The following is a 69,840-nucleotide window of genomic DNA, read 5'->3' as shown; positions in this document are numbered from 1 at the left end:
AATTGATTGATTGATTGATTTATAGACATGGAAAAGGTTAAAGGAAAGAGAAGGGAATAAACTCAAGTTTATTTTCTCATTTACACAATCACGTTTTTATTTAAATAATCGAAAATAATAAACGTGATGTTTATTTACGTGTAAACAGTAAAGAAAATTGTCTGAATTCTGATAGTTGCTTAGGTAGTATAGAAAAAAATATTGTTGTCTATTTAAATGAATTCAGTCCTTATTATTGTATGTTTTTGTGTATGCTTAGACATATGTATATCATCCTAAAATGATTGTAAGGGATTTTGTAAGCAAATATGGATAGTGACTAACATTGGAATCCAAAACGTGCGTCTTGTCCTATTTGGGACTCGTCAGCTGGATGTACCTGCATCTCAGAGTTGATGTCCACTTCGGGAAGGACTCGAACCAAGTACCGTTCGCTTCAAACGCCATCACGTTATCGACCTAGCTACTGAGTCCTGATAGCCACGTGTTTATGCAGTGAGGTGAAATTTAAATCCACATGGTGTTGTTTTTACTTGTATCTCCCCATTGTTGTTAAGATCTACAATGGATCAGTCTCTTGTTGACATATGTACATACTGCGCGTATTGCCTCGATATTGCCTTAAGTTACAAGTATTATTAGCAAAGATGGATAGTGGCTAACGGTGGAATCCAAGACATAAGTTTCGTTCTATTTGGGACTGATCAGTTGGATGTACCTGTATCTCAGAGTTGACGTCCACTCCGGGACTCTTTGCTTAAAAAGCTTGTGATATAAGACTATATCGAGGCAATCTGCATATGATGCACATACGTCAACATGAGACTGATCAATTGCAGTCTTAAATGACAATGAGAAGATACACGTAAAACAACACTAAATGGATTTTAAGAGTTGTTGATAATTTAAGACTAAATTTCTCTTTTTATCAATTACTAACAAACATACATTTGTAATGACTAGGAAGTTACTAGCCTAATGAAGTGTAAATTTATTGCAGACTAAGTTCAAGTTTGATATGACCAAGTGCATTTGGATTACAATAATCTAAATAAATTTGAACTGATGATGCATGGATCAATGACCAGTAGAGTTCTTACTCTCAATCTTCCAAAAAACTTATATCTCATAAAGTTATTGGTTGTCGCAAGACAAAATCTGGCCTACGACTAAGAAAAGTTAGATTACAAACAGAAAGGATTGAATTGGTTATAGTGGTTAGCTTAACAGTAGAATGGTTTATCTAACATGGTTATTTTGACCATACAGCATCATGAGACAAAATGTAGAATTAGAAAAAATATTTCTGTTTTATTGACTTTACTTACTCCTGTTACTCCTCGTAGAGAAGCACTGACAACCCACCAGCACTCTCTATCCAACTATGTCCTGCACAATCCTTTCCAGCTCTTTCCACTTATTATTCATCCATTTCATATCTACTTCTATTCTCCGAGGTAATGTGTTCTTTGACATCCCTCTTTTCCGTTTCCCTTCCGGATTCCAAGTCAGGGCTTGTCTCGTGATGCAGTTTGATGATTTGCGTAATGTATGTCCTAGCCACTTCCAACGTCTTTTGTTAATTTCCTGTTCAGATGGAATCTGGTTTGTTCTCTCCCTCAAAACGCTGTTGCTGATGGTATCCGGCCAATGGATGTTGAGTATCTTGCGTAGACAACTATTTATAAATACTTGTACCTTCTTGATGATGGTTGTAGTAGTTCTTCAAGTTTTTATTGACCGATGACCTAAATTGTTGAAGTCTACTACAATCATCTTTTTTTAGCGTCCTGATGTGAACATGATTACTGGGATGTACTTTGTTATATCTAGAGCTTAGATTCATAATATACCACGTATAACTTGAGTACTCGAACGCTAGAACCCTCCGAGTTGCAAATAAGAAGATAGAAGACAAGTGAAAGAAATTCTATTTCGAACAATGTCATTTATAATACAAAACTGTCAGGTATTTATAGTCTTTAGTAAAAACTTAATCATTATTATAGTCCTCCAATCGGCATACAGGTTTTTTAAAATTATTTTTCCATTAGGGAAGATACACATCGAGATTCTGGAATATTCTTCCAAAAGTTGATTTAATGGAATATCTTCGGCTCTTTCTGAACACCTTAAAGCATCCTCGAGTTCACCCATGAACCGTCCTGACAAATCTATAGTTAATTAATAGTTTCCTAATGGAACTTAATTCACATATTAGTCGATTCAGAGAACATTCTTTAATCAGTTAATTAGAGGTATTACTAATGAGCTATTTGGATTACAACTGGCTTCTTCTAAGTCTATCATATTTAAACTTATTTATCTATGAATAGTAACCAATGTATACAAATGTTGTCAATGTGTACCAACATCATGTATCTTCAATTTATCCATATTCATGAAGAAAACAAAACTTTGTGGATATTATAGTATTTTAATAGTTGAGTTCGAGAGTCAATTAAAGCTAAACCATCATATAAAACTTGGAAGCACTGGACGGCTGATTCGTCGACACTGATAAACCTTGGGTTCAAATCTCACGGTACGGGATCGTGGATACGCACTGCTTAAGAGTCTCATACTAGTAGGTCTTATCAGGATTTATCAGTCTTAACGCTTAACCACTAGACCACTAGGTTCGAATCCTATGAGTGAGGTCGTGGATGCGTACTGTTGAGAAGTCTCACAATAGAACGAAATGCCTATCCAGTATTCTGAGGTTTTTCATGCTGATCTAACTTCAATTGACTTATGATCTCAACTATTAAACTTACTACAATCTCCACGAAAAACCACTTCTAATCCAAATCCATTTGAATGAATCAAGTTTTTAGATGATTTATTTATTGAAATTAGGCATATCAATCAACTGGATAAAACTAAACTCTCCATTTTGTATCATAATGAGTAAAGTTAAATAGAAACAACAACTTTTAAAAAGTAGTGAACTCATTCAATACGGAAGTGTAGCAAAAGGAATGAAAATCAGTTCATCTTAAATTTTCTTATATAATTAAAGGTCAAATTTATTAAATGAAATGAAATCATGCAAAACTAAACTGAATAGTAAACTTCCTATCAATGAATTATAGATTGAGATCATGAATCGATGAATGTTAGATCATTATTGGAAAAAAAAAAGTGATCATTGACGAACACAATGGATCGGATATAGATGTGAAGACGCGGATCGACAAACTAAGAGCAACACATCTACAATGGAAGAACATCTGGAATTCTAAAGACAACTATTTGTCAATCAACACTAAAGTCAGAATTTTCATTACAAATGTGAAGACAGTCCTAGTGTATTGGGCGGAAACTTGGAGAACTACGAAAGCTATCATCTAGAAGATATAATTGTTTATTAATAGTTATCTATGAAAAATACTTACAATTCGTCGACCTAAACACTATCAGCAACAACCTATTGTCGGAGAGAACAAGAAGAAGAAGAAGAAGTGCTGTAAGTGGATAGAACACACATTGAGGAGAGCGTCAAACGGTGTCACAAGGCAAAACCTCACTTGGTTTTCTCAGGACCAAACGAGAAGAGGAAGAAGACCACAGAATACATTACAATGAGAAATAGAGACAGATAGGAGAAGAATGATCAACAATTGGATATAAGTAGAAAGGAAGGAGGAGTACAGAGTTGTTTGGAGTATGTTAGTTGGTTGCTTATGCTCCACTCGAAGTAACAGGTGTATGTAAGTATCATCGAAGACCTAGAAGCATTGGATGGTTGTTTCATCCTAGTGTGCATCCATGATTCCGCACACGAGGTTCGAACGCAGAACGTTCTGTTTCATGAGCGAATGCTTAACTGCTAGACTACTGAGCCGATATCCAACGGTGTTAATGTTTAACTCCAATCAATCCATGAAATTGCGCCATCGTCCACAATTGTTTTCAGTGAGTGACTACTTCGTATGTATTATTGATGTGAATATCCATCAGATGATTTTAGAATTAAACTAGAATTAATCATTCATTCATCTTTACTAACAAATAAGTTTTGATCAATTTTCTATCGTTTACTAAATTTAATACATAAATTTTCAGAATGTAATCTCACTTTTATTTCCCCAGTGAATAAACAAATCAATAAATACGTAATGTCAAATGGGTTTTGTGGATATTATAGTAATTTCAATGGTTAAGATCATAAGTCAGTTGAAGCTAGACCACCATGGAAAACCTGGAAGCACTGAACGGCTATTTCGTCCTATTGTGGGACCCCTCAGCAGTGCGCTGGAAAACATTTATCAGTTGCCTTAAACTACATTGTCCGTTCATTGTTATGATCATGACTGTCTGTTCACGTTCTCTCTGATTCGATCTTCTCAACTATTTGCTGTCAGGCATTCCACTTCTGATTGGTGTTACATACTACTTATGTCTGTCAATATAAGTAGCATACACCACACTGCTACATATTTATTTAAAGTGTCATGTTTATAATAAGAAAGATACCCTGTTTCATTGTCATATAGAGGTAGATTTTTTGATGTAGCTTCTTTTCAGCTACATATAGAGTTTCATTTGTATCTCGCTTTTTGCCAAGAAAATTATCCGAAATGTTAGTTATTCCAAAAAAATCTAGATGACTCACTAATCTACCATTCATTTTCCCTGTTTAGTTTTGTTATTCGAATACTTTAAACAGAAATCGATAGCACCTTGATTATCTCATTGATAACATCTTTGACTAAGGTACTGAGTGAAATGGATTACTGACAGTATATTTTTTGTCAAAATCAGTGATAAACTAGAACTCAGACTAAGTAGGTCTTCTTGATTATCAATTACAATCCTTGAAGTATTTGTTACATTAAACTAAAATAAACTTTTGAACTTCAACAATTTACTAACTGACTTTGAGATCCATTAGTTGATTCGGTTTATGTGATTCGAACCCAGAACTTGTCGATCTCGTACGGGATCATGGATGCCCACTGCTGAGGAGTCCTATTTTAGGACGAAACAACCTTCTAGTGCTTGCAGATTTTCCATGATGGTCTAGTTTTAATTGACTCATGAATTCAACTATTAAATTCTTATAATATCCTCAAAACTCTTTTTTTTCTGATTATTATCATCATAAGTCAATGATTGATAGAACATGTATACCACAATACAACTCTACTTATACAATGATCAATCAGGGTTGGAAGTTATTTTTATAGGACAACTTAATTCATCATCACTATTTTATATCTTATTCTCAAATACAATCTGTTGAATAATGAGTTGAACTGAGATTTTCGTTGTTGTTGTTGTTGTTGACTAAAATGATACATATACATCTATATAGAGCTAATGTCTATCATTAAGGTAACATTGAAAGTAGGCGTGGCTATTACTACTTATTCATAACAAAAATGGTTAATAATAGACTTAGTAATTCAATGAAACTAGTCAAATGATTATCTTGATCTTTCATGATTCGATTTTGTAGTATGACATATTCGGTACATATATTTAAGACTTGTTTAAATGGATGATAGAATAGAAGAATACAATTACTTAAAAGAACTACTACTAATATAAGTAGTATAATGTAGAAAAAGGAATAAATGTGATGAGACTAGAATTGATGGGTCACCTTTAAGAGACATTGAAGTGATCTTGACAGTGGACACTTATGGATTAGGATTAAATGAGGGTTATCAATCAGTTAGAATTATGATTTATAATTGATGATTAAGGTTAAGAATTAAATTGAGAGTTTTCATCACGAACTGACATCAGTTAAAATATCAAGATGCTATTTAGACAAATGGATGAATGAATTTCGCGCCAAAATTTAAGACTCATTATCCTTAATGTGATTGATTCGCCCATAAATTATAGTGTCACTATAAGTGTTGATACAAAAGCCAATTTTAATTGAATTCATAGTTGGTGTCAAATTCGTAAGTTGCTTCAGAGTATTTAGACTGAACGCAGATGATTTTTCAAAGACAGACCACATTTAGTGATGTTGAAATGGCAATAATTTGATATCTTATCTATGCTTCTACTACTATTACTTCAGTAGTGTACTGAAAAGTTAAGTTCAGAGAGAACACAGATTGTTTATGAAATGTATATACTTAGTCTTTAATTTTCTATTTGAATTTATTGTGTATTGAACAACCCTAGCTGGTTGTAGACTAGCTTTTATAGCTTCTTTTCAGATCTCACAAGTATGACAAACTCGATATGCTTTTGGATTCCTGTGAAATCTGTCTTCAGCTATCGAATTGCAGCAACTTCAATAAGACTCTCTCCTACATACTTACTTACTTACGCCTGTTACTCCGAGTGGAGCATAGGCAACCAACTAACATACTCCAAACAACTCTGTACTCCTCCTTCCTTTCTACTTATATCCAATTGTTGTTCATTCTTCTCCTATCTGTCTCTATTTCTCATTGTAATGTATTCTGTGGTCTTCTTCCTCTTCTCGTTTGGTCTTGAGGATACCAAGTGAGGGCTTGCCTTGTGACACTGTTGGATGCTCTCCTCAATGTGTGTTCTATCCACTTACAGCACTTCTTCTTCTTCTTCTTCTTCTTCTTCTTCTTCCTGATTTCTCGCTCCATTGGAATCTGTTTTGTTCTCTCCGACAATAGGTTGTTGCTGATAGTGTTTTGGTCAATGAATCCGAAGTATTTTTCATAGATAATTATTAATAAACACTTGTATCTTCTAAATGATAGCTACCGTTGTTCGCTTACATACTACTTATAAACAATCTTATGAGTAGTATACATCACACTATTACTTCGATCCATGAATACTTCCACATTTACATACTTATTTACTTAATCTTTCTTGTTAACTTCTACTATAACTTGTTTCGTGTTCTTTTTGATAATTTTAATATTAAGTGAACACAGTTTAAAAAAACAAAGTTCATTATTTGATCACATGATATATTACTAATATTAGTTTTCAACATGAATAGTAGTATAGTAAGTAGTATAGTATTTTTTTCTGGTTAGCATTTTTTTAGCGAGTTAGTTTTCTACCGGATGAGGTCGCTAACCCCATGCCCAACCTTCCTCCTTTATCCAGGCTTGGGACCGGCAGTAGCCGTCGGAGGGACTCCAGGCGGAGTTAAGTAGTATAGTATAGTAATTTGTAATTTTAGTACATCACTTTTCTTTTCTTCTTCTACCAATACTACTTTATCCTTCTTACTCACTTATTTACTCACTTACTTAAACACTAAATCTCTTATTCATTAAGTCATACGCACATACACACACACCGACTCACCTACCTTATTCTCATAACAATTTATTTCGATGAAATAGTAACAAGACCTTATTTTTTTGTTTCTTTACCTTTTCTAAACTCTACTATTAGATAGTCACCTTTTTCTTGAGGTATAGCTCTATGTGTATGTATATTTATGCATAGTGGTATATGATAAAAAGACGTTGACATGCCGAAATGATTGTTACACCATGTTTAATAGGCCGTGAAAAATTTTTCTGAAGTTTCATTTTGATTTTGTTCTTGTTTTTCTTCTTCTTCTGCTTCTTAGTAGTAGTAATAGTAGTAGTAGTAGTAGTAGTAGTAGTAGTAGTAGTAGTAGTAGTAGTAGTAGTAGTAGTAGTAGTAGTAGTGATATATTCAGTCAGTTTTCATTCTTCACATTATTTAATTGACAGATTGTTTATCATTTTATTTCCACTTAATAATCAACAGTTTACCAAATAAACTTATGAGAAGATTTGTAAAGATTAGTTTAGATTGATATCACATAAGGAACTATTTACAAAAACTGGAGAACACCTACTTACTTACGCCTAATAACCCACATGGAGGAGTATAGGCCACTCACCAACATTCTCCATCTAACTCTGTCCTAGGTAATCCTATCTAGTTCTTTCTAGTTGCAATTCATCCTTTCAATGTCTACTTCCAATTCTCAGTGCAATGTGTTCTTTAGTCTTCCTCTTTTCTGTTTCCTTTCAGGATTCCAAGTTAGGGCTTGCCTCATGATGTAGTTTGGTGACCTTTGTATTATATGTCCTGACTACCTTAAGCTTCTCTTCCTACTTTCCACTTCAGCTGGAAACTGGTTTGTTCTCTCCCTCAATAGGCTGTTACAAATGGTATCCGGTCAACGGACATTGAGTATCTTGTTTAGACAATTGTTTATAAATACTTTTACCTTTTTGATGATGGTTGTGGTAGTTTTCCACATTTCAGTGGACTAAAGGTTAAGTGTTCACGTGCAAGACCGGGGGTTCTGGGTTTGAATCTCGTGTGTGGATTCATGGATACGCACTGCTGAAAAGTTTCACAGTAGAACAAAAAAAAACGGCCGTTTAATGCTTCCAGGTTTTCGATGGTATTCTAGCTTAGATCGACCAGTGAATTCAACTGTTAAGCGAAAATTCTGAAATTACTTCTACTAAATTAACAAATCATTTGTTATTCACTGTGAATTGACTTTGTAATTGGTTCTGAAAGTGAACTGACTACGCTGACGAAATCCTTTGAGTACTAATAAATAATAAAACATATTTAATCTTAATTATGTCGATGAATTCTTAAATGGATCATCCATTAATTTCGCTTTTCTATTTACATTTCATTTCAGCAACACTTGCTCATTAGTCCTACCATTCATCAAGAATATTTTGAAGACATTTATATAAATACTACTTATCTTTATACTTTTATAGGCAACATTTCAAAGTCATATAGCAACACATAGATTATGAGTGTTAAGTAGATTACTTATCATCTCATTAGATAGATAAACATCTGATATATGTTTCATGTAACTCATTGGAAATAACTAACGGTATACTATCAGTAATAGTTTAAAATAAAAGGTACATGAAAACTACTCAAAATTACAAAGCGTCTTTAGTAAAATATACGAACCATATATTAAATACTCTATTTGTAACTTCCCATCGTTTGTCCTTCATATTCTGTATGATTCTTCCAATTCATTATTCATTTCTAATTCCGTTTCTGTTTTCTTCAAGTCGATCTTCATAGCCTTCTGCTGCTAGGTTTTCTACTTCCGACTTGTGGTACATACTACTTATGTCTGTCAATATGAGTAGCATCCACTACAGTTGTCTACCCTTTAAACAGTCGTTCTTGCAGCTTTTCTGCTCTCTGTGCCACTTTCTTCTTTGCTGCAGTCTGTACCACACTCTCTATCAAAATATCGAGCATGCAGCCCATTAACCTTCGTAGCTCCGTCGACCTGCCGAGCCACCCGAATCCGCTGTCCACACGGCACCCGGGACGTTCAATGCCCGCACCCCGTCGACCTTTTGAGCCATCTACATCCTATGTCCACACAGCAGCCTCACGTCTCACTATTCCTCTCCACTGACTGTTACAGCCAACGCCACCCCATTAGAACACTCCATTCGACGTCACTTCGCACTACAAACACATCTTTTTAAAACAAGGTTATTTAACCAACAACTTCAAACTTTGAATTCTGTCCAATTAGATTCAATCATTAGTGTTTAACCACATTTATTCATCGTAAATCTAAACTAACTAATGTTCATGTCAAACCAAAAGCTGCAGGTACATCTAGCTGACAAATCCCAAATAGGACGAAACGCGCGTCCTGGATTCCACTGCTAGCCACTATCCATCATTGCTTACAAAAAGTTCCCAACTTGTTTAAAATTTGATTAGAATTTAATATGATTATCTTGTTGATCAATAGAAAAGTAATCACAGATAGGGAAAACTTTGTTTACTCCATGTAAACAAACACTTTTATTTGTAATCTGTTTTTTTTGTTGTTGTTGAGACAAACACTTATGATTTCACAGTAAACACTCTTATCCTTACTTTCTGAAATATATACAGACGTCTGTTGGTTGTTTTTGTTTAACCATTAGTAAACCAATATTTGTCTTCCTTCAAGATTTCACACACACATAACAACAACAACAACAACAACAACAAAAATCTTAGAAGATTTATTTCGGGAATGTTAATAAGTTGTGACTTGTTATAAATAGATTAGAGCTAAAAGCTTGCACACACATAACACCTAGTAGTACCCAGTATTCACTCCATTTTAAATATCACAGTTATGCAAGATATCAATTATGGCCCGTATAAATCAATAGTAATTTGTTAGACTATGAAGGCGGATCATATGGGTTCAGATCTCATAGGGAATATGAGTCCCCTTAGAGTTCCCGTTAAGAGTTGTTGAGGAGTAGCAACTAAAATGAAATTTGGGCGGGGTGTTATTTTCCACTAACTACCTTAAACTATTGAACATCATGGTAAGTAGACAACTAGACACCTAGGTCTTGAGTTCGAATTCCGCGAGGCGGGGTCGTGGATGCGCACTGCTGAGGAGTCCCACAATAGGACGAAACGGTCGTCCAGTGCTTCCAGGTTTTCCATGGTGGTCTAGTTCCAACTGACCCATGATCTCAACTGTTAAATTACTACAATCTCCAGAAAACCCCTTCTGAAACTAGAGCTATATCAATAATTTCGTGGACTTTTATAATATTGATATAAAATTTCGACTTAAGTAAACGATATATACCAAGCTCGTTGTAGAAGTTGAGAAATTATAAAGATTTATAACTCAGATGGGTGCATTCGAATACGTTATGTTCTTTCAGTCTCATGACTAAACTACCAAGCTTTGATGATTGTTCAAGATACCATCAAAGTCATCAGCATTAATTTCACGTAGAGATGAGTTTTGTAATTATTCCACTAGCTGCAAATTAGTCCGTTTCAGTAACTGTTTCTGTTTGATTAATCTTCTTCCAATGTTCTTACATCTACAAGAAGATTTCGAGGCAAATCAAAGTTGTAATTGCTCACAAATCAATTCCGTTCTTCTATACCACTTTATTAAGATTGGAAACACGACGGTTCATGAATGCAAATGGAAAATTATCTGTAAAATTAGAGGCGTCAAATGTTCGAGGAACTACGTGTTACCCCTCATCGAGGAGTATAGGCTGCCCACTAGCATTCTCCATCGAACTCTGTTCATGGTGATTCTTTTCAGTTGTTTCCCGTCGCTATTCATCTTTTTCATGTCTGGGTTAGTGTTTTTCATGTTACATTTGAAGATGTTGCTTTTTCCATTGTGTATACTAAAGTCTACTGATACAGAGAATGTAGCTACACTAGCTGTTTTCATCTGTTTGAGATAGATAGACTAGGTTGTCTGCGAACTCCAAATCGTCTATTTGCATCCAAGCTATCCACTGTATTCCATCTTTAATTTTGACTTGGTTATTTATTTTCTGAAGAAGTGGCATGTATGGAGTCACGAAACATTAGAAAATTTAATTTTTCTATTCACTAGGATATTACAAATATATTATTTTATTTATGATTCCATCATTATTTACTCAATGCCTTTTCGCGAAGGGGGTGTTGTTTACGAAATTGAGAGGACGAAAATTGAATGTCCGACACTTTAACCGGTTTGATGGAAATGAAGAATGCACCTAGAGGAGTTGAAAACCCCTAATTTCAAACCAATGGTTCATATGGGATCCAGAATCCTGAAACAACAAATGGCGTATGGACCTATTGTTAGTTACCGGTCACCATGCGATTGAATCTCCTAAAGTTGCTTCACTGTCCTGTGGATAAACCTTCAAATCAAAGGCTCCAGGTGTTGCCCCCATGAAAACCATGTGCTCCAGTCTAGGTACCGAGGCAGTACAACAGCCCTCACATAAATCAATGATAACTACTACTGGCCTAATTGGTATTGTGTGGCGCATATCTGTTAAGTGCCCCCTTGTACCAATGTTTATGGGTTCAAATAAATAAATAATAGTTTATGTCAATCATTGATCAATTATTAAGCAACAGATAAATCTGATAATTTTAACATATCAAAATGGTATTTTTGAAAACTATTACTTTTTGCTGTAATAAATCTCTGAGGAAAGATTATCAGATTTTAATTATACAAATAGGTGATATGATAAAATCATCAGACCATTATGCGATATATATATGAAGAGATGATAGATAGATAGATAGATAGATATTTCACAGATTGAAATCATGAGTCAATTGAAGCTAGACCATTATGAGAAACCTAAAAGCACTGGACGGCCGTTTCGTCCTAGTATGGGACTCCTCAGTGGCAGTGCGCATCCCGATCCCGTACCCCACGAGATTCGAACCCAGGACCTAGATAGATAGATAGATAGATTCAGTCAATGTACAATATAACATAGTATTCATCCAGTAATGTTGATAAGTTTTTGAATCACATATTTATCATATTTAAGTTTTCACAACAGATCTCTCTGGTATATCCATTCTCAATCTGTTTACTGAACGTAGTTACATATTTGTCTTTTAAATAAATGTTTTATAAAGTTTTTATCCTGTAATTTACTTGATACATACGTATGACAGTAGAATGTATCGTTTATTTGGGATTTATTAATCTTCCACGAACCTAATACACACACATGCATACCCTTCCCAACGGTACATACAATCGAAGAAATTACAAATCATCTATACAATCTGATTCATTTTAATTCTGCCAACTGTATGAATATTTTATTTATCAGAAGGGGTTTTATGGATATTATAGTAATTTTAATAGTTGAGACCATGAGTCAATTGAAGCTAGACATGAACACCGTTGGATACTGGCGAGCTCAATGGTCTAACGGTTAAGCGCTTGCGTGCGAGACTCATAGGTCCTTGGTTCGAATCTTGTTAGTTGGGATCATGGATGCGCAATGCTTAGGTAATCCCAAAGTAGGACGAAACGTCCATCCAGTGCTTTTAATGTTTTCCATGATAGTCTAGCTTCAATTGACTCATGATCTCAACTATTAGACACTATCACCATTGGATATCGGCTCAGTGGTCCAGTAGGTTAAGCGTTCGCGCGCGAGAACGAAGGCCCTGGGTTCGAATCTCGCGGGGTGAGGGATCGTGGATGCGCACTGCTGAGGAGTCCCACAATAGGACAAAATGGCCGTCTAGTGCTTCCAGGTTCCCAAAGGTGGTCTAACATCAATCGGTTCATGATCTCAATGAAAAACTTAATAATCTCCACAACCCCTATACTAGTTATTAAGAATATCTTTTTTTCTACCGCTTTTGTTTATTGAACTGTTGCATTATATCAAGTAATGAATTGATTCATTCATCTGAAGTATATTAAATTAGAATAAAAGTCAAATCATACAAAGTTTCATCAAAAGTACCATTTTTCTTTTCACCTTCAAAAGAAAAAATTATGTCCTTAATTATGTAATTCGCATTTCGTGATACATATTGATTGATTGATTAATTAGTTGATTTTATCCGTTTTATCAATGAAGTAAAGAGGGGGGGAGCAGGAGAATGAAGAGTATTTCATTTTGAAATAGAATAAACTTTGATGAGAACATAAGTATTTCTTATTGTCTATTCATCTCACCTCACTCCCCTCCTCTCTTCTCCTACCCCTCTCTCTCTTTCCTACTTTTTCTCTGTTCTCTATTTCGTCTTAGAGATATGACATAAACAGTTTCCAAAAAAAAAAGTAAAAGAAAAAAATTAATTTGGTAAGATTTCTTACCATTGACCTTTTTTTTATTCCCTTTAGAGATTTGAACTCATTCATATATATTCATGCATAACAAGTGAGATTTATGTAATACATTGAACTCATCGATTTTGTTTCTAAGTGGTAAGGGGGGGAAAAGAACGTATAGTAAGTAGCATATGGACAATTTGATTAATGATAATTATCAATAATAATAATAATAATTCAATTAGGTTACTATGTCATAAGAAATTTAATTAAACAAAAGAAAAAAAATTATGAGAAAGGTCAATATTTCACTAACTCACTTATTCCTTACACACACAAACACATACAGAACATTCTATTGTTTGACTTGGAATATTGGTTAAAAAAAAACAACAACTCCACCTGGTGCCCATCTACGGCTACTGCTGATTCCAAGTTCGGATAAAGAAGAAGGGTTGAGCAATGGGGTTAGCCACCACATCCTGTAGAAAACGAACTCACTAAAAAAAACGCTAACCGGAAAAATTGATTCAAACCATTTAAACTCTACCCTGAGAGTTAGAAGATCTTCATTTAGAAGAGTTATGATGACTGATGGTGAAAGCTGAGTTCCTTCGGAAGTCATGAGGCTGATGCCCCTATTAATTTAAGTACAGGAATTCTCGTACAATGTGGGAAACTGGGAGAGTCTTTTAAATTGTTGCAGAATTGTTAAAAAGATAGTATGATATAATGTCTAATTCTTTGGGGTAATTTTATTTTTAGTACATGGTTGTGGAAATTATTAAGTTTATGATTGAGATCATGAATTGATTGATGTGATCAATATCATACTAGGACGAAACAGATGTCCAGAGCTTCCAGGTTTTCAGTGGTGGTCTCAATAAAATTTCTTACTGATTAGATGGTTTAAGTTATCCTTATTTCCTTAAAATATAGATCAATTAAACAGTGTTATTATTAGAAAGGGTTTTATGGAGATTGTAGTAAATCCAATCGTTGAAATTATGAGTTAATTGAAGCTAGACCACCATTGAAAACCTGGAAACACTTGACGGCTATTTCATTCTACTGTGAGACTTCTCAGCGCGCGTGAGACTTATAAGTCCTGGGTTCTGATTTTGCAAGGCGGATACGCACTCCTGAGGAGTCTCACAATAAAACGAAACAGCCATCTAGTGCTTACAGGTTTTTCATGGTTATCTAACTTCCATTGATTCATGATCGCAACTATTAAATTCATTTGATGAATAGGATATTTTCATATCAATACAAAGTTCATTAGTTACATAATTTTATTCATAAAATAGATTGTTTTCAAACAATGACCTAATTTATGATCATTTAGATTGAATTATACTCTAAATAGATATCATATTGATTTAGTTTATGGTTTTACAACTATTAGATCATAATTATTCGATCAACTATTCCTTAAGGGCTATTAATTTATATATCAGTAATCTTATTGAGAATCTTGTTCACTAATGACCTTAACTTAGCATAAGAATGATATATACTACTTATTTAAAGAAATAATAACCATAATCATTTGCATATAATAATGAATTTGAAATACTTCTATATGACATTATAAGCAACGATAAATGGTGATTAGTATTGAAATCCAGGATGTGCATTTCATCTTAATTACGACTCGTCAACTGTACCTACCTAAACCTCAGAGTTGATATTCATTCTGGGTGGGACTTGAACCTAGTACACTACCGTTCACTTCAAACGCCATGGTGTTATCTATTAAGTTACTAAGTCGTGATAGCCACCTGCTTATTCAATGGGGGTAAAGTTTAAATTCACTTGATATTGTGGCGAGACTATAATTTATGATCAAACTAACCACGTATATGATAACAGGTCTTGGATTTTGGTGTGGAAATCACTCATCCATTTGGATAAATAGAGTTTCGGTATTATAGCTGATGTCATTTTGTGATGAAAACTCGAAATCTAATTCGTCACCTTAATCATCAATTGAAAATTACAATTATAATTCCTCACACAGGTTTATAACTCTCATTTGGTCGTGGTTATTAATTGATCAGTCTCAAGGTCACTCTAGCGTCGCTCAAAGGTCGTCCGTAAATTATAGTCATACCGATATTGTTTACTTGTATCTTCTCATTGTTGTTTACGATTACAATTGATCAGTCTCTTGTTGGTATATGTGCATCCTATGTAGATTGCCTTGATATTGCCTAACATCACAATCATTCTAAGCAACGATGAATGGTGGCTAGCATTGAAATCCAGGATATGCGTTCCATCCTAATTGCGACTCGTCAACTAGATATACCTGCGTCTCAGAGTTGAGATTCACTCCAGCAGGGACTGGAACCCAGTACACAACCGTTCACTTCAAACGTCATTGTATTCTCCACTTAGTTACTGTGTCCTGATAGCCACTTGTTTACAGGATTTTAATAATGTACTAGAAGCAAGATATCTAAAATTGTTCGCATGGTATTACGAAAGGTTACTTACCGCTTTCTAGCTTTTAAGTGTTAATAACCTGTTAATTTTCAAATGCCATTCAATTATATCTTTCATAGGTATCATAGTGATTAACATTGATCTTAGGGTTAAATTATAGTATAGGAACCAGTTTTAAATAACCTGGACGAATTCCCAGCTAGTTTTTAGCTAAACAAAATAAAAATTAATTTTTGTAAGTGATATGGGGAGAGCCAATCAGAAGTAGCAAAAGGTTAATTGATGACAATCAGAAGTGATTCAAAGATCAAGTACATTTCATAGTGATCAAAATGTGTCAATTTCCTAAGGATATATGAATGAGTCCCAGAGTGAACATCAACTCTGAGATGCAGGTACATCCAGCTGACGAATCCCGAATAGGACGAAATGCGCGTCCTGGATTCGACTGTTAGCCACTATCCATCGTTGCTTACAAAAACGTAAACTAATTTTACATAATTACTGAATCTATTAACATCTTCAACAGGTTACTCCACCTGTAAATGAAGATAACGAAGACACAGAAATCCATCCTTACGGATAAGAACTCTTATAAGTACCGAAATTGATTTTCAAGAGTACCTACATTATTCGTAGTTACGGCTAGGTATTCAGGGTTCGAATTTTCACTATAAACTGATATTAGCTATAATGTAAAAATACTGTGTAGCCATGTGAATAAGTGAATCTCATTCGAAAATATAAGAGATACTGTAACGAACGGAGACTTGGTTGAAATGACACAGTGGTTTTTCTAAGATATGAAAACAATTTATTGAATACATCATTTTCACATCTTCCTTGAAGTGTCTCTTAGAAACTTCTTCATTCTTCCATTCCTGTAAGTAGTTAGACTGCTTTTACTCCTCACTTTTTCTTCTTCATGTTCCACTTCTGTCATTCGCAATCCTACTTCCAATTCTTGACACATAATACTTATATCTGTTTCTATAAGTATAACATATACCACAGTACTATCATATTACATCGTCACTGAATTAAGGTTTGCTTATGGATTAAACATTTAGGGTTGTTATTTAGAGGTAGTGCCATCCGTTATCATTAGGTGTACAATTTTTCTTCCACTTTGCTGAGCAAGAGGTAGTGCCAATTTCCCTATTATATACAATCTATAGAGAAAAAATTGAGAATCTGATACTTTTAACATTATCATTGATTAACATTTCAAACGTTTTGAACACCGTACAAGATATTTGGACCTAGATCGACCTTTAGAACTGCGATATTTACAATGGTCATCCACTGTATATTTACTAAATGTCATATTTATCTAATCCTTAATGATGACCGACTTTGCAATGGAATCACCATTGAAGATCAGTCAACATGTTTTAATGTTAAGCAATTGGCAGGAATCCTTGTGTGAACTAGATTTTATGTTAGTTAGAACTCATCATCAAGGTATACTCCCAAAATCTTAAGGGAACTGATGCTCTCGACTAGATTCGAATCCATTCTAGAAATTCTTATCACTCATGAAGTATACCTTTCTAAAATGTACTATCTTTTTTTGCTTTTAGGACAGTAACATAGATTTATAGCTCGTTAATAAATCATACCAAACATAAAACATCGAAACATGTTCACTATTTCTACTTGATATTCTACCTCTTATGTAATGACCACAATCAATTACCATATGTTCACTAGTGACTGCCTTCATGAAGAAATTCTCGGGGTTCTAATGAGAAGCCGTCACCAGTAGAGCTAATTCGTGTCGGGTAGGGACAAGTATCTACCTCAGTACAATGGAAAATTTTCGTGCAATTTCGTGGATTAGTTTAGGTTAAACATTAACACCGTTGGATGATGGCCGGCTCAGTGGTTCAGTAGATTAAGCGTTCGCTCACGAGACTGACGGCTCTGGATACGAATTCCACAAGCGGAATCATGGATGTGCACTGTTGAGGAATCCCACAATAGGATGAAACGCACATCTAGTGCTTCACATTTATCAATCATGGTCTAACACATCAATCGGTTTATTATCTTAATCAATAGCCTTATAATCTCCACAACTCTATACTGAGAAAATTGTTCATTTGAATCTATTTGCTTAGAATTTAACTTTCGAATAAGAACTTACTTTAAGTTTAAACATTTTGATCCTACCCCCCCCATCCCTATTTAGATCGTTTAATCAAACAAAAAGAGAGAGAGAATAAAGGAAATTTGATGAATAATGATCATAATAATCATTGTAACACATTAACAAATAATTAGCCATTAGTTGCTAGTTTCTACCGGAAGACGTGAATATAGTGTATACTAGAAAATAGTATAGTAGTGTTCCTTTCTATGTTTTTTTTTCTCCAGTGTTTCTTATTGTTTCTCTTGTATTGGTCTTTCTCTATGTATGTATGTATGTATGTATGTATGTGTGTGTATATGTCTATCTTGTATATGTGCTCATTGAGTATGTAGTCCAAGAGATTGGCACAATCTATTCATTTTCATTGTTATATCTGATTCCTCTTCTTTTTGTCTCATTCTTTATCGGTTCTCTTTTAATTTCATTAGAATTTCAATGATGTATATATTGAAGAAAAAAAAGTGGCGCTAATGAAGACATGTTAATGAATGAAATAGATAATGACAATAATTAATCTTCTTTTAAATGAGATTCAATGAAAGAAAAGGTCTTTATGGTATCTTTGTTTTCTTGTGTGTATACCTCTGTGTGTGTGTGAGTGTGTGTGTGTGTGTGTGTGTGTGAATCCAGATTATTCATTTGCATAAATTTGATAGAATTACATCTTTTGATAGTATCCATACGTGTATATATGACTTGGTAAATTGAATGAAATAGGATATGATCGTTATTGGAATGTTGAAGTTGATGTGGAATTATGGACTACAACTTTACGGTATTCAATTCAGCAGTATTACATTGTTCAGTTCTTCTCTAAATGATAAACTGATGTAAATCCTATTTCTTTGAAACACAGCTGAAGAAGTATTTCAATGTGAATTAACTTTCATACTAATTTTTTAGACCTCACCGAGTAACCGTTTAACTTTACTATTTCACTTAACAGTTTCCCCTTCTTCAAACGTACCTACTGTTGAAATAAGTCTTTATTTTTCCGAGATTTACATAGAGATGCTCTTTAAATAATAATATTTTATATGAAAATTAGAAAACAGTTTGAAGAGATACACAATAAGACGATTTGGACTTCGCAGATGACCTAGCCCTTCTATCGCATACACATGAACAAATGCGGATAAAGACAGCCAGTGTAGCAGCAGTCTTCTCATCAGTAGGCCTGAACATATACAAGGGGAAAACCAAGGTCCTCAAATTCAAAACGGAGAACAGCAATCCAATCACTCTTGATGGCGAAACTATGGAAGATGTAGAATTCTTCACATACATGGGAAGCATCATCGATACACAAGGAGGTTCAAATGCAGACGTAAAGCCGAGGATTGGCATAGCAAGGTCCGCATTCCTACAATTGAAGAACGTATGGAACTCAAAATAACTTTCAACCAATATCAAAGACACAATCTTCAATACGAATGTCAAGGCAGTTCTACTGTACGGAGCTGAAACTTGGAGAACTACAACAACCATCATCAAGAAGGTACAAGTATTTATAAATAGTTGTCTACGCATAATACTCAACATCCACTGGCCGGATACTATCAGCAACAGCCTTTTGAGGGAGAGAACAAACCAACTTCCAGCTGAAGAAGAAATTAAGAAAAGACGATGGAAATGGATAGGATATACACTACGTAAATCGTCAAACTGCATCACGAGACAAGCCCAGACTTGGAATCCTGAAGGAAGGCGGAAAAGTGGAAGGCCAAAGAACACATTACCTCGGGGAAATAGAAGCAGATATGGAAAAGATGAATAACAACTGGAAGGAGCTAGAAAGGATTGGCCAGGACTGAGATGGATGGAAAATGCTGGTGAGCGGCCTTTGCTCCTTCACAAGGAGTACCAGGCGTAAGTAAATAAAAGTTGAAGAGATTCATCTTAATTTCAACTAGCTGACAAATTCAATTGGTTTGTATAACCAATAATGTTTGAACTAACATGTTGGACTGTTAGCCAAGTGTGTGTATATTTCAACAGTTCACATCGTTGACTGATCCTATTTAGGAATTCATTCAAAATTAGGATAGTCCTAGTATTGGACTCCTCAGCACTATCTATCCATGTAGTACTCATCGCAGAACGAATCTAGGACTTTCAGGTTTAGAGGTGAGAGCTATGATCAAGAAAGTCCAACCATGGTGAGTATGACGCATTTACCTACCAATGATATTAGCAGATGATTGTGTAATACAATGAAAAAGCGAAAATTTCAGTTACATAAATAATCTTATTAGATAACCAAACTTCCCTAGTCACTTGTCACTGTTTTCTGATACGATGTGTTTTTTTTACTGTAAATTCATATAAATTTGAAACTTTTTTGGATTGAGATCATAGTCATGGCTTCTAACGAGAACCCCGAGAACTCCCTCACGAAACTAGTCACTAATGAATACATGGTATCAATGATTGATTCTTTTAACCACTAATGCAATTGATCACTTAAACAGATACTAGATATAACACATCAATTCATTTTTTACCCAAGATACAAACAACAGTTATTTTCACTTATGTAGTTCTGACAACAACTCTGCCTGTAGCTCTTCTAGAGTTACTACCGGTCCCAAGCCCGGGTAAAAAAAGGAGGGTTGGGCATAACGTTAACGACCACATCCCGTAGAAAACTAACTCGTTAAAAAAAACGCTAACCAGAAAAAATATTTCAAACCATTTAAACTCTGCCCTGGGAGTTAGAAAGTCTTCATTTAGAAGAACTATGACGCCTCATGGGGAAAGCCGAGTTCCTTCGGAAGCCACAAGGCTGATGCCTTTTTCTAACAACCAGAGCAACAATTTTTATAAGTACATGGAACACATTAACAATGTGGGAGACCGGGAAGACCATTCAAATAGCAACGGAAATGAGGAGGAGTTCTGACAACAGGTCAAATGAATGAATTGTAATTCGATTTTCATAATAATAACTGATATCTCACTTAATTTTATATACGTTGACCTGAGTGCAAAAGGCTAACATAATTTTTATGTTAAAAACTATTAGCTGCTAATGTAATCTAAAATATTTCCTACTATGGCTTTTATCAATAATAGTAACATTATTCACTTGGTATTGTTTGGCTTGTATCTTCCCATTGAGGTTTAGGACTCCAGTTGATCAGTCTGTTATTGGCATATGTGCATACTGTGCGTATGCCTCGATATCACCTTAATTCACAAGCTATCTGTAAGCAATGATGGATAGTGGCTAGCAGTGGAATTCAGTTTGACGCGCGTTTCGTCCTATTTGGGACTCGTCAGCTTGATCTACCTTCATCTCAGAGAGTTGATGTTCACTCTGGAATTCGAACCCAGTACCATTCGCTTCAAACGCCATCGCGTTATCCACTCGACTACTGGTTCCTGATAGCCACTTACTTGTGCAATGGGGTGAAGTTTAAATTCACTTGGTACTGTTTCGCTTGTAACAATACTGTCATATTCCATTCATCCAGCTGACTGAAAACGTCTTTGGAATAAAATCATTAATTAAGTTATACAGATTTTGAACTTGATTAAGCATCCAACTAACAACAATTCAATCTCGCATATTGATCTAATCAATAATAAATTCAGATCTAAAAAAAGTCGTTTCTCCATGATTTTTACCAAAGTTACAATACTTAAATAGATGGGCAAATGATTTGAAACTTATTTCTAATCAATATAGACTAACAATTATATGTTCAATCACAACATGTTAACTTTCATGATCAATGATACTTTAGAGATAACAGTTTTCAAAAGTCAAACCAATTACTCTGACGAAAGAAAATCAAAAGGTATTAAAGAGTCAAATTCACATGGTGTTAATCTACTTGTATCTTCTCATTGTTGATTAGGACTGCAATTGATCAGGCTCTTATTATTATTGGCATATGTGCATACTGTGAAGGTTGCCTCGATAATGCTTTCAGTCACAAAGTTTTAAAGCCAAGATGAATAATGACTATCAGTGGAATCCAGGACGCGTGTTTCGTCCTATTTTGGACTCACTAGCTAAATGTAACTACATCTCACAGTTGATATTCACTTCGAGAGGGACTCGAACCCAATACCCTATCGTTAGCTTCAAATGCCATCGCGTAATTCATTTAGCTACTGAATCCTGATAGCCATTTGCTTGTGCAATCGGGTCAAGTTGAAATTCACTTGGCATTGTTCACTTGGATCTTCCTATTGATGTTTAGCACTGTAATTGATCCATGTGTTATTGACATGTATGCATACTGTGTGTATTGCCTCGATATTGCTTTAATTCACAATCATTTCTAAACAACGATGGATAATGGCTATCAGTGGAATCTAGGACTCACGTTTCATTTATTCATTGATTTACTCAATAACTATTTGTTTTATATATAAATGTTTATAGTTTCGATGGCAACATTGAGAATATTGAACATTTTTTCTATTTTTGTCATTCTAATCTAATTTTCTCACAGTGATTATGTAATTCTATTTATAGATCAACTAAAGTTGTAACAAAAAAAACGTTACAAACAGACTGAGCACGATTTTTCTTTTATTGATTTTTGTTTATTTTGTTTTTTCTCTAAATTTTCTCTAGATTATTATTCTTGTTTTATTTCTCAAGTTTGAATGAACCAATCCGTCACTGATATGGATGTGTATTTATGTATGTGTGTGTGTCTCTATGTGTGTGTGTGTGTGTTCAGTTGTCAAGAGGGGATCAATTTTGGAATGATAACGTGGAACAATTCAAAGAAATAGTTGTTGTGGAATTATTATTAATGTGTTAGAATCGGAGATTTAAGTTTGGAGTTTTTTATATATATTTATTTAGAAGGATGCAGTTGATTTTCTTAAGAGACCACATATGGAGCCTTTAACCTAAAGATCTGATCCATAAGGCAATGGAATAACGGTACGAGATGCAGTCCCATGGTAGACAGTGACCAGCGTTTGGTTCACATGCCATTTGTTCCATTAAGGTCCTGAAGCCTACGTGCACCATTGGTTTGGAATCAGGGTTTTCCAACTCCCTTAAGTGGACTGTCCATGTACATCAACCCGGTTAGAGCGATGGACATTCGCTTTTCGTCCTGTTAATTTCGTAATCAACACTCCATTCATAAGAAAACAGTGAGTAGGATTTCTCTAATAGTGACTGTATACGTGTATCCACGTGAGAACATTTGGAGAGGAAGATTTCACTGTTCCCACTCTAGGTCATAGCAGGGCATTTAGTGGCTAGAGTTATCTGATAAAGACTCATAGTTAATTGCTATTATTTGGGAAAATCTGTTGAGTGAATCTAATGAAATGAATGAACATTTTTTGACATAGTTTACATCAATTCGTCATGTACTGGTTAGTACTTGTTTTGTATCAATTAAATCTAGCCGGTTGTTTTCTGATTAATCGACTTGAATGTCAATTTAGGGATTTTGTCAAGCCATTGGTGACATTTCGTTATGTTAAATGTTTGAGATTTTCAAAGTTCATTATGATTTGTTCTAAATGTCCTAAAAAAACATTTATTTAAAGCTTATTCAGTTCATCAGAGATTGATGAAGGGTAGTAATGAAATCCAGAACATACGTTTCGTCCTATCTGGGACTCGTCAGTTGGATGTATCTGAGTTCATGTCCCATAGTAAACATTAACTCTGGAATATGGGTATATCCAGTAGATGATTCCCATATAGGAAGAAATCCATGTCAAACTGAATTCCACTGTTATCCATTATCCATCTTTGCTTAGAATGATTGTGAATTAAGGCACTATGAAGCAATCTACACAGTATGTACATATGCTAATAAGAGATTGATCAATCGCAGTCCTAAACATCAATGGAAAGATTCATACAATCAATATAGAAATGAATTATTCAGTTAATGTTTTAACTTTAGTACTAAGAAATCATTTTTATTCACATGGATATACTTTTCTGGGTAAGTTATCACTTATTGACTTACGTAAAATTCCCCTTTCCTTAATCCCAAATCATAACAAGAGAAGCACATAGTCCATATCCTTTTCATGATGTGATTCAAAAACATATCATCATGAACATTAATTATCAAACTGTTTTGTATGCTACTTATGCCTGTCGACATAAGTAGTATGCAACACCAATCAGAAGTGAAAAACCCTGGTAACAGGAGGTTAAGAAGATCAGGTTGAAGAGAATAGAAAAGGAAAAAGAATGTAAATAAGAATGCGAGGAATCATATAGAATGTGAAGGACAAATGATAGAAATTCGCAAATGAACTATTGTATGTATGGTTCTTATATTTTACCAATATATTCTGTAATGTTGTATTCAAACACACTTGTTTGTCTCCATTTGTGTTCTCTTTCACTACACGAGTAATAGTTATATCAGTATTTTATCGGTGGAAGAAGTGAATGGATATGTGGAATCAGTGACGGAGTTGATATTAGTGGTTTGGTATTCACATCAAAAGTTATCGTTTTTGATTGAGATAATGAATATATGGATCTTAAACCATCATTGAAAACGTGGAAGCACTAAACGGTCGTTTCGCCCTAAGACGGGACTCCTCAACAGTATTCACACACGATCCATTACGTAGGACTCGAACCCATGACCTTAGGTCTAGCGCGTGAGCGATTAACAAACAGACCATTGAGCCGACATTCGACAGTGTTAATGATATCTAACTTCAAATAATCCACGAAATTGTGTGATCATCTTCCATTGTACTGAGGTAGAAACCTGTCTCTACCTGACAGGGATTAGCTCCACTGGTTACGGTGTCCCATTAGAATTTAGACAGTTCCCTCACGAAGCTAATCACTAGTGAGCACATGGTAGTTATAAGTGTGAGGTCCTGGGTTAGAATCCGACGTTCAGGATCGTGGATGCGTAGAGCTGAGGAGTCCTGTCCTAGAACGAAATGACCATCTAAAGATTCTAGATTTTCACTAGTGATCTAACATTGATCAATTCTTGATCTAAATCAAAAACTCAACAATCTCCACAACCCTACACTGATAAAAGTTATTGTATTTGATGCTAACTAGGAACATTGACGCTGAAATGCAATTACGACATCTAACTAATACATCTCAAGTGAGGCAAACACATACATTCTGTATTTCACTTTCTACCCATAAACCATTATTCTTAAAATAATTTAATGAAATGAATATTTAATTATCAGTATGGGGTCAACTGAATCTGGACGACCATAGAAAATCTGGAAGCACTAGACGGCTGTTTCGTCCTACTGTGTTACTCAATTTCATGAATTAGGTGAAGTTAAGCATTAACACCGTTGTATACCGGCCGACTCAGAGGTATAGAGGTTAAGCGCTCGCGCGCGAGAGTGATAGGTCCTGGGTTCGAATCTCGCGAGGCGGAATCGTGGATGCCCACGGTAGTTCAGTACTTCCAAGCTTTCCATGGTGATCTAGCTTCAATTGACTCATGATCTCAACTATTGAAATTATTATACATACTTTCAATAGGTAGTTTTGATCAACGTTTCATTGATTATATAGCTGTTTACTGGGGTTAGTTATTCTTGAACTACTTATCTGATTAGGTAGTATATAAAAATTCTGTAAACTTTATATGACTTAATATTTTATAACAACGTGCATTGGGATGACTGATATAAATAAACTGTGAACTTGCTCTAAACAGGTTTCAGTTAGTAGCATGATGTCATAGTCAACTATTCCAATTCAACCATAATATACATGCGCTTCCTAACTCTTGACCCAAACAGTTACGTTCAAGTAGAAAGACTGAGAAGGATTTAGGAGGTTTATTCAAAAGGACATATCATTATATACCTAAAACATGTTTATATAGACTAAGCAAAATTTATGGATCATGATCTGGGCTCATTGAATAAGTCACTTACAATTGTTTTTCACTCTTGTATTTCATATTTCCATATAACTTTGAGACAGTATGTGATCTGTTTGCAGTCACATAATCGATCAATAGGAGGCTTTGCTTGATTTATATTTTGCACTAGTTGACATTCGCCAACCAAAGTGTATCCGTTACTTTGTGGGCCGCCGACTAGCATTCTCCAACCCACTCTGTCCTCCGCCTTCTTTTCTAATTCCATCCAATTCTTGTTCATTTTTCTCATGTCTATCTCCATTTCCCGGCGTAATGTGTTCTCTGGCCTTCCTCTTCATCCCGATTGGCCTTGAGGATTCCATGTGAGGGCTTGTCTTGTGACGCACTTCGGTGCTCTCCTCAATGTGTGTCCTATCCACTCTCAGTGCTACTTCCTAATTTCCTCCTCCGCTGGAATCTAGCTTGTTCTTTCCCACAGTTGGTTGTTGCTAATAGTGTCCGGCCAACGGATTCGAAGTATTTTGCGTAGACAATTGTTAATAAACACCTGTATTTTCTGGATGATGACTTTCGTAGTTCTCCAAGTTTCCGCCCCATATAGTAGAACTGTTTTGACATTTGTATTGAAAATCCTGACCTTGGTGTTGGTTGACAGGCAGTTGTTTTGAGTTCCAGATGTTCCTCAATTGTAAATATGCTGCTCTTGCTTTACCGATCTGCGCTAGTGACTTTATTCCAAAGTGATCGATAGAAGTTTGATGAGTAATAAAGAACGAATAAACTTGGCACTGGTGGTAAGTCAGTAGGATAATTTACTTATATCACCACCGATCTAATAATCAAAATGGTGTCATTTATGTCAAACTATTAATTACATAATAATTGGCTTAATATGATCCCTTAGTAGAAAAAGTAATTGAGTAGGATAACTCAACATCATATTAGGTAGAATTATTGTTTGACCCAGTTTTCATAATTTCATATGTTTGGACTGTTTTCTTTTTCTTATTTCAGTTGCTGTATGATTTCTATGTTTTAAATAAATAATAGACTCTTGAACAAGCCTCGGTTACAATTTCACAGCTCAGATTATTCACCCTCCCCCCCCCAAAAAAAAAGGCACAACCTCGATTAAAATTGACGTATTTATTGGAAAATATCATGTTCATTCTAAGATTGTAATATCCTGATTGGTATTTTGTTTACAATAACTGATATGTAATCATCCATTAGACGATTTACCGACACAATCATTCAATATTCTTCTATGGAGTTCAACCAGATCTGTTATGAATTAAGAACTGACTAAAGATAATGGTGCACTGTGGTGCAATTTCGTAGATTGGTTGAAGTTAAGATATTAACACCATTGAATGTCGGCCCAATGGTTTAAAGGTTAAGTGTTTGCGCACAAGAACCAATCAACATCGAGGTTTTCAGAACAACCTATGAACTATATGTGAAGAAATTCGAACAGTTCACTTCTACCCTGTAGTTTGTAGTGATGATATCGTTTAGAAGAACGATTATTAATTCACGACCAAACTATTTAGCTGTGAGAATAAAACTCTATCAAATACGATAAATGAATTGCTTATTTTTAAAATTTTTGGTTAACTATCATTTTACCTGAATATCCTTTCTTCTCGGTCTTACGATGTGTGTTTGTGTGTTTGTGTGTGTGTTTGTATGTTTATATATATAGTTGCCATGGCAAATTACATTTGGTAATAAGATAGAAATACATGCTATTCCTACATAGAGAAATACACATTTTGGAATAAGAATGACTTTTATTGCTCAATAATTAATTAACTGATTAGCCGGAATTGTATATTAAAGACTAGTTAATAATAATAAAAGTAGTAGTATATATGTGTGTTATAGAATAATCTATATGTAGTACATTCTTTTGACTGAGAAAAGAAAAGCTTTATCTAATCTTATGAATTGATTCTTAACATATATTTAATTATAGTCCATTATTTTTATAATAATTACTTACTTACACTTATTTCCCCTAGTGATGGAGTATAGAGTGCCAAACAGGATTCTTCATTGAATTCCCTCTTTCGCAGTTGTTTCCAATTGCTATTCATTCTTCCGATGTCTGTTTCTAGTTCTCGAGTCAACGTGTTCTTTGTGGTCTTCGTCTTCTTTGTTTCCCTTCAGGATTCCAAGCTAGGGTTTGTCTTGTGATGCAGTTTGATGATTACCACAATGTATGTCCTATCTACCTCCAATGTCTTTTTTCTAATTTCCTGTTCAAATGAAAGTTTGTTTGTTCTCTTCTAAAGTAGGCTGTTGCTGACGGTATCCAGTCAACGGACATTCAGTATCTTGTTTAGACAATTGTTTATAAATACTCGTACCTTTTTAATGATGGTTGTAGTGGTATTTCACGTCTCACCTCCGTACACTAGGATGTTTGCATTGAAGATACTGACTTTGATGTTGGCTTACAGACAGTTGTTTTGTGTTCAATATGTTCTTTAACTGTAGGAACACTATTCTTAATATGCCAATCCTTACCTTTAAGTCTTTATCCGATCCTCCTCGTTCATCAGTGATGCCGTTCAGGTACATGAAAGTTTTCACGTCTTCCAAATTTTCTCCATATGGTACAATCTAAACTTACTAATTGTTTGCACTAATTTAATCGATTGTTCATAGTGATTTGTGTATTTAGAAACACATATCCATTCAGTATAGTTTATGTTTTAAAATTACCGTACATCATTTTATTTAATTTTGAGAGTATCTAATGTATATAGAGAGGTAACTTAGTGATTAAAGTATATGGTTGGAGACTCTAGGTGATATGGCTCAGAATCAATCACTATAGCCTAGGGGTATACACTCTCTATCTTCCCTTGCACCATGAGATTAAAATGGCTTCATATTTTACTCTCTACCAAATAATTCTTTCTTTCTGTACTATATCTTTACACACAATCTTTGTTTTATATATTACCACCACTGAACTAACTACTTCTACGATTCCGGTGTTCATCTTATTGTGCTAATAAGGTGTAGCGTGGGGTCGAGTCGCGATTGACTATGAACACCACTACAAGAAGACTACGTGCCAGTTAACTGATAAAATCCTCAGTAAGCCAAATATCAGAACGCAGTTGATGGCTATAGTCGAGATGTATTTGTTGGCGATCTCGTGTTATCGAAAGGATACCGAGATCGTACCAAAGGAGTACAAACGTAGTTACCGAGCATAACCGAACCCGTGCAAGTTTACAATCGAAAGATAATGGAGCAGTAATATGGTTGTCTTTAGCACAGTTAAACAAATGAGCACAGTAAAACAATCACTGGTACAATTGGTTATAATAATGATTGTTTCCATTAAATTAATCGCGTTCTCATGATAAAATGTATGGCAACTTGGACCGATGTATATATGTGCCTGATCCTACATTGTAGCTGACTGACTAACTATTTAGTTAAGTTGGTTTCTATGTTACTTTTTTCTTATTCAATATTCAAATCAAAATCATTTGTAATCGAATTTAATCTCTCTCTCTCACATACACACACTCTCTATCCTGGATACTCTTCGTTTTATTCATTACCCCTATTCTTATTCTAATTTTTCACTCACTAAGTTTTTCTATCCATAACAAAAACTCTTCTATCACATTGATTATGTAATAAAAAAAGGAATATATATATGAGAATTACTCAAATGAAGACAACTTGTTCTGGCTTATTATTATTATTATTATTATTATTATTATTATGTCAATCCTTTCAGATACACATATCTACATAGCAACTCACATACATACATCAATGTAAATAACTATACTTAGCATGAATATATCGAATTTTTTTTTTGCCTTTTTGATTATTCACATGGTAATAAGATAAATTAAATGATTATCAGAAGGAGTTTGTGGAGATTTTAGAAATTTCACAGATTGAAATCATGAGTCAACTTCGTGGATTGATTGAAGCTAGACATGAACACCATTGGATGCCGGCCAGCTCAGTGGTCTACTTGGATAAGCGCTTGGCACGAGACTGTTAGGTCCTGGGCTCGAGTCTCACGAAGTGCGGGATCGTGGATGCGCACTGCCACTAAGGAGTTCCATACTAGGACGAAACGGCGGTCAAGTGCTTCCGAGTTTTCCATGGTGGTCTAGCTTCAATTGACTCATGATTTCAATCTGTAAAATTAAATTATCTTAAGATGTTTGTAATAATCATCAATATAACTGATTATTGATATTTTTAAATGTACAATTATGGTGAGAAATTGTGTGATCATAACAACAATAGTATCTTTTATCGATTTTTGAAATCTAAATGGTTGGGATCATGAGTTAACTCAACAGTGCACATCCACGATCCCTCGTTGTGAGATCTGAATCCAGGAACTAAAATACGACGAAACGGTCGTTCAGTGGCTTCTAGGTTTTCCATGGTTGTCTACCTTCAATTGATTCATGATTCCAAACATTGAAATTATTATAATATCTATAAAAACCCTTCTGCCTTTTGAAATGTTCATTTCTAAGATAGTTTGCATTAAGAAGTAACCTTAAATAGACTATCATTGACAAGTAGATAACAGTAGATTTACTTCGTGTTACTTTACTTGTATCATTCCATTAATCTTTAGGACCGCAATCGATCAGTGTCTTATTGACAGATGTGCATCCTATGCGCACTGCCTCGATATAGCCTTAAGTCACAAGCTTTTTAAGCAAATACGGTTAGTGGCTAGTAGTGAAATCCAGGATGAGCGTTTCGTCCTATTTGGGATTAGTTATTTTGACTTATCTAGGGATATAACGTGCGATATTTGAGACATATCAAGATTTCCCATTAGAAATATAATAATCCAACTAGAAACTATTCTCTAATAAGCAAATGATTGATTATCTGGTCAAATTCATTCAATGATGTCAATAAACTTTAATTTGATTCACTTTGCATTGTTTGGCTTGTATCTTCCCATTGAGGTTTAAGACTGAAATTGACGAGTCCCAAATAAGACGAAATGCGCGTCCTGGATTCCACTGCTAGCCATTATCCATCATTTAAGTTGATTATTTGAACAAATTAACATCAGTTGAAAGACAGGAAATCTTGAGAGTTATGAACTTTTGTTTCTCCATTTAGACAGCGTTCTTTGTCGGAAGGGGGTGGGGGTGGATAAGGCTTCTTACCAAGGTACCTATTCGACAGATAATTATAATTAGTGAGCTTATGTCTTGAAGTGAACATAAAACGCTTAAATAGGTATCTATTACTCAAGATGATATGGTGATGCTCTAATTTATGGACGACATTCAAACGAATCTTAATCGACCTTGAGAAATATTAGCCAATCAGCAAACAGTCAGTACAGAGTAAAAATATGTTATAAAAAACCAAAGAAATAAAGTGTACACACTTCTTATACGTGGCTCAAAAACTTATCAAGGTTAGAAAGAGGTTCTGAGGTTCTAAAATTGTAATGCATGCAGTGGAGGAAGTCATCCGTACGGCTGCAGATCAGTCGACTTCTGGAGCCATGATAAAGTCTCAAAAACTCTTTTAGCCTCGACCACATAGCTTCAATATTGTTTGTGTGTACTTCGGCTGCTGAGTGCACAAAATGCTACTTGTGGTTAACGACACGATGCACATAACCAAGCCTATGTAGGAGTCTGTACGCTCTCCAATCATCCGTACATATTGTAGTACCTGGCTGCACCCAGTGTTAGTGGTACTTTTATTATCCAGTTCGCGATAGTTGTCATTATTTGCCTTAGTTAGGAATTATATACGGGGTTTTCATCACGAACTGACATCAGCTATAATCCCAAATGGATGAAAGGCTTTCGCGTTAAAATCCGCGATCTATTATCTTATACCTGATTGATTCGACCACAAATTGTAGTCTCACCGTTTTATTTCTTGTAGCCGCTAAATTATCACGTTTTGTACAAAAATCCCTGTGAATCGAGCACTGAAGTTGGCGCCGTAACTTTGAAATCCCTAAAACGCCTCTGATTGACTCGTCCATAAATTAGAATCTCGCCGATGATACACTTTTTAAAAGTAACACTATACTTTTAGAATCAAATTTTACGTCGAGGTCATCATATATCTTGATAATTTAATTTCCTTCTTTTTTAAAAATCTAATGAGTGCTATATGTAGAAAAATTCCTTAAGAACAAATTTACAGAGAGATAATCAATGATAGTTAAACTAAACTCTAACTGTTAATTAAACATTTTCGAAATCAGAAGGGGTTTTGTTGAGATTTTAGAAAACTCACTGATTGAAATGATGAGTCAATTGAAGCTAGACCACCATGGAAACCAGTAGGTTCTGGGTTCGAATCTCGCAGGAGGCGAGGTCGTGGATGCGTACTGCTGAGAAGTCTCATACTAGGACGAAACGGCCGTCCAGTGCTTCCAGGTTTTCCATGGTGGTCTAGCTTCAATTGACTCATGATTTCAACCAGTGAAATTTTCGAAATGACTTATTCCTCTACAATACTCTAATGTTCATTCATTCATTCATTTATCTTGCTATCTTTTTCATTCTCTCATTCAATTTCTTATCTTTCTTAATAATTGAATTGAATAATATCAATTAGGAGCTTCTGTTAGACTTTTTAATAGTTTACAAAATTAGAGAGGTCTTTTTATGGAGATTTTAGTAATTTAATAGTTGAATTCATAAGTCAATTGTAGCAAGACCATCATGGAAAACCTGAAAGTACTGAACGTCTGTTTCGTCCTACTGTGAGACTCATCAGCTAGAAGTACCCGTATCTCAGAGTTAATGATCACTATGGGGCTCGAATTCAGTACACTACCGTTCGCTTAAAACACCATCGCGTTACATTGAAATACTAAACTTACTTACTTTACTTAGTAGCTAAGTTGATAACGCGATGGCGTTTGTAGCGAACGGTACTGGGTTCAAGTCCCAACTCTGAGATTCAGGTACACTCGGCTGACGAGTCCCAAATAGGACGAAACGCATGTCCCGGACTCCACTGTTAGCCACTATCCATCCTTCTTTTTGATAATTAATGACTTACTTTTGTTTTAATTCTAACTAAATTTCGCATTGTGTTTAACTGAAATCATTCAAATACATTGTATTTACCTAATTCATAGACTGAAATCGATAAGTCAGCCTTTTAAATAAGAAAAAAAGTGATATGTCATAACCGGTTCGATCAAGAGAAATAAGCAGATTAGATATTAGTGATATTTTAGATTAGTACTTGGCAAAGTGTCTTAGTGTTACTTATGGAATCGGATGTATTATGATGTATATGATTGAACCAATGGTGAACGTTCACATTTCTTCTTCCTTAGAAACCTTATGATGAGATAGGATAACATCAAATTCCGTACAGTCATTTCAGAGATTGAATAAATCATCAGTATTATCGCTTGTCTATAAAACTAGATAACACAAGATTGAACCAACTAGAGAATACTAAATCAAACTTTGTGATCTGTTTCTGAAGTTAAACATTAACATCGTAAGATACTATCACAGTGATCTAGAGGTTAAGCATTTGCGCACAAAATCGAAGCTCCTGGGTTCGAGTCCCATATGCGAGATTGACAATACATACTGTTGTGGAGTCCAACCTTATATAAGAATTGACCAAAGAAACTTCTTTATTCCTTTGTCTTTCTATAAACTATTCTTTTTCTTTTCTATGACATTAGTAAAACTGATAATCAATGTTAAATATTCAATCTTCTCAGATCAAACATTTTGATATCTATTTAACCTTGTAGATTCAATTTGGAATGTGCTTAAAACCAAACATTAAACTCTTAATGTAGACCTTCAAAATCAAGTATACTATAATATACAAATGAATACAGACGGTGGACGTTTTGATTTTAATGATGGTGGTACTTATATTGGTAATTGGTATCAAGGTTCAGCTCATGGACTTGGTTTAGCTACAGGACCAAATGGTATTGGTGAATATTCCGGTGAATGGAATTTAGGTTTTGAAACATGTGGTGTATATTTATGGCCAAATGGAAATATGTACGCTGGTACATGGATTAAAGGAAAACGTCATGGTAATGGTATTCAAGTGAGAGGAAAATGGATTTATCAAGGTGAATTTAATTCAGGTGCTTTTAGTCAATATGGAGTTAAAACATCAATAAATAGTCAAGCAAAATATGAAGGTAGTTGGAATGTAAATCGATTTGAAGGTTTTGGAATTGAAACATGCGCTGATGGAAGTATGTTATCATTTTTCGATATGTACAGTAGTCAGTTTACTTTCTTTTAAAAAATGGGTTGCTAAGTATTTTGATTATTGAAACTCCCTCTTCGATATAAGTTTCATATTAGTTGACACTCTATGGGAAGGCCTATATCTAAAAACATGAACGAAATTATACCGGTCCGAACAAAGCAATGATAACATGACTAACATAATGATAGTGGGAGACGAAGATTTCGAATTCCTTAAGTAGTAACCATTCACTGAAAACTAAACATATTCCTACCTTGTAAGTGTCAGCTAGGATAAAACCTATATCTAAAATTTCCCGCTGACCATCTCCAACTATTTAATATTCAGGCATAGTTTACGCAATCTCAAGTCACTTAGACTAGTAGCCACACTGCAATTTTACCAATAGAATTATATTCGAATGAAAAGTCTAGACAATTTATGACCATAAGTACCATTATGATTTAAGTCATTATGGTTTTTTTATCAAGTTGCAACTGAGCCTAGTGATTTCTTATAACGTACTTAGTATTATTTGGTGCTGGTCAACAAATTGTCCCAGTAGTCTCAAAGAAACTGATTGTGTATTTCTAGTTGATGGAGAAGATTTGTAGCTCAAATGGATGATCTTAGTGTTTTGTTCTCTGAGCTAGATGGTTTGGTGATACAGCTTCCATAGTTCTTCTGAACAACATAATCAGAACAAACTTTAGATAGAAGTTTGTGCACACTATTATATGAAGCTAATTATACATTTTGTTAAGATCTTAGACTTTATATCCAAGAGAGAGGAATATGTATATGTTGATATGTTATATACAATAGGCTATGATTGATAGTTACAGCTTCCTATTCATTGTGCGTCTTGTAATTCACGATTGAAGTTTAACTTGAATATAAGAAGTAGGCATATATGCATCTGATTGAATGATATCAGAGAATAAAAAGAATATGACAAATTAATGGAGACTTTAACATGTAAATCATTGAATATCAACTCAGTTATCTCTAAGGATTACATTCCTATCACCAGACTTGAAGGTCCTATAGTCGATTGTTGTTAAGCTTATAAATGAACACTGATGATGAATTCGAAATTGGGATGAAACAAAACCGTCTATTACCTACTGGTTTTTTAACAAGTATATAACTAGAATCGATTCATATTCAGTTGTATATAAAATAAATTTTGTCTATGAAATTTTGTGGTGAATGAGAACACAGAAATAGTGACAATCGAATTAACATCGTTGTATGCCGGCTTAGTAGTCCAGAGGTTAAGCGTCCGCGTGCGAGACTAAATGCCCTGGGTTTGAATCGCGCGAGCGAGGTTGTGGATGCGCACTGTTGAGGAATCTCACAATAGGACGAAACGGTCATCCAGTACTTCCAGGTTTTCAATGGTAGTCTAACACCAATCGGTTCATGATCTCAATCAAAAACTTAGTAAACTCCACAACGCTATGCTGATTGATAATTACCATGTGCTCACTAATGATTAGCTTCGTGAGGAAATTCTTGGAGTTCTAGCGAGAAGTCATGACTAGTGGAGCTAATCCGTATCGGGTAGAAACTGATATCTACCTCAGTAAAATGGGAGATGGTTGCGTAATTTAGTGGATTGGTTGAGGTTTGACATTAACACCGTTGGATATCATTAGTACATACCACAGTTGTACTAATTTGAAAAATAAACATAAAATGAGAGATATTAATAAATAGAGAACTTGTATTAATATAAATTGTTTTATCAGCTTTCTTACCAGTAATTCCGGCTTCAAACAAATTGTGATTTAGTTAGAAAGTCATCCTATTCGTTTGATAGCTAAATATCACACTCCTGATATAAATGTACTTCACTAGTTACTATTTAATGGTCTAAAGGTAACGAACTTGCCATGAGATCTGAATGCTGTGGATTCGAATCAATGTGAAAATGTTGATATGAATGACTAGAGAATTCCATATCAGAATAAAAACAACTGTCCAATGTTTCGTTGCTTATGTCGATTCTTCAGCTTATGTCAATTTGTGACGAATCACTTTTATAAGCAAAGATGGATAGTGGATAGGAGTGGAATCCAGGACGCGCGTTTCGTCTGATTCGGAACTTGTCAACTGGATGTACCTGCATCCTAGAGTTGATGTTTACTCCAGGACTCGGTGGATAACGCGATGGTGTTTGAAGCTAACAGTACTGGGTCCGAGTCCGGAAGTAAACATCAACTCTTGTATGTAAGTACATCTAGCTGACGAGTCCCAGATAAGATAAAATGCGCGTTCTGGATTCCACTGCTAGCCACTATCCATATTTGCTTAAAAAGCTTGTGACTTAAGGCTATATCAAGGAAATCCGCACAGGATGTACAGATGCCAATAAGAGACTGATCAATTGCAGTCCTAAACATTAATGGGAAGATACAGATGAGATAGTAACTTATTGAAGATAATGATGCATGGTGGCGCAATTTCGTGGATTACTTGGAGGTTCGAATACCGTGGGCGGAATCGTGGATGCATACTGCTGAAGAGTCCCATTCTAGAACGAAACGGCCGTCCAGTCCTTCCAAGTGACCTACCATTAATTAACTCATGAAATCAACTATTAGATCCCTAAACTCTCCACAAAAACCCTCTTCTGATACTGATTTATTTATTTTCTTTCTTTTTCAAGATAAAATTCTTTTGTTTGTTTATTTTCTTGATGTCGTTTTAAATTCTTTTCTCTATTATAGGTATATATGCTGGTGCTTGGTCAAAAGGATTTCGTCATGGTTTAGGTGTTCGTAAATCATTTATTAGTTATAAAACTAATACATTATCAGATAATTTATCAAATACTACTATAAACACGGAAACAATAACTACTACTACTACTACTAATCCTATTACCACCACCATCACCTGTATCACCACCACCACCACAACAACAACAACAAAGATACCGATTACAAAAACAGAATATCTAAATGAATTAGATCAAATGAAAAACATTCATATCATTAATCAATCACTTAAATCTAATGATAAACATCATAGTTCTAATATAAATTTACCATTAAAAGAAACTCTATCCGTAAGTCGTAAAGCTGTAATTGGTAGAGCAATTATGCGTCGATTAAAAAAACAACATTCAGCGATTGAATTAGGTCGGTCAATAAATAGTACTAATACTACTTCTACCACTACTACTACTACTACTAATACTAATTATAACAATACTCCTCCTACTACTACTACTAATACTACTAACAACAATACTCCTCCTCCTCCTCCTCCTCCTCCTACGACTACTACTACTAATACTACTAATAACAATACTACTACTAATAATACTACTACTAATACTACTATTAATAATCCATTAAGTAATCTAAATGATACACATGGAAATAATATAACAAAGAAAGAAAAAATACAAAAAAATATTGATTATATTATTGATTTTCAATCAACTAATAATAATAATAATAATCAATACATTGGTGTAATAGAAATATATTCTGGTGAATGGTTTCAAGATCAACGTTCTGGTTATGGTATATCAGAACGTTCCAATGGTTTAATATATATTGGTGAATGGATACGTAATCAAAAACATGGTTATGGTATATTAATTAATCCAAATGGTACACGTGATGAAGGACAATTTCAAGCGAATCAATTAATTAATAAAATTAATCGTAAAAATAAATTACATTTAGTACGTCAAACAAAATTAAAAGAATGTGTTGAATATTCATTAATACGTGCTGAAACTGCAGCAAAACAAGCTAAATTAATAGCATTAGAAGAAGCAAAAGAAAAGTAAGTAGTATATGATAATTTGTTTCTATATAAGATGAGATTAAGATTATGAGTTAATTGAAACTAGATCATCATTGGAAAACTTGGAAGCATTGGATGGTCGTTTCATTGTATTGTGGGATTCCTTAGTAGTACGTATCCATGATCCTGTGTTGGAAGATTCAAACCGATGAACTATCGGTTTCGCATGAGAGCGCTTAACCATTAGGCCACTGAACTGAATGGGATCCAATAGTGTGAATGTCTAACTTCAACTAATTCACGAAATTGAGCGACACATCTACCATTGTCATCAGTGAGTTACTATCTCACAACAGACACGGTTGAACTCCACTGGTCACTGCTTCTTACTAGAAATCCAGTAAATACCTCTTGAAACCAGTCACTAGTGAGCATATGTTGAGTATCATCAAAAGGGTTTTTGTGGATATTTTAGTAATTTCAATAGTTGAGATCATGAGTCAATTGAAGCTGGACCACCATAGAAAGCCTGAAAGCACTGGACGGTCGTTCCATCCTATTGTGGGACTCCTTAGCAGTGCGCGAGATTCGAACCTAGGATATTTGTTTAAACTATATTAAAATATTCTTGTTATATCCTAGTGAAGATTACATTACGGGTAACGTCTGAGACTTATTAATGAACTATTATTATTTATATATTCTCATGGTATAAATATTCGGTAACTAGATAATGTTTATCTATATTCCCATTGTTATAAGCTTTACTTTGACTTATATATTACTATTGTACGATTTATGGTTCTTAAACTATGTTCAGTTCATTAACCATTACCTCCCACGTTCACAGCCACTTTTTGGCTTTATTGTGTACAAATGTTATTTCTTATTTTATGGTGCGTTGCGGTCTGTTTGTTTGATATAAAAACACAATATGTCTGAAATAAACGATTCGTTTCGATTCGTATAGTAGAAGCTGGTATTTGGTGTTCTGGACTCAAGTGGACGGGCTAAGTGGACATAGGACCAATAAGGATGCTAGGTTGCCCATACCGGTCGAACGTCATTGGTTTGGCACAGTGCTAAGATTGTATATGTCGTATTTTGATTGGTGGAGAAACCACGTGATAACTAGCCGGATATAAAGTCATAACAGTTCTCATAAGTAAAGTTCTTCAACTCTTGAATTATTTGACATTTATATCCCTTTTATGTCTTTCCAGTATTGCTTTCTCTTGAGAACTTTGCATATTGGGAACATGAAGAGATGGGTATATGATCATTCATGAACTCAAGTTTTAATGAGAATAATAGTAAAAGACACGATTTTGTTTTGGAGTTAACATCAATCTTACTTGAAAATTGATTTCTGAATAAAACTTTATCGAATAAGAAATTGTTATGTCTAGAGCTTCGATTCTTAATATACCACGTATAACTTGAGCACTCGGACGCTAGAACCCTCCATATTGCATATAAGAAGACAGAAGATAAGTGAAAAGAATGCTACTTCAAACAATGTCATTTATGATACAAAGCTGTTAGGTATTTATAGTTTTTAGTAAAAACGTAATCAGCATTATAGACATTCAATTCACATACAGGGAGTTATTAGCATTTGTCCAATAGGAAAGCCACATGTAAGGATTCTGGAATATTCTTCCAAAACATGATTGGATGAAGTGTCTTCGATTCTTTTTCTGGGTTTCTTAGAGCTTTCTCGAGTTCGCCTGTTAGCTGTTCTCACAGAAATCTTTCCACAATATTGTCTTACAAATATCTTTCGTGAATAAATCGATAACTGACTGGTCATCGCGCTCTAGTGAATTCACATCACTCAGTTATTTTACAGACAATATCGACCTGAATACAAAGTAATAAAAAACATCTCTGAATATTATCCTCCCTAGCCTTCTAAAAGATTACAAAAGTCAATCAAAAGCTCAATCTTGAACTATCTAGGTCATTCTGGTTACTTCGGTTCACCAGAAATCTTTTTAAAATTCATAAAAGAGTCGGCTCAAGAGAAATTCGAATGGAAAACTTATGTTTATGAGACGAAAAACAAAGGATTACGAGTTCACCCAATCTGAGAACGGAACGAAAATTCTGTTATACAATGATCAATAATCTAACCGTTCCAACGTGCTCCAGCTCCGAAAACTAGGGGAAGAACGTTAAGTTCGGAAGAGGGAAATATATTCTACAAACAGCCAGAATCATGAACATCAACCACAATCAGCACAACTCAAGCGTATATATATACAACACAAAAATGTCATTGAGAAACATTACACAATATCATATTAAAAGAGACAACGAACCAACAGCATTTATGGTCCTCCAAAATGGGTGGATCTGATGCAGATGTGAAGGCGCGGATCGGCAAAGCAAGAGCAGCATATTTACAATTGAGGAACATCTGGAACTCAAAGCAACTGTCAACCAACACCAAGGTCAGAATTTTCAATACAAATGTCAAGACAGTTCTATTGTATGGGGCAGAAACCTGGAGAACTACAAAAGCCATCATCCGGAAAATACAGGTGTTTATTAACAGTTGTTTACGTAAAATACTTCAGATCCATTGGCCGGACACTATTAGCAACAACCAACTGTGGGAGAGAACAAACCAGATCCCAGTGGAGGAAGAAATCAGGAAGGAGCACTGGAAGTGTATAGGACACAGGTTGAGGAAAGCACTCAACTGCGTCACAAGGCAAACCTTCACATGGAATCCTCAAGTCCAAAGGAGGAGAGGTAGACCAAAGAAAACATTACATCAAGAAATGGAGACAGACATGAGAAGAATGAACAACAATTAGATAGAACTAGAAAAGAAGGCGGAGGACAGAGTGGGTTGGAGAATGCTGGTCGGCGGCCTATGTTTCATTGGGAGTAACAGGCGTAAGTAAGTAAGTGGGTAATACGATATGAAAGTGAAAAAAGGATGTTTTTGGCTCAAAAACAAGAAATACAAATTTTTAAAATAGAATTACAAAAATAAGATATTAACTAAGTGAGTTCTGGGAATCTAACATCCTCAACAAAATACAAGAATAGTTAAACATATATGCCAATAGTCAATGAATTGAATAAAATCTAATGTAAAGAAATCGTGTATTAAATAATTTATTATAGAATAGTTCAGAATTTTTTCCATCTTTGTCGAGATTCTCGCTTGTATTTGATTCTTCAGTCTTTAGGATTCAATACAAGCATGTTACGTTTGATGGACATCGCCCCCAAATGCCCTGATACGACAGAGAGTAGGGTGGATCAAATCTCTCTCTGTCTCTCCAAATGCTCTCACATGACCACGAGTATATAGCTATTGTCAGAGAAGTCGTACTCACTGCCTTCTTGTGGCGGGGGTGTTAGGGTTTACGAAATTGAGAGAACGAAGAGCGAATGTCTGACGCTTTAACAATGTTAATGGATATGAAAGATTCACATAGGGGAGTTGGAAATCCCTGCTTCCGAACCAATAGTGTATATGGGCTCCAGAATCCTGAAACTACCAAAAACGTATGGACCAATCGTTGGTCAGCGACTACCATGGGACTACATCTCCTTACATTGCTCCACTGCCTTGCAGATTAGAACTTTAGGTCAAAGTCTCGGGGTGTGGCCGCCTAGGTAAACCACCTGCTTCGGTTTGGGCACCCTGACAGTATCCCAGCCCTAACACAAATCAAATGATTTATGTGGCTCATATATATATTTGATACCTTCTTGTACTAATGTTTATGTGTTATTCTTATTATTGTTTTACTAAATTCATTTGTGTTTTAGTGCATTGAAAGCTCGTAAAGCATCTGATTTAGCCATGTCTATGATACAGAAAGCATTGCATTTATCTAATCAAGCAAGAGAATTAGCATTTCAATTAGAACCGAAATTTCATCAACCAGGTAAACTGTTGCATAATATTAAGTTATTATCTATTTATATTGCCATATATTATGTTAGATATTTATTTATTTGAACACATAAATATTGGTACAAGAGGGTACCGAATATATATGCGTCACACTTTAGTTGTGTGTGGGCTGTGATACTGCCCGGGTGCCCAAACCGAAACAGGTGGTTTTCTTAGAGGGCCACGCCCCGAGCCTTTGACCTAAAGGTCTGATCCACAAGGCAGTGGAGAATCGTGAGGAGATGCAGTCCCATAGTAGCCGGTGACCTACGATTGGTTCATACGCCATTTGTTCCCACAGGACACCGTAGCCCATGTGCACCATTGGTTCAAGATCCGGTTAAAGCGCTGGACATTCGCTTTTCGTCCTCTCATTTTCCTAGGCAACACCCCCGCTACGAGAAGGTAGTGAGTAGGACTTCCCTGACAGAGGCTATATACGCGTGGCCGTGTGAGAGCATTTCGAGAGGGAGGGCGGGCCCATCCCACTCTCGGCCATACCAGGGCATTTGGGGGCATTATGTTAGATAAATTATTATAGACCCTACACCTTCAGGATCATATCCTTACATAAGCTTAAAATATTCTTTATCATTCAAGTTGTCGGCACGATTCTACTGTGGATCTAGGACTTCATGTTTGAAGCATTTGACTTGCAACCATTTACTGATTGATCTCAAATCTCCCATCAGACATCGTCTAAGCAGCTGGTTAGTCGAATTTTGATGAATCTCTGATAGAAATAAGCCGTGATTGGTCACTGAGTACAAACAGACGGATATTTTATTTAGTATTCATAATGTTATACATATTGATATATATACATATTACTTACTTATGCCTGTTACTCCCGATGAAGCATAGGCCGCCGACCAGCATTCTCCAACCCACTCTGTCCTCCGCCTTCTTTTCTAGTTCTATCTAATTGTTGTTCATTCTTCTCATGTCTGTCTCCATTTCTTGATGTAATGTGTTCTTTGGTCTACCTCTCCTCCTTTGGACTTGAGGATTCCATGTGAAGGTTTGCCTTGTGACGCAGTTGAGTGCTTTACTCAATGTTTATCCTATCCACTTCCAGTGCTTCTTCCTGATTTCTTCGTTTGCTAGAATCTTGTTTGTTCCCTCCTATACTAGGTTGTTGTTGATAGTGTCTGACTAACGGATCCGAAGTATTTTGCGTAGACAACTTTTAATAAACACTTGTATCTTCTGAACCATGGCTTGTATATATATATTACTTACTTACTCGTGTTACTCCTCGTGAAGGAACACAGGACACTCACCAGCATTCTCCATCCAACCCTGTCCTAGGCAATCATTTCCAGCTCTTTCCAGTTGTTATTCATCCTTTTCATATCCACTTCTATTTCCCGACGTAATGTGTTCTTTGGCCTTCCTCTTTTCCGTTTTCCTTCCGGATTCCAAGTCTGGGCTTGTCTCGTGTTGCAGTTTGACGATTTGCGTAATGTACGTCCTATGCACTTCCAACGTCTTTTGTTAATTTCCTCTTCAGCTGGAAGCTGGTTTGTTCTCTCCCACAAAAGGCTATTGCTGATGGTATCCGGTCAATGGATGCTGAGTATCTTTCGTAAACAAATACTTATAAATACTGGTATCTTCTTGATGTTGGTTGTTGTAGTTCTCCAAGTTTCAGCTCCGTATAGTAGAACTGCCTTGAGGTTGGTATTGATGATTCTCACTTTGATATTGATTGACAGACAGTTATTTTGAATTCCATGTGTTCTTGAATTGTAGGAATGCGGCCTTTGCTTTGCCAATCCTCGCCTTTACGTCTGCATCTAAACTTCCTTGTGCATCGATGATGCTTCCCAGGTATTTGAAGGATTCTACATCTTCCAGAGTTTCGCCATCAATAGTGATTGGATTGCTGTTCTCCGTTTTGAATTTGAGGACCTTGGTTTTCCCCTTGTGTATGTTGAGGCCTACTGATGAGAAGACTTCTGCTACACTGGCTATCTTTATCTGCAATTGTTCATGTGTATGCGATAGGATATATATATATATATCTGCCTCCGTATTTTGTCACAATATACCTCGTTTTGGTCATATGGTGCTCCTGATAGTTGGTTAAATAGTTGGGTGTAAACGCGTCACATAAGTAAACAACAAGTGTTTTTCAAAACATTAGATCTTGTACTAAGATAAAATGCCAAAGTTTAGGTACATAACCGTATACACATTGTCAATCAATCAGTCAGCTACAATGTAGGATCAAGCACATATGTGCATCGGTCCAAGTTGCCATACCTAATTAGCACAACACGATGAACAACGGATTCATAAAAGTAGTTAAGTCAATGGTTGTAATATATGAAAGAAAGATTGTATATAAGGATATAATACAGGAAGGAGGAATTAGTTCGTAGAAAGAAAGATATGAAGCAATTTTCATCTCTTAGTTTAAGGGAAGACAGAAAGTGTATACACCTATACCACTGTGATCGATTCTGAGCCATGTCACCCACAGTCTCTAACCGTTTGTTACAATAGTCACATGGTCTCCAATCAAGTAGTCTTTATCTACCAACATGGCTCAGACTAGAAGTTTGTGACTTCAAACACTGATGCCATGTTTTAGTTTGGCTACCTCAAACTTTCTTCTAACCATCTCCCGATCGAAGCTGCTACCTTGACGCGGTGGTCGGGCTTGCCTATCGTGATGACCCAACCGAGCTATATTGGCTGGAACATATGTTCCTGCAGGTTCTACCATGCCAGGCAGGTCGATTAGTGAACGGTAAGACTAAAAGCAGCAACTCAAGGTCTGAGGGCGAAGTCGTACTGCTGACTGTAGAGGGGTGTGACAGCAGTAAGGTGTTTCCCTCGGACAACCAGCATCTGCAGCGATGCTGCCTTCCCACAAGGAGGGGTGGGGTTAGAAAAGGTCGACCCTAAAAATGTCACACCTCACCTTACCTCACGGATTTCCGTCTCCGGCTGTAAGGCCCTTTGAAGAACGGAGCTAACACGTCAAAAACCTTCCACGAAAAGGCCGTGCGCGACCGGCCTCAAGCAGTTGTCCCTTGGGCTCCGCGGTCACGCTCCCAGGTCGTCAAGACCAACACTAATCCAATTTCCTTTTCAGGTTCCTCAAGAAATACCCTTCCACGGTGTGGGCAGCCGGGAAGTGATATCAGCCCTCATACCCGTGACAGCACAAGAGACCAAGGTGGTCACATTCAAATCTTTCCTACACCTTCTAATACCTCTCTTATCTCCCCGACTAACCCTCCCCACGTCTCTTTATCACTTCGCACCGCTAGGGCAAACGATTCGAGTACGTGGAACGCCATTCCTAGTCTCCTGAAACCACGCTCTAAACTACACGTAGGAGCTTTTAACGTGCGAACACTTTGCCAAATAGGACAGCAGGCTTCCTTAGCTAAAACTTTAGAATCTCGCGCCATCGATGTGTGCTGCGTCTCCGAAACGCGCATACAGGATCCAAGTAGCGTCATTCATTTGACCTCACCATACCAAAATAAAGAACCGACTCGATTTACGCTTCGTGTATCTGGAAGCCCTGATTCTGCTTCCCGTGGCCTCGCCGGCGTAGGTATAGCATTGAGTCCTAGGGCAGAACTAGCTCTCTTAGAGTAGATCCCAGTAGACAGTCGTTTGTGCGCTGTCCGACTGAACGGAACAGTAAGAATCCGGAAAGATAGGGACACTCGTCGTTGCCTCTTCGTCGTCTCTGCCTATTCTCCCACTGACTGCAGCACAGATGATGTAAAAGATGAGTTTTACAGAAAGCTTTCGGACCTTCTCCGAAAAGCTAAGCGCTCGGATGTAGTAATAGTGGCCGGTGACTTTAATGCTCAAGTAGGTAAACTAAGCGATAGGGAAAGACACCTGGGTGGATCTTATAGCATCATGACTCAAAGAACAGATAATGGCGACCGTCTGTTGCAGCTATGCTCAGATAACCGCCTGTTCCTTGCAAATACTAACTTTAAGCATAAGGAAAAACATCTTTTAACATAGAGACCCCCTAATTCGTCCCAACGTTGGACCCAAATAGATCACATCGCTATCAGCCACCGATGGAGGGGCTCGATAGAAGACTGTCGCTCATTCTGGAGCACATGCCTAGATTCAGATCATGCTCTAGTGCGAGCGCGTATTTGCTTGCGTCTTACTGGACGTAGGAAAGACGCTGCAAGGAAACCTCTTAGGGGCCTACTTAATGATAGTCAAGCTAAGAGTATATTTCAGGAACAACTAGGAAAACAGTTAGGCAGCCATGTATGTGATGCCCACCCCGAGGCAGCATGGAATGATATCCGAAAAGCTGTGGAAACAGCAGTGATATCTGCTAGTAAGGTAAACCAGAAGGTTAGGGAGCAACACTGGATCTCAGCAGCATCTATCTCACTGATAGATGCTCGGAAACTCATTCCACCTGGCTCTGAACATAATGAAGAGCGGAGTCAGCTTAAGCGCAAGCTGACAAGAAGCCTACGCAATGATCGCGAACAGTGGTGGGTGGCGAAAGCAAGAGAGATGGAAAAGGCAGCGGCAATAGGTAATAGCAGACAATTGTTCAGACTCGTTAAGGAAACCGGAATTAGGAACCCGACCGTTAGCGAAACAATCTCAGAGAAAGATGGACATATTATTCATTCTCAATCCAGGAGATTGGATCGATGGGCAGAACACTTTAGGGATCAGTTCAACTGGCCTTCAGCCACACCTCGGTTTCCCACGATCTCCAGTCAACCTGAATGGCAAGTTAATGTAGGTCCTCCGTCCCTTTACGAAGTTGAAAAAGCCATAGGAAATCTGAAACGAGGGAGAGCAGCAGGCCCTGACAGGCTTACTCCTGAGATTTTTAAGGATGGTGGTCCAGTATTAGCAATGAGATTAACCGAGGGCTTAGGTAGAATTTGGGAACTGGACGCAATCCCATCTGACTGGTCTCAATCACTGATTGTGCCAGTCTATAAGAAAGGACAAAAGTCCTCTTGTGACAATCACAGAGGAATCAGTTTGACTAATATAGTGTCTAAAATATTAGCTTCAATAATACTTCGACGCCTAACTAAAGCTCGTGAAGAGCAGACTAGAGAAAATCAGGCTGGTTTTCGACCTGGACGTGGTTGTATAGACCAGATATTCACACTACGTCAGGTTCTAGAACACAGACACACATTCAGACGACCCACAATCGTAGTATTTCTCGACCTTAAGGCGGCATTCGACTCTGTTGATCGTGAGGTTCTATGGCAGTGTTTGTCACTGAAAGGAGTACCCAAGAAGTACATTAACCTTGTAAAGGCTCTCTACTTGAACACAACTGGTAGAGTGAGAGCTTATGGCGAACTGTCATCAGAATTGGTTACCTCAAGTGGTGTTCGTCAGGGCTGTCCACTCTCCCCATTCTTGTTCAACTTTGTGGTCGACGTACTTTTAGAGATAACACTCTCCTCATCTAAATTTCCAGGGGTTGAACTTCTACCAGGAGATTCACTTGTTGACTTGGAATATGCAGATGACATAGTTTTATTTGGTGAAGACGCTGGCAAAATGCAGAGTCTTCTGACCACTCTAAGCAACAGTGCAAGCATGTTCGGGATGCGATTCTCTCCCTCGAAATGCAAAATGTTGCTTCAGGATTGGGTTACATCGACACCCGAACTAATGATAGGGAGTGAAGTAGTTGAGTGTGTCGACCGCTTCACTTATCTTGGAAGTCTCATCAGCCCTTGTGGTCTGGTGTGTGACGAAATCTCAGCACGGATACAGAAGGCTCGACTAGCTTTTACCAACTTGCGTCATTTATGGCGTAGGCGAAATATCCGTCTATCAACCAAAGGACGTGTTTACTGCGCAGCAGTTCGTTCCGTCCTACTTTATGGCAGTGAAACATGGCCGGTAAGAGTAGAGGATATCCGTGGGCTACTAGTATTCGATCATAGGTGTCTTCGAAACATTGCTCATATATCCTGGGACCATCGAGTAAGTAACGCAGTTGATAGGAAACGGGTACAAGGTAAGGATGGCAAATCAATTGATGAAGTAGTGAAACCTCATCAGTTGAGATGGCTGGGACACGTGTTACGTATGCCCAACCACCGACTGCCTCGACGTGCTATGTTCAATGGTACAGAAGTAGGTTGGAAGAAAGCTAGGGGCGGCCAAACCAAAACATGGCACAAGTCCATGAAGTCACTGACAAGTGGACTGAGTCATGTTGGTAGGTGTAGACTACGTGGTTGGGGACCGCGAGATGATAGCAACCGATGGTTAGAGACCCTGATTGACATGGCTCAAAATCGTTTGCAATGGCGCAGGTGCATCCACTCTCTGTGTTCTCCCAAATTCTAATCTTCTGAATTCTTCATGTCCCTTTTTTTCCTCTTTCCAAATTTATTTCACTGGATTATACTCTTTAAATTACATCTCCAAACCCTAATCTTCCCGATTACTGCTTATACTCTGATTACGTCTACCACTATGGGATTTGAATCGACAACTGTATCTCTGTGCTAATGTGGCGTGGCAACTCGAACTGATGTACGTACGTACGAAGTTCTACGTTGTTACTGACTGACTGACTGACTTCTAACCATCTCTAACACTAGTCAGCATTATGTGTCGTGGTAATCAGTGTTCAGGCATATGCAACACATGGCTCAACCATCTTAGTTGATGAAAAACATGATTATTAACCTATCTCATTATGTTTTCATACTTGTCATATATATGAATGTTATCATATTTGATTATACTTTTCTCAAAACCAAAACACAAGGAATTGAATGGAGAAAAAAGTGTCAATATGAAATCAATATTCATGATTCTTCCAATGAAATAAAATCTTCAAGATTATATTCATCTAATAGTTCTATGGATCATTTATCAACTTCTTCAAATTTACCAATGAATCAGTCTTATTCATCTTCTTCTCCAACATTAAAAATAGAAGATATGTCATCTCATTTAATGAATAGTCCAACAAATCAACCTTTTATTCATGATCGTTTACAACGACAATATCCTCAACAATTACAATCATATCCAATGATTAAACCTTCTACACATTCATTAACAAATATACAAGAGTTGAAACAACAACAGCAACGACGGCAATATCCACAAAAAAGACGTAAATTCTTTCAAAAATTCTTATCACGTGACTCTACACCAAATTCAATGGATCATATAGATGAAACATCTATGGATATATTTGAATGTTTTGCAAATTTGAATAATCCACATTTACATCGATCTGTAAAACCGATGACAAAGAGTAATGAATTACTGAATGTTACCGTGTCACCACCACCATCGGCATCATCATCATCATCATTAGGAACAACAACAACAACAACAACAACAGGAACAAGAACAACAGCAACAACAATAACAATAACTGATGAATGTATTCGTCCATTTTCTGCACCTCATAAAACATTCATGGATGAAACATCATTAAATATTAAAGGTATAACACGAAGTTATTCACCTAATGATAGAACAATATCACCATTGAAAGAAGTTTCTAATGAAGATGTAGAACAAAAAACTATACCAATAGAAAGAAATAATGAAATGTTAACAAAACAAATGAGTTCATCCACTGGTGATATTATAGATATATGTAAAACATCAATAGATCCTTATATGAATAGTATGGTAAGTAATGATTGTTTAGTTTAATGCATAGAATATGGTCATTTTTGATTGAGATCATGAATCGATAGATGTTAGACCATCATTGAAAATCTAGGAGTACTAGATGACCATTGTGGGAATCCTCCACGATCCCACTTACAAGATCATGATCTCAATCAAACGTTTAATCATCTCTACAATGCCAATATTAATTTTTGACTTCCGTTGATTCTCAAAACTGAGCGATACATTGTTTTGTTGAATGATCTGATTCAGTTATAAATGAATACATCCAAATAATTAACCAGTTGACTATGGAAAAAGAAATAACTATTGCTCGTCAAGAATCCTTATTGTTGAAAGTTGAATAGTGATTTCCTCAACTCTTTTGTATTTATTACTGCCTAGATAGATAAATAGACAGAGACTTCTTAGTGGTCAACTTGCCTAGATAGATAATTCACTCACCTATAGTAATCCACTCATCGTTACATTTCTATCTTATCTTTGTAACGGCATATAGTCTAGTCGATCTTGCTTAGCTTATCAAAAATATTCAGTCCAATTGTTAATATATTCATCATTTTCAACACTCGAAATATCATTGTGCTACAATTAAAGAGATTTAGATATCACTTAAACTGGTGAATGGAACAAAGTCAGCAACACAAAAATAGGACAAGCTAAACTATTCCAATATGCTTCAGCTCTGCTAGCTAAAGGAAGGAAACAAATTTAGCCAAGGAGAAAGTATATTTCACAAACAGTAGGAAGCACAAACGAACAACCACACAACTCAAGTGTATATATACAGTATGAAAATGTCCTTGGGAAAGGTCATAAAATAGCATATTAAAAATGGAAACCAACCAATGATATTTAAGGTCCTTCTAAGTGAAAAATACAATCTGAAGGTAAAAATGGGCAATTTTCATACAAAAATGAGAAATCCTAAAATTTCACTGATTGAAATCATGAGTCATTTGAAGTTATATCACCATGGGAAACCTGAAAGCACTGTACGACTGTTTCGTCTTAACATGGGACTCCTCAGCAGTGAAAAATAAAATTACGAAAATAAAAACTCTTATCAAGTAATTTCTGGGGATTTAATATCCTTAACAATGTGAAAACAAAGACCTACTACTTCTGTGGCTCCTACTACAGTGATCGCCTTCTGCTGTAAATTGTTGTTACGTGTGCGATAAAAGAGTCAGATCATCTGCGAAGACTAGATTGTCGAGCTGCATCCTAACTCACTTAGTATTGTTTTACTTGAATCTTACCATTGATGTTTTAGGACTGAAATTGATCAGTCCGATCAGAGTGAACATCAACTCTGAGATGCAGGTACATCCAGCTGACGAGTCCCAAACAGAACGAAATGTGCGTCCTGGATTCCACTGCTAGCCACTATCTATCTTTGCTTATAATGCATTCTAACTGTTCACTGCATCCTGCGCTTCTTCCCGCCGCTCAGATGTTGACGTCTTCATGATTCATTCGATTAGTAAGAGATGTAGACGATGAAAATTTCATCATTTCTATAACCTTATTATTATTATCTATCTTTAACAGGTTAATATATCATCATATCGACAACAGTATCAACAACCATTGAATCATTTAACTTCCTATACAAAATCGTATACTTCTGAAGGATATACTTTATTACCTAATCAAAATATTAAAAAAACATCATCTCCAATCCATTTATCAACTATTCTACCTAATAATACTTCTATTACATTAACTCATATACCAAAACCTTCTTTATTATCGAATGAATTCATGAATAAACAAAATAATCATGAAATATCATCGGTTAATCAATTACAATCAAATTTAAAACAACAACAAATCGAAGAAGAAGAAGAAGAACACGATGGCGACGACGACGACGATGACGACGATGACGACGGAAACGAGAACAAAAAAGAAAAACAACCAAAAGAAAAAAAAGTACAATCAATACAAATATGTAAATTATCACAATCAGTGAATTTATCCAATCAAATTAATCATAATAAAATCAATATTCAATCAAATTCATCCCATCCACCTAAATTAGGTATGAATTCAACACAAGATTCTGGTTATTTATCTATAGATCCATATGAAACTTATTCTATTCAATCATTGAATCATTCATCAGAGATGAATAAACAAGAATCATCTATGAATGTGAATAAACCAACAACAATTTTATATAAACCTACATTACAATCAATCATTATGAGATCAAATCAAATGGATTTTAATTCAAGATTAAATTCGAAAAAATGTATCATTCAATCATCGAATTATTATTTTACAAATGTATCACCAAAAGCGAAAAAATTAAAAATTCATATAAATCATGAAGATATTCCACAATTCAATAAACGACAAATAATCATAGCACGACGTAAATTATCAACAAGTCCTAAACAATCTCATCGATCATATAGGTAAGTTAGTTAGTTCACTTTACTTTGCCCCCAAATGCCCTGGTATGGCCGAGAGTGGGGAGAGTCCGCTCTCCCTCTCCAAATGCTCTCACATGGCCACGCGTATATAGCCTCTGTCAGGGAAGTCCTATTCACTGCCTTCTCGTAGCGGGGGTGTTGTTTACGAAAATGGGAGGACGAAAAGCGAATGTCCAGCGCTTTAACCGGATCTTGAACCAATGGTGCACATGGGCTACGGTGTCCTGTGGGAACAAATGGCGTATGAACCAATCGTAGGTCACCGGCTACTATGGGACTGCATCTCCTCACGATTCTCCACTGCCTTGTGGATCAGACCTTTAGGTCAAAGGCTCGGGGCGTGGCCCCCTAAGAAAACCACCTGCTTTGGTTTGGGCACCCGGGCAGTATCACAGCCCTCACACATATCGAATGAGATTTGTGTGGCGCATATGTATTTGGTGCCTCCTTGTACCAATGTCTATGTGTTAAAATAAATAAATAAATAAATCACTTTACTTTACTTTGCTTACTTAGCAACCTATTGACCCACTTACTTACTCACTTACTTACCTACCTACATACTTACCTACCCACCACCTACTTACTCACTTACCTAATCACCTACTTACTTAGATCGGTATTTTGGAATGGCACGAACCAAACAGACTGCTCGTAAATCAACAGGAGGTAAAGCACCTCGAAAGCAGCTAGCCATCAAGGCTGCACACAAAAGTGCCCCAGCTACCGGGGAACGTGAAGAAGTCATATAGGTACAGACCTGGAACCATCGCACTCTGAGAAATCCGTCGTTACTAGAAGAGTACTGAACTTTTGATTCGTAAACTTTCATTCCAGCGTTTATACCCACCACTTCTTACTCATTTACCTAATTGATTAATTACCTACTTACCTACTTACCTACCTACTTACTTACTTACTACTTATTTGCTTACTTACTTTTAGAAATGCATTGATTTGTATAAATAATTAATGTTGAAATTTTATTTATTTGAACATATAAATATTGGTATAAAGGGACATCGAATACATATAGGTCACACAAGTCAGTTGATTTGTATGTGGGTTGTGATACTGCTTGGCTGGTTTTCTTAGGAGATCACACTTGGAGGCCTCGAGCTAAAGGTCTAATCCACAAAGCAGTGGAACAACATAAGGAGATGCAGTCCAATGGAAGCTGGTGTTCAACAACAAGTTCATACACCTTTTGTTCTCTCAGGATCCTGGAGTCCATATGCATGATTAGTTTGGAATCAGGGATTTCCAACTACCATAGATGAAACTGCATATCTACCAACTTGGTTAAAGCACCGGACATTCGCTTTTCATCCTCTCATTTACGTAAACAAGAAGGCAGTAAGTACGACTTCCCTGATAATGGCTGTATATGTATGGTCATATGAGAGCATTTAGAGAGGGAGAACTAACTTTCCCCACCATTGGCCGTACCATGGCATTTAAGGGCAATAATTTACAATGAGACATTTCTGTAAAATAAAACATCAAAAAAATATAACTGCTAGGAGCTTTCAACAATTCCTTTGAAATGGTATTCAAAGCTAATAAAATGCTGAAAAATCTTTGACAAATCAATGTTCTTTAAAAGCTTCCTAAATGATAATTTATATTCTTGTTATCTGATTAAACAACTTTCTAATTGTATTACACAATTTATCTTACCTTCCAGAAGCGTCTGAACTCTCCTGATGTCATACATGAATAACCTTGTTTTCCATACATAAGCTACCTTCATATCTTCTACTATTTGATTTCTTTTACTTTAAATCTCAACAACAAACTACTAGGAATTTGGAAGAACAAGTCTATGTCTAAGCATTTAAATGAAAGATGCACCAATTACAGATTACAGTTGAGATTGATAACTATTTTATGATGAAAATCTATTTATTTGTGGATTGGTTGAAGTTAAACATTAACATCGTTGGAGGCCAGATCAGTGGTCTAATGGTTAAGAGCTCACGCGCGAGACTGATAGGTCTTGGGTTCTAATTTCGCGGGGGCCGGGATCGTGGATAACACACTGCTGAGGCAGTCCCATACTATGACGAAACGGTCATCCAGTGCTTCTAAATTTTCCATGGTGATCCAGCTTCAATTGACTCATGATTTCAACTATCGAAAATCTGTCCATTATAGAACATTGATGATACTTTTAATGATTCTAGTTAGTAGTATAAAAATGGCTAATGATATTAGCTGGTACAGAATGAATTTAGTTAAATGGTAGATAATACACAGATTACAAAGTAACATGAAGTTATCTAAAATAATCGATATTGTTACTGGAATCATTAATTAGTGTACATATTAACTTCTGTCTAAAAAGATTTATTTTTCTTATCACAGTTACAATCTTCCCGCTGCTGGTGTTAAGGACTTTATTAATTGATTAGTCTCTTTTAGGTTATATGCATTTCAAGCATATATATATGTAGGCAAAGATGGATGATGGCTAGCAGTGGAATCCTGGACGAATGTTTCGTTCCATCTGGACTCATCAGCTGAACATACCTGCATCTCAGAGTTGATGTTCGCTCCGATACTGGGATCCAGTACTATCCGCCTCAAACGCCATCACATTATCCAGTCCTGGAATCGAATGCTAGCCATTATCCATCTTTGCTTATAATACTTGTGAATTAAGTCAATTTCAAGGCAATACGCACAGAATGCACATATACCAACAAGAGACTGATCAATTGCAGTCCTTAACATCAATGAGAAGATTCAAGTAAACAATACCAATTGAATCTAAACTTCACCTCATTGCACAAGAAAGTGGCTATCAGGATTCATAAAATACGTGGAGTTTGAACCGAACGGTAGAGTACTGGGTTCGAGTCCTAGAGTGAATATCAACTCTGAGATGCAGGTACCTCCAGGTGATGAGTTCCAACTAGGACGAAACGTGCGTCCTGGACTCCACTGCTAACCACTATCCATCTTTACTTATAATACTTATGAATTAACTCAATATCGAGGTAATACGGACAAGATGTATATATGCCAACAAGAGACTGATCAATTGCAGTCCTAAACTACAGTGGGAAGGTACAAGCAAATAATTGGATGAGTATGTTTGTTTAGTAACACTTAAAATCTCAAGGGAATAAACAATGAAATAAGAACATTCAAAGTTATACAAAATGATATAAGAATAAATAAATTGAAACACCTTTGGATTAAATCTAATCTTTCTATTCTGTTCGAAGTATGGATATACATTGTACATTATACATACATTCTCATAGACTAATACACACTATATGCTAACAATCCCAACTCTCAAACATATGAAAGTAAACTAACATAAATACAATGAAAGATAGACAGACAAATAGAGAGACGTCTCAGAGGAGAAACCATAAGATGTAGTTGCCTAAAGCGATCGTCTTAAGACAAACACACATACACACACACACCTCATTTACATTTGTAGCTGTTTGCATAATTTTCTCTGACAGAGAGAGAGCGAGAGCGGTAGAGAGAAAAGAGGGGGGGGAGAAATTTATACGCTGATTATTAAATCATGCTTAATTATTGATAAAACATTTGTAATTTAAACAGTTGATACCATGAAAACCACCATGGGAAACCTAGAAGCATTAGACGGCCGTTTCGTCCCATTGTGGGACTCCTCAACAGTGCGCATCTACGACCACGCCTCGCGGGATTCTAACCCAGGATCTATTAGTCTCACGCCAGGCGCTTAATCGACTAGACCACTGATCTGGCCTCCAACGGTGTTAATGCCTAACTTCAACTAAATATTTGTAGTTTATATTATTAGTCTTAGATTATTCTCAATTGAACCCAATAAACTTTGGTTGGCTTTTTCATTCTACTAGGCAACCAACTTCTGAATGATGCATATTCACGATCGTAATAAAGTTGTTTTAAAAAAATCAACTTTTATTGATTTAGAATTTTAACAGAGTTTCATTAGAACTGATGTAAGTAGTATGTATCATCAATAGAAAGTGAAATTCCTGATGACATCAAAAGGTTAAGAAGATCAAAGTAAAGAGAATGAGAACAGAGAATGATTGTGATATAGAAATGAAGGAACAGTAAAGTCTGAGACGATTGATTGACTTGTTGCATATGCAGTTTGTTTATCAGAATTTACCAAGAGATTTTGCAATTTTATATTTAAACACATTCGATTGTTCCTACTTATATTCTCGTTCACTACTACAATATTACTAGAGAATAGATAACTTATGTACCATTTTATAATGATCATTGTGAGTGAGATTTATTATTTGAGTTTGTCAATGAAGATTTCTAAAGAGTAATCGAAATATTGTAAATCTTCTCTTCTATAATGGTTGCTCTGATTGTTGGAAGAGGCATCAGCCTCGTGACTTATGAAAGAACTGGGCTTTCATCATCAGTCGGCATAACTCTTCCAACTCCCAAGGCGGAGTTTAAATGGTTTGAATTATTTTTTTCTGGTTAGCATATTTTTGACGAGATAGTCTCCTACAGGATAAGGTCACTAACCCCATTTCCGACCTTCCTCCGTTATCCGGGCTTGAGGCTGGCAGTAGCTCCGGAGGGGCTCCAGGTGGAGTTGGTCGGCGATCTATACTCCAATGGGAGTAATAGGCGTAAGTAAGTAAGTTTCTTCTTTTGGTCAGCCGTTTTAATTATGAAAGTTTCATTTTCATTCTGGACAATATCATCAATTCATACTTTATACAGATATGGTGGAATGATTTTAAAACTAATTCATAAATCAACTAACTCAAAATATACAACATAAACTGTAAATCATCCATCCATTCTCCATTATTTCAAAACCTTAGGAATAAGTACGAAGCAACTATCATATACATTTAAATTCTTCATAAGTCTACAAATTGAATGCTAGATTCGGTTCCTAAGCTCTTCTTGTGCCTCCCCCCTCGAGGCTAGATCTACACAGCAACTTGAACATAAGAGAAAAGGCATGAGATATGGAAGAAACGCTTCACTCCAAAGATTCCTTTACGTACAGAAAATCTAGAGTTGTTTTTAATAATATTTTAGATATCCTTGAGTTTCCGGAAAATTCTGGTATGCTACTAATCAACCAACCTGCAACTCAACATATGACGTTTCACTCTCTAGAATGTTTCTGGCAACATTGCTAATGAACACAGGTTGGATAAAATGTTTCACAGTGTTTTTAAAGCTTTACTTGACTTTCGTTTCAACCAATACCAAATTCAGAATCTTCAATACCAACGTCAAGGCAGTTCTACTATACGGAGCTGAAACTTGGAGAACTACAACAACCATCATCAAGAAGATACAAGTATTTATAAATAGTTGTCAACACAAGATACTCAACATCCATTGGCCGGATACCATCAGCAACAGCCTTCTCTGAGAGAGAACAAACCAATTTCCAGCTGAAGAGGAAAGTAGGAAAAGACGATGGAAATGGATAGAACATACACTACGTAAATCGACAAACTGCATCACGAGACAAGCCCTAACTCGGAATCCTGAAGGAAAACGGAAAAGAGGAAGGTCAAAGAACACTTTACGTCGGGAAATAGAAGTAGATATGAAAAGGATGAATAACAACTGGAAGGAGCTGGAGAGGATTGTCCAGGACAGGGTTGGATGGAGAATGCTGATGAGCGGTCTATGCTCCTTCACGAGGTGTAACAGGCGTAAGTAAGTAAGTGACTTTCGTTTCGAGGAGTTTTCTGAATCTTCAGAAGTAAGATGTTAATAAGTTACTTTAAAATGAACGATTTCTATGAATATCCCCATAGATATTCTTCATTAAATACATGTCTACATTCTTTTCTATTTATTACAGTCCCTATCATACTGAAGTCTCTAAACAACTCAAATCTCATATTCATCCACATTATTGGATACCAGAGAATTATACAGCTTATTCAAAGATGGATAGTAAACAATTCAATATACCACAACATCAATTATCATCATTACAACCAATCACTAAATCGATTCATTCATATCCATTAGATGATACTGTTGATGGAATTGTACCAGATGTTGAATGTATCAGTGAAAAGTCAGAATTAAGTTCAACAACAATTCAATCAACACCTTATGATCAATCAATCAATATTGATTCAACAATGAATGAATCGGATCCGATTCAAATAAGAGAATCTCCTATGGATTTAAAGAAATTATATTTATTACGACATATAAATCCATTTGATAATAATCAATGGGATAATACAAATTCATATGATGTTAATCAATATCAAATACCGACAGTTTACACTACTGATGACGGACATCATGATAATGATGATAATGATGATGTGAATGAAAATGTAGGTCCGGTTATTATCAATCCTACTGATGATATAGATGATGACGATAATGTTTATGAAGATAGTGCAACTTTATATAAACAGTCTATAATTCCAAGGGGTCATCATCACTCGTTGGAACGATACGGATCATTGGTAAGTACTAACTATGAACTACTGGATGCTTTTTGATGGTGTTTTGTTCTCTGAGCTAGATGGTGTGATGATGAAACTTTGTGCTGATGATGTTGTTCAGAAGAACCATCCAGCTCAGATGGAACAACACTCCATAAAAATAATCCACCTGAGTTACAAATCTTCACCATCTCACTACTGGATACATACATTAATTAATAACTGAGTAGTAGTTGAATAATGCCATGTTTGTCTAGTGTTCTTAGTATTATTTGAATTGGTAGAATTCGGTCACTGATAGGTTTGTTCATAACATGAAGATTTGCTGCTATCGTCAAGGCACTGTCAGGATAAGGATATATATATATAAATACGTCATTGAGTTGGAGAAAAACAACTGCTCATGAAACGTATAGAGATTACGTCACAATAAAGTCTGTAAACGTGTTTATTCAGTGTAATCCGGTGAGAAAATAAAACCCCGATATCGTAAGATTTGGACTTTCATCATAAACGATTATCAAAGAAAACTCTGTTGTCAACCTGTTTTTGTTTTGTTCTAGAGAGAATTTACCCAATCAGAGAATGGTCTCCTGTATAACAGGAATGTTTACAGGCATTACTCAATGTGATTACCAATGGCATATATGTTTGATTTCCCTGAGTACTGGTCAAACCTTTTCGATCACTAGAGTAAATCAGTATAGAATGTTTACTTAAACAAACATAACTGATAGAAACGACAGGTTAATGGAATTGTGATCAATCAGTATAATAGACTAGACACTTAAAGTTTGTGCATTGTTTCGTACGTGTATCCTATTTGAAAAAACTGATACATATTGAAGCATGAGGCCTTCAGTTAAACTTTACTTATGTGATCTAGTGTTGCTCTCAGATTATTCGGATTATAGTAAGGGATGTATTTCATGATTTGTAGAGCGAACTGAACTTAATTAGACAGCCGTTGAAAACTAGAAAGCGCTGGACAACTTTAAGTTATAATATAGAACTCATCAGCCATCAATATCTGCCCTAGACCTATTCAGGGGTCGAACCCAGAAACAGCAGGTTTCGTAGTGAGGGCTTAGTCATCAGGTTATTCAGTAAGGGTTCAGTGATTCCCATTTATAACTTCAATTAATTTGTGATGTTTCACAACTTTTTACCAGTCCCATTAGTAGGTAACTGACTTACATTTAATGTAGTTGGATCTCACTGATCACTGCTTCTAACTATACCTCTTCAAATTACCTTTTGTAATTAGTCACTAGTGAATACACGATAACTTTTATCGCAAATAGTTTGCAAACACAATGTTAGTGGATTACATTTGTCAACTGAATTAAAATTCCATATGTCCAACAAATACCTCAACTTGGAATTCTAAAGGGGAATGGAAAAGAGGAGGGCCAAAGAACACATTACGTCAGGAAATAGAGGCAGATATGAAAAAGGATGAATCACAACTGGAAAGAGCTAGAAAGGATTGTTCAGTAAAAGGTTGAATGGAAAGTGCTAGTGGGCGGCCTATGCTCCTTCACGAAGAGTAACAGGAGTAAGTAAGTAAGTAAGTACTGTCAAACCAGTGTTCCAGAAACTTTACTCTCTATTCATGAAGTTATGTTTTCTGTTTATTCTAGTTGCCAAATCAAAGATTACCTGAAGGTAAACGAATTATAATGAATGATCGTTCAACACAATCTCAAACGAAATTATACACTATACGTAATTCTAATTGCTATCAGAATTTACATCAAATACCTACCAGTAAAATGTTATCTTCACCTTCATTTATACATAATGATCATATTTATCAAACAGATGAAGATATTCATTCAATGAATTGTGGAAGATTTACATCTGTTGAATATATAAAACCATCCCAAGGAATTTCGTATGGAATACAAGATTCCACATATATAGATCCCCGTGAAATGAATAAAATAAAACAAACAAATTTAGATAATCATAATCAATATATAATGAATAGAAGACTTACAGATAATAAACAATTTCGACCATCATCATCACCATCAACCTCATCATTGACATTATCCTTGTCATCGTCATCCTCCGCCTCCTCCTCCTCCTCCTCCTCATCATCATCATCATCAACAACAACATCAACATCATCATCATTATCTACACCAACATTATCTACAGTATATACAAATTCTATATGTCCAAGTAAATATGTTTCTACACCATTAACAAATGCTAATATATTATGGAGTCAAGAAATGAATCCATTTTCTTTAAGAAATTCAATGTATACAGGATCATTAAAACAATTTCCTAAACAATTTATACAATCTACATATCCAAATTATATATCACATAGTTTAACTAGTAAACAATTTCAACATATTTATCCTCCTCCTCCTCCTCCTCATCATCATCATCATCATCATCATCATCATCATCAGCAGCAGCAGCAGCATCAGCAACAGCAACAGCAGCAACAACAACAACAGCAACCACAACAACGACAGCAACAACGACAGCAACAACAACACCAACAGGAGCAACAACAACAGCAACAGGAGCAACAACTACAGCAACAACAACAACTACTACTACAACGTCAATCATTATATCAACCATTATTTGTATCCAATTGTTCATTATCTCCATTTAATATGAATCATAATGTCATGAAATATTCTACTATTCCATTAGATAAAACAATATTTATGAAAAGAAGAAGAAGAAGATTGACTACTGATATATGTGTCAAAAATTTCAATTTTACAAATAGTAATAATACTACTACTAGTAATAATAATGATAATACTATGAATATTGATTATGGCACTACCGATACTACTACTAATACTACTGATACTACTAATAATGAGAAATGGTTCTGTAATACACTACAACCGAATGAAATCAATCTATCATCAATGAAATCAAATCGATTAAGTAATTTTCATATCAAAGAAGATGGATTATTCATGAATAAACATCGTCGTTGTATAAGTTGGCCATATACATTATATGAAACTATACCAAAGATATGCTACAATGAATATAAACATTCTATGATCACTACTAATAGAATTAATGATAGTAATGAATTAAAACAAAAAATATTGAATAGTTTACCGGTTACATTGAATTCAAATAGAAATGTAATAGATTCATTCATTTCAACAACGAATACATCGAATAAGTTAAATGAGGTAAAGTGTTCAATGAATGAAATGATATTTATATAACTAGAATTAAGTCATTTATTTTGTTAATATGATTGAGAAATGACATTGTTGAATGTTGGTCGAATCAGTGGTCTAATGGTTAAACGCTCACGTACGAGGTGGAATCATGAATGCGCATTGTTGAAGCAGTTCTATAATATTAGGACAAAACAGCCATCCACTGATTCCAGGATTCTCATAGTGATCTAGCTTTAATTGAATCATATATCCAACGGTTAAATTACTTCTATTACTACTACTACTACTACTACCACTCCAACTTTTGTTCATTTTTCCCATGTCTGTCTCCTTTTCTCGGCGTAATGGGTCCTTTGGCCTTGACGATTCCATGTGAGAGCTTGTCTTGTGACGCAGTTGGATACTTACCTCAATGTGTATCCTATCAACTCGCAGTGCTACTTCCTGATTTCTTCCTCTACTGGGATCTGGTTTGTTCTCTCCGACAATAACTTGTTACTGATAGTATCTGGTCAACGAATCTGAGATATTTTGCCTAGGCAACTGTTAATAAACAGTTGTATACTCTGGATGATGGCTTTCGTAGTTCTTCAAGTTCCTGCCCCATACGGTAGAATTGTCTTGACATTTGTATTGAAAATTCTGACCTTGGTATTGGTTGAGAGTTGTTTTGAGTTCCAGATGTTCATCATTTGTAGGTACGTTGCTCTTGCTTTGTCGATCCGCGCCTTCACATCTTCATCGGATCCACTATACTGCTCAGATATGTAAAGGTTGTTACATTTTCCAAATCTTCTCCGTCAATTGTGATTGGATTGGTGAATGCTGTGTTGTATCAGAGAATCTTGGTTTTCACTTTATATACTTTGAGACTTACTGCCATTGAGGCTGCTGCTACACTGGTTGTCTTCTCCTACATTTGTTGTTGCGTGTGCGATAGAAGAGTCAGATCATCTGCAAAGTCTGGATTGTCCAGCTTCATCCTAGCTGTACACTGTATCCCATGCTTCCCCTCCTAGCCCAGATGTTGACGTCTTCGAGATCCAGTCGATCATCAGGAGAAAGAGAAAGGGTGAGAGTAAGCAACCTTGCCTGACACCGGTCTTTACATCGAACGGGTCCGTCAATAGTCCTCCGTGCAAGATTTTGCAGTTTAATCCATCATAGGAATCCCGTATGATATTGACTATTTTCTTATTAAAAAGAGATTAGTCATCATTAATTCACTTTAATAATGTAATATGCAACTCAACCATGAAAACTATCATATTTGCTTGTTTTTCATACTTAATTGATATTATTCCTCTCCCATAATAAAAGATCAGACTTGTTCTAATTCACCGACAGCTTCGTTATTTATATTAATCGGTGAGTTTGATCAATCTACATTGGTAATCTTGTAGTGAACATGACCATAAGTGGGGACAACCGAATGTATATAAACATAACATCTTAGTAAAATCTGAGATCGAAGAACAGCACCCTTCCCCTCTCCTGATTAGTAGCGACTCCAAATGAAGTGGACGTAACCACGAATGGGGACAATCGAATGTATTTGAACAAAACAGTAAATACTTCATTAGCAAAATATTAATCCATTGTCTCAAAGTTGACTGTTTCTTTAGCAAATATCAGTCCATCGTCTCAGATTTCATTGTTCTTCCATTTTCATGCCAATTGCTTTCTGTTCCCGTTGTTTCCTTCTCGATCTTCTACTGAAATACACTCTATTCCTGACTATCATTCTATACTACTTATGCGGATATAAGTAGCTCACACCACAATATGATCTCTTCAAAGGAATAACTTCATATTATATACCTTTAAAAGTTGCTAATACGTTTGGCACAGTACTTAGACATGAAATTTGGGATAGATTGGTTTCTTGTTTATCTTGTGATATTTACATCGATTTACCTATGATTAATTCAGGGTTGGTAGTAGCACTGCATTCAGGCAGTATCTATTATGTAAAAGTATAAGTATATATCGTTATTACTAGTTATTGGAATAATTGTCATTTACATAGTGAATTCACTTGATTTTTTTAATCAATGAGAGAATCAGCAATTACAGTAATCGGTAGAGTTCAGCCATGTCAGGTGAGACAGTTTTTCACCTCAGACAGTGGAATACGGTCGCGCCAATACCGTAAATTAATTGAAATTAGTAACATACATCACTAAGTGCTGTCTCAGTTGTTTAGAAGTTAATCGCTTGCATGTGGGACTGAAGACCGTGAGCTTGATCTCCTGTGGTAGAGTCATGGCTAAGCAATTCTGAAAAGTCACATACTAGGACAAACCAGCTCTCCAGTGCTTCTTTTAATTTTGTTTGACACGATCGTGCATTCGTTACCGTGAATGTGTATTCATGTTTGATTGTCTGTTTGACTATCGATCCATAAAGATTAATGCAAACTGCCTAAGTAGAAAAGCACAAATTGAATACTTACTAATGACTTACTTTTACATGAATGATGTGAACTCCCTCTACTATATGCTCATTTAATAGGATTATTGATTTATTGAGTCCACTAACAAAGAGTACCCATTCCTCCAGTAACATCAATTACCCTCAGTTGTCCTGTTCTGACGCTGATTGGTCGATGTAAATTGCCTCTGTCCCCAACCTGAGCAATTATAATACCAGAAAAGACAATCCATTTGTTTTTTATAGTTTAAGATTTGGAAATTCACTTGATGATATAGATCGATCGCATGATTAGGTCAATTGTGGTAGGAAACTGCTTAACAGATATGTAATTAGTATCAGAAGGGGCTTTGTGGAGATTATAGTAATTTCAATAGTTGAGATCATGAGTCAGTTGTGAGATAGTAACTCACTGATGACAATGGTGAATGTGTCACTCAATTTCGTGGATTAGTTGAAGTTAGACATTAACACAGTTGGATGCCGGCTCAGTCGTCTAATGGTTAAGCACTCGCGCGCAAGACTGGTAGGTCCTGGGTTGGGATCAGTGCGGCAGTTTCGTGGCTTCGTACTGCTGAGCCAGTCTCACAATAGGACGAGATGGCCGTCCAGTGCTCCCAGGTTTTTCTTGATGGTCTATCGTTAATTGACTCATGATCTCAACTACTGAGATATGTAATTAACCAAACCGTAATTTATGAATGTTAAGAGAGTTATCAATAGTTAGTCAGTTCAATGAACGAGAAACTTACAATCAAGCCAATATAAGAATATTACATAATGGAAGTGTGGATAAACAACCTGTTTATCCATATCGAACAATGATTATTCTCGAATTTCCATTGAATATCAATGACTTGTCGAATTCAGTCAATATAAGACCTGATGACATTTCATGCACCATTTTCTGATTTCAAAAAACCTTAACGGTTCACTTGACTTGATCTCGTTCAGACATTTAAAGTCGAATTTCGTATTGAGATCATAGCTAAGTGTTAGTATAGTGAAGGAAAACACTTGTGAGGACAACCAAGCGTATTTGAACACATAATTACAGAATCACTTAGTCATATTTGAGAACCATACCGTAAATAGTTCATTTGCAAAATGCCAAGCAATCATTCCGGACTTCATTGCTCTTTCATTTCCACATCAATCATTCTCTATTCTCGTTCTTTTCTCTTCAATCTTCTTAACCTTCTGACACCAGGCATTTCACTTTTGTGTGATGATACATACTACTCATATCTGTTGACATCAGTAGCACACATCAAAGTAACATTGAGAAGTTTCTAGAGGGAATGAAACTGTCTCATACACATATACACACACTCTCTCTCGCTCTCTCTCCTTATGTACAAACAAATGTATGCCATGAAATCTATTGGAATGTATGTGTAAACTTTCACTCTCATATGTAAATGAAAATCTGTTCAGTAGTAAATTTACAACACAGGGAAGACAGACTAACATGATGATTTACTTATGTACGTCTATTACTTCTCGTCGAGGAGCATAAGCCGCTCACCAGCATTCTCCATCCAACTCTGTCCCAAGAAATCCTATCGATGTCTTCTTCAAATTCTTGGTGTAGTGTGTTCTTTGGCCTTCATCTTTTTTATTTCACTTCAGGATTCCAGGGAACCATTTGCCTCATGATACAGTTTGATGATTTCCTTAAAATATGTCCCATCCACCTCAAGCGTCTCTTTCTAATTTCCCCTTTAACTGGAAACTGATTTGTCCTCTCCCACGGTAGGTTATTGCTGATGGTATCCTGTCAACGGACATTGAGTATCTTGCGTAGACAACTATTTATAAATACTTATACATTATTGATGATGGTTGTAGCAGCTCTTCGCGTTTCAGCTTCACACTGTAGAACTATCTTGACGTTTATACTGTAGATTCTTACTTTTCATGTTGGTTGACAGTTGTTTTGAGTTCCATATGTTCTTCAACTGTAGAAATGCTGTCCTTATTTTGCCAATCCTTACGTTTACGTCTGCATCAGATCGTCCACGTTCATCGATGATGCTTCTCAGATACTTGAAAGATTTCACATCTTCCAGAACTTCTCCATCCAGTGTGATTGTGTTGGTGTTTTTAGTGTTGTATTTGAAGATCTTTCTTTTTCCTCTTGTATATGTTGAGGCAGATAAAAGCTTCTACTACACTAGTTTTCTTCATCTGCATTTGTTCGTGTGTGTGTGTATGAGATAGAAGAGCCCCATCATCGGAGCAGTCCAAATCTTCTAATTGATTCCGAAACTGTTCATTGTATTATCATAGTTGCTAGATTATTCACATGATAATCCACTTGTGATTGAATCTGTTGTAGTGTATGAATTTACTTCAATCCCCTAGCGACTTGTATACATACATCATGATAGAATGATATGTTTTGTTATTTATTCTAGGCAATATTAGTTATACATAGTTCCGATTCAACTATTCACATATTGTATGTTTATCATTTCTTTTTAAGGTTAAAGACATTGTTTTTTTTTCAATTATTAAGTCATCACTACATTGAGATGTTGTTACCCCCTAGTGATAATCCTATGGGTATTATCAATTTATTTATGTACAATAATTACTAACCGAATTCAAACGTATTTTTTTTAAATATTTCATTGGGACTTAGTTGTGTGTGTGGGGGGGAGGGGGGGAGGGTACACGGTAAGAAAATGATCAATGAAATGACTTGGCTATACTATTAAGCTCTATCAACCCCTATATGATATCTTAATCATTATTATTAGTATTCTATCAATAGTTTCTTTTAATCTCTATCTAGACATCAATAATTCTATTGCCTGAATCGAATCACATAAGACAAAAACAAACTTAGCCATATACTATTGTTCTTGTAAATTAAATTAATTCTTTGTTAGGTAAATTCAAATGATGATGTCAAACTAAATGTATCATATTTCTCTCTTAGATGTTAAACTAAAGAAGAGGCTAAGTGTTCTTTTTTTTGTAAGCTTAAAATATAATCAGTAGTTGAATTCATGAGTCCATTGAAGCTAGACCATCATGGAAAACTTGGAAGCATTGAATGGCTGTTTCGTCCTAGTATGGGACTGCCTCAACAGTGCGCCTCACGAGATTCGAACCCGGGACTTATCTGATTGAACGGTGGAGCAATGTCGTGGATTGTTTGAAGTTAGACATTAACACTGTCGGATGCTGGCTGACTCAATGGTCTAGTGGTTAAGCGCTAGCGTGCGAGACTAATAGGTTCTAGGTTTGTATCACACGAGGCAGGATCGTGGATGTGCACTGCCACTGAGAAGTCCCATACTAGGACGAAAAGGAAGTTCAGTGTTTTTAGGTTTCCTATGGTGGTTTAGCTTCAATTGACTCATGAATTCAATTATTAAATTACTATAATATTCACAAAAGCCCTTCTCTGATTACTTTGTTTCTTTTGTTTGTTAATCAATCGTCTTAGACTTAACTGTCCCATCGTTTCCACATCATTCTCTGTTCTCATTTTCTTTTCTTCAATCTTCTTAACCTTTTGCCATCAAGCATTTCACTTTCCATTGATGATACGTACTACTTATATCTGACACTATCAGTAGCACATACCACAATATGTTTGTATTTCAATTAATTAAGCTACGAATAGTGTATCCCATTCCTTAGAAGTACGAACCATTTGAACGATTTTTAATTGGTCCAATGCATCACTAATGAAAAATGGTAAAGTACCTTTATTTTATGTAAACTTATAACTTACATAAGTGAGATCATAGTTTTTGAACAATATTTGAGCAATCCCCCAAATGACTTTAAGAAAATTCACCTACCTACTAGAGTCTAAAAATAAAACTAAAAAATAGTGTTAGAACGCATAATAGGGATTTTTAGTTAGAAATCAGGGTTAGGAATTAGAGTTAGGGTTTACATCACAAATTTACGTCTACTATAATATCACTGGTTGAAATCATGAGTCAATTGAAGCTAGACCACCATCAAAAACCTGGAAGCACTGGACGGCCATTTCGTCCTAGTATGGGACTCCTCAGCAGCAACAGCAGCAGTCATATGGACGAAGGAATTTCGCGCCGAAATCCAAGAGTCATTATATGATATACGAAAAAGTGCCATAAAATAAATTATATTTTGGGTACTTATTAAATATGTACGGGAAACAACATCTATCCAAGTTTTACATTTCTTTTTTTTGGATACTATAGGTAGTCTATGGATATTATTGAGTTCTATAGTCATAATTACAGACTAATCTTAGTTAAACGGACGTTGAAAATCGTGAATTATTCGATAGGTGTTTCATCCAAATATGAGTCACTACTACAGTGCATATCCATGATCACTCTACTGTTAGAATCTGGAACATTCTAGTCTAACCTTTAGATTACTTAGCGAGCAACCAGTAGTTTAAATGTTTAAGTTTAACCAGCCATACTTCATTGTCATTGGTCTATAACTACAATACAATCAATATGATTGAACACTCTTATCTTAATATTCATAATCAATATATGTTTGTTTGTTTTCTTTCTTTGTAGACTTATTTTTCATATAATAATCCATGGTACTCATTAACTTTAATGAATACAGTCATATTAATATTGGTACTTATTATTTCATTAATCAACTGGTTATGGTATGAAGAGAAACGAAGAAAATCGAATATACCTTCTTGAAGTAATCAAGTTTATGATAATGCCGATGTTGATGGTGATGACAATGATAATCAAAGATGGTGACAATAATGATGACCATTGACAAAAGATAATACAAAACATTTTCTTGCATTTCGTCTAATCATTATTACTATTATTATTATTATATTGTCAAGATTCTTATTCATTTCCATATTTTCTCGAATATTATGGGTAGACCTATTTGTATTGAAGGTATTCAATGAATTCTTGAAGTAGAACATAAAGTTCATTGAAATGAAAACTACTTGATTCTATCGATATTATACATTCTTACTTCATTCATTTTTCTCTTATTGTACTCTAATTTCTTCTAACCAATCTTTTATTAGATTTATGATAAAGATCTAATTCTATATGTAAAGAAAGAAAACATGAATTGAAAAGTTTCATGTATTAATTATGAATTATTCAATTAATTTCATGTTCTGTTTTATTGAAAAGTCTACTATCAATTATTTTATTCATTTGTAATCTGTCTACTGTAATTAAAATAAGTAGTTTGAGTTAAAAGGTAGAAAATCAAGGCCAGATAATCAATTATGCACAGTAAGATGAGATTATTAAAACAAATGTCAGAATAGTAGAAGTAATAGAAGTTAAGCAAAGAAACTGGAAAGGATAAATTTATGTACTAAGTAAGTGTAAGGTTATTTAAAAACACAAGATCTAATAGAAGACAATGAAATAATAGATCTATATCATTAAGAATAATTAACATTCAGTTGATGATCTCACTGAATTCCCATGTCAGTACATACTCTTACGTTTCCTAAACCATTTATAACGTCAAAGTGTCTGTTGTTTGAACACATACGGTAAATATTGATTGCCAAACAATAGAACGTCAGCATGAAATTAAAGTTTTTAATTTACTCTTACAATTACAGTAAGAAACCATGAATAATGGAGTTTTTGGTGAAATAGAAGTTTGATAGCTGTAAACCAATCGCAATAAAAGATTTAACATTATTTCGATGAATAAATGAAGTGAATAAGACGTCTCAATGACTTTCAATTCCCTGGTTTATAAATAACTTATGTTAGATCCTTGTCAATGTCCTTATTAC

At 35.7% G+C, this 69,840-nt stretch overlaps 1 protein-coding gene across 1 annotated transcript; it reads left to right on the top strand.

Moving 5' to 3' along the window:
• Positions 1 to 33,342: 33,342 nt before the first annotated feature.
• On the top strand, positions 33,343 to 69,117 carry MS3_00002551 (uncharacterized protein). Its single transcript, XM_051210145.1, has 8 exons — positions 33,343 to 34,217; positions 36,949 to 38,020; positions 41,777 to 41,895; positions 48,679 to 49,562; positions 51,120 to 51,991; positions 57,849 to 58,476; positions 60,099 to 61,643; positions 68,615 to 69,117. Exons 1-8 carry the CDS (start codon positions 33,833 to 33,835, stop codon positions 68,750 to 68,752), a joined length of 5,643 nt encoding a protein of 1,880 aa, XP_051070112.1. The 5' UTR covers positions 33,343 to 33,832; the 3' UTR covers positions 68,753 to 69,117.
• Positions 69,118 to 69,840: the final 723 nt, after the last annotated feature.

Source organism: Schistosoma haematobium, chromosome ZW (assembly GCF_000699445.3).
Source record: "Schistosoma haematobium chromosome ZW, whole genome shotgun sequence".
In the NCBI taxonomy this organism is placed as follows: domain Eukaryota; kingdom Metazoa; phylum Platyhelminthes; class Trematoda; order Strigeidida; family Schistosomatidae; genus Schistosoma; species Schistosoma haematobium.
This window is presented reverse-complemented; position numbering and strand designations above follow the sequence as displayed.

Bases quoted from the DNA above. Each gene is read 5' to 3' on its own strand.
- MS3_00002551 (XM_051210145.1), top strand. From the start codon at position 33,833: ATGAATACAGACGGTGGACGTTTTGATTTTAATGATGGTGGTACTTAT. The intron at 38,021-41,776 runs GTAAGTAGTATA...TTTGTGTTTTAG, and splicing joins TTAGAAGAAGCAAAAGAAAA to TGCATTGAAAGCTCGTAAAG. The intron at 61,644-68,614 runs GTAAAGTGTTCA...CTTTCTTTGTAG, and splicing joins CATCGAATAAGTTAAATGAG to ACTTATTTTTCATATAATAA.